The sequence below is a fragment of the Amborella trichopoda genome, chromosome 3, assembly GCF_054954075.1.
Source record: "Amborella trichopoda isolate Santa Cruz 75 chromosome 3, AtrichopodaSantaCruz75HAP2 v2.0, whole genome shotgun sequence".
In the NCBI taxonomy this organism is placed as follows: Eukaryota; Viridiplantae; Streptophyta; class Magnoliopsida; order Amborellales; family Amborellaceae; genus Amborella; species Amborella trichopoda.
In genome coordinates, this window is record NC_142338.1 from 35192161 (window position 1) to 35243878 (window position 51718).

The 51718-nt window shown below is 38.4% G+C and overlaps 1 long non-coding RNA gene across 4 annotated transcripts; it reads left to right on the plus strand.

Moving 5' to 3' along the window:
• The first annotated feature begins 23595 nt into the window (after window positions 1–23595).
• Window positions 23596–28082, plus strand: LOC110007287 (uncharacterized). Of its 4 annotated transcripts, none has more exons than XR_016052440.1 (3): window positions 23619–26204; window positions 26309–26845; window positions 27367–28082. It is a non-coding gene; the product is annotated as an uncharacterized LOC110007287 (long non-coding RNA). The 4 variants fall into 4 exon arrangements; XR_016052439.1 differs by having other exon boundaries at window positions 23667–25310; window positions 26044–26204; window positions 26309–28082; XR_016052438.1 differs by having other exon boundaries at window positions 23671–25306; window positions 26044–26204; window positions 26309–28082.
• The last annotated feature ends 23636 nt before the right edge of the window (window positions 28083–51718 follow it).

Sequence of the window (51718 nt, forward strand, 5' to 3'; positions counted from 1 at the left end):
ACTCTCCCTCTTCCCCCAACTCTCCAGAATACTCTCCCTCTTTTCTCCAATACTCTCCCACTTCCCCCAACTCTCCAGATTACTCTCCCTCTTCTCCCTAATACTTTTTCTCTTTCCCCAACTCTCCTTAATACTCTCCCTCTTCTCCCCATTACTCTCTCTCTTTCCCCAACTCTCCACAATACTCTCCCTCTTCTCCCCAATACTCTCCTCAATACTCTTCCTCTACCCCCAACTCTCCTCAATACACTCCCTCTTCTCCCCAATACTCTCCTCAATACTCTTTCTCTACCCCCAACTCTCCTCAATACACTCCCTCTTCTCCCCAATACTCTCCCTCTTCCCCACAGTACTCTGAGATGGACTCCACAGGGTCCTATTCTCCATCTCCCTCTCTCTCGTATTCTCCCATCTCTCCGTCTCCCTACTCTCCCCATTCATCCTATAGTTATTGATTTTCTGTTTTTCTATTAAATTAATATTCTTTTGTAATTTTTTTTATAGTTAGAAAATTTAATGTTAGTTATTTCTTAACAATATTTTCCTGGTAATCAGTGCCATTATGAATTTTCATAAGAATTATTTCTTTCTTTTCTCTCTGTTGTTCACTTGCAGGGGTATCAATGTCTCATGGACGCATACATTTAGGACGCCCAACACGCTCGCAGATCTCAGGGCAAATGACGGAGCCGACCTCACAAACTGTCTCGGACTACCTCTAAGCTAGCTGATGAGCCTTTCTCGCCTTTTTGTTAACTACTCACATACATGTTGTGAATAGGGTGTTATATAAACCCTTGCGGAGCCAACTCATTGTTGTCACAGTAGTGGACTCTTTTTTGGCTTTTTTGTAAAGGGACTACCTTGCCCTTTAGGGTTCTGGTAGATCCCAATTTTTGTAAGGGACGCTAGACCCAACACTTATATTTACTTCTTTTTTTATTCAATGAAACAATTCACTTTCTAAAAAAAAAAGGAAAAATTAATGTGGTTTGTCTCTACATTTTGCAATCTACTAAAATACAATGTTCTAAAATTGAGTATAATTGGAATTGTAGACAAAGAAAATTGTCTAGAGCTTTGTTGTTTGTTTCTTACATGATTGTGTTCAGCAAAATTGGACCAAGGTTTGCAAATTATACTTTACCCTTGTTCGATAATTGTATGACCTGTTTTATGTTTTAGGCATTCTGTTTGTGCATTTAGTAGTGTGATGTGGTTCATATTATTTGCATCCGGTGGAGCCCATGCCATATATTTGTGGTGGGAAAACTGAAATTAAGCTTTTGTTGTGTACTTCATCCTATATTGAAATCTACAGGCAAGAATTGTATGCTCTTCCGAATTGTAGAATTACATAAAAACTGACTCGAACCAACTCAATCCTTTATTACAACTACTTATGATGCCAATGCCCTATCCAAAATGTCTTCCGTAATAGAAGCTCCATTGCAATTGTGGTCCCCAACACTCCCTCGGTTTTATTCAGATAAAAGTCTTTATAGGCCCTCTGCGGTCAAAGGCCTCATGGTGATTAAATTAGGAATTTTTTGCCTTATTTCTCTACTGGTTATGAAAAATGAATAAACTCAAACGAAAAAACTACTGAAAATTGAAAAAAAAAAAAAAAAAAAAACAACAAAGAAGAAGAAGAAGGAAAGATTAACAAGTTCAAATCCATTTATAGAGTGAGATACATCCCAAATCATACCACTCCAAAAATGGTTTCAAAGGAAACCCAACCGGATTTGTAAATGGAAAATTTTATCAATAGAGAGAGAAAGACGCCAAACCAGTGAATATCACATCTCAAAATATTAAACCTCAGATATCCATTGTCTTCAAAAAACAAAAACAAAAAAAATTTCTGATATGGTTTTCTCTGAGCTCAACTTCATACCGTGCATTATCACAAGCTGTAAACTAAAAAACATGAAGAGCAATGGGGTTTCTCTCTCTAGAGAATACTAAGAAAAACGGGTCTCTGGAACATAAGAGTGATAAATGGGTCTTTCTCTATCTCAAGTAAAACTAAAGAACAGAAAACCATTGCATATAGAAAGAGAAGTACATACATGCTATAAAAAAAGGCATACACATTCTGGAATTCATCTCCATCCATATATGAAAAATAAGTATATACATGCTACAAGAAAAGCTTCAGCATTCAACACATTGGATGTAGAGAGAGAAACAATTAAAATCTTGGCATATGTATTCAACATACCCATGGGAAGGAAGAGGAAAAAAAAAGACTTGAAACCAACAGGTTCAGCCTCAAATTAACAATCATAAACTTCTCCTAAAAAGAAAAAAATTGGCCTCCAATCCAATTTACACAATTTCGGGACTTCAATGTACATAGCCATGAAAAGATACCGAAATTCTTAAATTGAGTTATGTCAATCTACTTAAAGGTGCCAAAAACACAATTTCCTCATGTTTACACTAATGGGTTGTCCTTTAAAGCATCTACAACTTTCACTTTCTGCAGCACAAAATCTGCACAAAGATAGGGTTAAATAATTAGCAAATATAAACTCCAATCGTTTATAGAAGAGTTGGAAATATAAGATGATAAGAACATGCATGGATCATGAAAAAGGTATTGTTTAACATAATACCTTCAAGGAATTCTTATCTTCTCGATTTCTGCTGCCATCTTATGGATCCGAAGTGTACGATGTGTTTTGTCCTTAAGGTTGTAAGAGGAAGACAAATTCATATGTTAGCATTTAAATTGAAGCTAATACAATTGTAAATCAAATACATCAACAATAATGAAAATAATACAATTGCAAATCAAATTAATGTAAAGGTGTGTAATTGTACCTATCACAAACGTACGAAGGGCGGTTCCTTTTGTCATGTCCACTGTCATTGAAGACTGCACATTTCCTTTTTTTCTGCTCCCATCCCGCAGACCGAGCTTTCATTCTTTAAGTGGCTGGTCAATCCTTGTTCGTGCTCGTGCAGGTTCAAGGACATTATGGTAATGATTACTTCTACTTGGTGTGTTATTACAACTAGCAGAATTGACATCTTTATTGACATGGATCATGGCATTATCATGTGGACCTCTCTTGCACACGATCTTTCATCAAACTGACAAATTCCATTTTTTATTATGGTCATTGCAAACTCATGGCCCTCTACACTTTGTGAAGAACGCTCGGGAAAGGATCGACTTTCCTGCATAATCTCATTATATCTAATGGAGCTTGGTAGTTCGGATGTTACTTGAATTTATTCCCCAATGTCATCAACGAAAACTCCCTTCTTTGTATCCTTGGTTCAACGCTTCATTATATATTATGGAGGGATTTCAAACACATCTTTCACCATAAAAATCTTCAGTGCATGCCTACAAAGAAGGTCAATCCTCTCAAAGAAGTGACAAGAGCAAGAAACGAATTGTTTTGGCAATTGAATTTCACTAAGTAGGATTTAGTTCCAGTCCCCAAGGCTATCACTTTAAAGGTTGCAACCTGACCATTGTCTTCAACTGTCTCTCTCGTAAAAATAAAGCAATTAGCCACTGCTTCCCCAAATATCTTTAAAATCTTTTGAGTATAGATTTTGGATGCATGTGTCTCAATGAAAGTGGTTGTTCGCAAAACTGGAGTAGTTTGAATATCTTTCAAGTCATTTTCCATCTCTTTTCGCACCTTCTTATCTTTGACTTTTACAACAACTTCTAATAACATACGCAAGCTTGTTGTGGGTGTCAAGTACGCCTTAAAGTGTGTATTCATCCCTTCAGTCCTTTGAGTAGAAGTCATCCCCGCAGTAAACGTGCCAGCTAAGTATGCATCAACCCATTGCATGCGACAACCATAAAGCCTATTGAGGCATTCATTGTCTTCTAGGTTATATCAATCATTGATTTCGAACCTGATTCAAATTCTTCAATTGTAGGGCTAGTCACACACCTCCTAAAGGTATCTGAATAAGAAAGATGTATGCACAAGACATGACACATTTTTTCTTTGATCTTTGCAAATATGTGCCTCTTACAATAATGATGCTTACTTTGGTGAAGAACGTGGCTCACTGCATATGAAATTGCATGATCTTGATAAGTGAGAATAACGTTTGGTTGTCATCCACACATGGCTTCCAACCAGTTTTCAAATACCCATATAAATGATTCTATCTTCTCGTCAAATATGAGGGCAAATCCAAAGGAAGTTGTACTGAAATGGTGATTTACACCAAGTATAGGTGCAAAGGGCATACCAAACACATTTGTCTTGTATGTAGTATCAAACAATTTGTCTTGTATTTGATACCAAACACTGGTAGGAAACTCTAGATGTAGAATCTACCAATAAGATACTGCAAATGTGATCTTCATCATCTAATCTCAATATATAGAAAAAAGATGGGTTCGTTTGATTTTCTTTATAGAGCCATTGTAAAATTAAATTGCCATCTTCTCCTCTAAGTTTTCTTCTAGCGTTTGTTATTTCATTTTGAATGTGCTTTTGTGCACACGGGACATTGTCGATCCCTCTAGCTTGCTCTATGAATATGTCATGAATATGTCTAGGCTTAACCATTGCCGATTGAATGTATCAATGACTTTGTAGCACTTGACAATGATTGGTGAGTGCAAATTAGACGAGCTTTTCTTGGACTAACTAGATCATGATTATGATCTATAACAACGCTAGTCATTTTCTACTCGTCGTTTTCTTAACTACTTATGCACATCCTAACCTTGCACCTACACCTTAACTTCCGGTAAAATTTTCCACTTTTATTAGTTTTTTCTTGTTTAAACCCTTCCTTGGAGCAAACATAAACCCTATCGATCTGTTTACCTTTCTTGGTACGACTATTAATACCAAAACTTTTGGTGAATGCATAAGACTTAAAGAACTCACATGCATCATCCTCTGATCCAAACATCATTCCTACACATGGTTCTTCTATTTCTTGACTTTTGTTTGGTGAGCCACAACCACCATATGGGATTTTATCAATGCTACCTACATTTCGGTATGCAGTAGATGCTATACAGACTGAATTTGTGGGATCCATCTCAGCTTTTTGACTTACCCAACGTAAAACTGTAAACTACAAAAATATATGTATTTAAACTTTCATCATAAGAATACCAATAATATTTTTCTCAACCCAGCTTGGAAAATAATTTATTACAATTATAATGAAATAAGGATTGTATACAATAAGACCATTTATCTTAGACAAAATCTAATAGCATGGGTGTATCACAAATTCAGTTGACTCCACTAATTTCAAGTTCCAAACATAATATATAAGCATCAGTTATCCTTGGAATTTCACTAGGCCCTAGCACATGATGCAAACTTTGAGAGTTGGACATATCAATGCTAAACCTTAGACACATCAATGTTGAACCTGCTATTGCCCTATCAATTGTTACTTACAGGCAGCCCCCTAAAATCTAGTAACTTGGCAGGCGCCGCAGGTGATATAACTAGAGGATGAATCAAAATTCACCAAGCAAGGAAGAGAGAAAGATCTAATTAAGAACAATCGATATTTGGGACATTTTTTGCCAAGATTTATTTATAGCAATTTTTGCTCAGATAGGGTTTTCCCATTTTAATTTCAATATTAAAGAGAAACCTATCAATTTCCCAAACTTTTTCCCATTTTAATTCCATTGCTAAAGAGAAACTTATCAATTCCTGCAAGTGGTGTTAATAATAAAAATTTACCGGCCCAACATTAAACAAATATTTCCATTTCATTAACAACCAATGCAAGAATCAACAACAAATCGTCCAAGAAAAGAGATCCAAACAAGTTTTAAACCATCTCACATGACAATGGAATGTCCATGACAAATTTTTTTGAGGAATTCTCTTAAATTTTAAAGTACAACCAAAAGGTTCATAGGAAGTTCTTCCAAAAATAGCAGAAATGACTTTTTTGAGAAATGCAAGCAAAGAGTCAAGAACTTCAAAAGTTGCCTTAGCTCAAAGACTATATTAGCTCCTGTGAGTTGTATACAAAATCTGAGCAAAAATTGCTATAAAATTGCTTTGTATTTGAGACATTTTTTGCCCAGATTTATTTATAGCAATTTTTGCTCAGATTGGGTTTTCCTCATTTGGGCCTTTGGGGGAGTGAAAACCAAAGGGAGAGATGGAAATAGAAGCCCCTAGGGTTTTTCTCTGTATTTGGGATATCCAAGAAACGAGCACAAAATCTAAGCAAAAATTGTTGTAAAATTGCTTTGTATTTGGGACATTTTTTGCCCAGCTTTATTTAGAGCAATTTTTGCTCAGATTGGGTTTTCCTCATTTGAGGATTTGCGGGAGTAAAAACCATAGGGAGAGATGGAAATAAAAGCCCCCAATGTTTTTCTCTGTATTTGGGATGTTGAAGAAACAAGCACAAAATCTGAGTAAAAATTGCTGTAAAATTGCTTTGTATTTGGGACATTTTTTGCCCAGATTATTATTATAGCAATTTTTGAGTCAGATTGGGTTTTCCACATTTGGGGATTTGGGGGTTTTGGTGTAACTCGAGAGTGAAAACCAGAGGGAGAGATGTAGAAATAGAAGCACCCGAGAGAGAGAGAGAGAGAGAGAGAGAGAGAGAGAGAGAGAGAGCGAGAGAGAGAGAGACCATACCTTGACAGGGGGAATCCTTTAGTGCGAAATCTGTGGATGCCTTGTGAGGGAGAGAGAAACTTCAGAAGAGACCAGCGAGAGGAGAGATGAGCTTCATTTTGTGTAGTGAGAGGAGAGAGAAGTTTCATAGCAGCTAGAGGAGAGAATATACAGGGAGAGCGAGAGGAGAGAGCCGCTTCAGAGGGAACGTACCTTTGTCAGTGCCCTTTCGTACGACGCCGATTTTGTTGAATTTTGAAAATTTTCACACGTCATTCGGTGGTATCGAATCGTGGTCATCGGATTAGGAAAATTAAATTAGCGCCATTGGGCGCAGCTGAACCATATGAGCGAGGCGGCCAATCCCATAACTTTTCCAATATATATATATATATATATGGAAAAATATGGGATTAGCCCACTAGTTCATATGAACATATGAGTCCAACGTCCCAGATTGAATTTGGGCCTATCTGACGATCACGGAAGTCTGGTAGTGTTTAAATTTTAGTTTTTTTTCTACAAATCCAAATCACTTGAAATTTTAATCATTTGTTCATAAAAATGAGGTAAATCTTTAAAAAATATTAAAACAATATTTTACAAGAAAAATAAAGACCAAAATACCCCCAAAATATTTCGATGGGTATTTTGGTCATTTTTGTTTTCACGGATTATTTTATATATATATTTTTATTAGGTGCGCCTTGATGAGAAGAACACACACATAAAATTTTATGTGATTTAGATTTGTAAAAAAATAAATAAAATTCAAACACTACCAGACATCTGTGATCCTCAGATCGGCCCAGATTCAATCTGGGCCGTTGGGCTCATATATTCATATGAGCTAGTGGCTTAATCCCATATTTTTCCTATATATATATATATATATATATATATATATATATATATATATATACACTAACAACTACCTTGACTAGTTCTTTCTCATCCAAAATCTTTCAAAATTATTGAAACAGATGCCTCTAAGCTCGATTCTGGTGGAATCATAAAACAAATATTTCAGCCAATTGAAAAATAAAAATTAGTGAGATATACCTTGGGAATTTGAAACCCAGCACAACAAAATTATTCAACCATTAAAAAAGAAATTCTTTCAATTGTTAAATGTGTTACAAAATTTGAAAGTGACGTTTTAAACCAAGAATTTCTGATAAGAGTAGGTTGCAAAGTTGCCAAAGAAATTTTAGAAAGAGATATTAAAAACATCGCATCCAAACAAATTTTTGCCAGATGGCAAGCCATTCTTTCTTCATTTGATATTAGTATAGAATATATAAAGGGAGGGTCTAACTCCCTACCAGACTTCTTAACCCGTGAGTTCTTATAGGGACAATCGAAGGAAAATAGTGGCTAATGCATCCAATACCAGAAATCAAAATAGATCTTCTCCTTATAATCAGGAAGCCAGTGAAAAGGCTAAAAGCCCAAATACTAAGCCCACAACACCATATATTGAAAATACGTTGATACCCCTAATGGTCATTGAAAATAAGCACGCTCTAAAAGAGCCTAATTAGGTAGCTGATCTTTATCTTATAGATAATATGCATCTTGAAACAAGATACAAAACCCGATAATATTATGAAATAATATTGACCGAATCAGAGTCAATAAGAATTTTCCACTATAATAGGAGTAGCAAAATTATTGGCTATTCAAAATTTCAAATGGGGCTTTGATCCCCTGAAACATAAATATCTTGCAGAACCCCTAAAAATCAGGGCTTACAATTATTATGACTACATAAAAGCTTGGGATATAGTCTTGCTATTTCAAAATCCTCAAAGGACCCATAGTTGGTTTTTACAATTCCGAGTAAGCACTAAAATAGGTGCATTTCCACAATGGTTTAAAAGATGGATGTTGCATTGGGGACCTAGTATAGACATCTATCCAGAAAATCTAAAGAATCATATGAGCTCTTTCAGACCATTAATAGAAGAATAAATCAAATAGACATATGTATGCGTTTTACAACAATATATGAGATCCCTTGGATTTTAAGATGGGAATATATGATAACTCCTAATAATAATGAATGGGATTAGCTCCCTTATTTAAAGAGGAGAGTTATGATAAAATAGTGATATTTATTCGAAGATACTTATGTTCACCCACAAAATATAAAACTTGAAAAGCTTATACAAGCTAATCTTGTGACTCTATAAATATTTCAAGCTCTTAAAAGAGCATAATCCGAATTTATCAAATAAATAACTTAAAAGACAATTATTATCAGCTCTAAATGAAGAAGAGCCAGATGAAATATCCTTGACCTCCTCAAAAGATAAGGAGGAAGACCATGCTGAAGAAAATGAAGATGACTCCTATGGAGTCCTTACTCCTATCAGACGATAAGGCAAGAACAAAGGGCCGGCCCGACTCCAACCTGTTCCAAGACGCGAGGTGCATCAATTGACAGCAGCACTTACGCCATCAGTTCAATTATTGCTCGACAAAGAACACTTTAAGCCACATGAAGAGAATCTCCACTATAGCAGCTTTTCTTGTAGCCACATACCTCTTGTCGACCACCTGTCTATTACCGACATCTTTAATCACTGTTGCAACTTTTCCTGTAGCCACTTATTGGCCTCCTGTCTATTGCCGACACCTTTATGTTTCATCTCTCATGAAAAACCATGTGAAGACCCAACTTGAAGCTTCTTTCCGGACCTCCAATAAAACATTTGAAGTCCGTCATCCCTCTATATAAAGGGAAGAACACCTCATTCGAAGGCATCGGCTATTGGAGAGTCTTCATTCTTCGGTTTTAGTTTCAGTTTCAGCTTTGAGTCCCTATAATATCTCAGAGTGTGTATAATTCATGTGTGATTGTTTCTAGAGTGAAGTACTGGAATACGTCCTAGAGCAGTTGCGTTTGTTTGCCAGTTATTGCCATTGCTTAATGTAAGTTGTATGCCAAACTATTAATATTACTGCATTAAGTTTTTATTTTTATTATTAATCATCTATTGTTTTGCTATAAGTATTGTATTTTGTTCCTCTTATTGTGTTCATCTTGTGTTTTTTTCTATGCATTATTAAATGCAGTGTCTGAATGTTCATCTTGTGTTGCATTATTAAATCATGTGTTTGAACTTTACGACGAGAGTATGCTGCTCCCCCCAATCTGGTGGACTTTTTAGAAGTCTTTGAAAATGGGGTTTACAGTCAGTCGCCATATTCTTGTAATAATCCACAATATAATTAAGAGATCCTAAAAATCTTTGTAATTGAGTTTTAACTTTGATTTCATCAAGAAATTTGTCAGCAAATTGTAGGACTCTGTCAATAGGACTTATAGTACCTTAGGAAATATTATGTCCCAGAAATCGGATATTAGTTTGAAAGAGTTTAATCTTTTTTGGATAATAATTTTATGGAAAAGATGCAAATGTTTCCAATGTTGCTCTATATATTCAGAGAATATCAGTACGTCATCGATATAAACAATTGTAAAATTCGTGTATGGATTAAATATTTCATTCATAATATTTTGAAATTTAGAAGGAGCGTTATTTAGTCCAAAAGGCATTACGTTCCATTCATATGGTTCAAACGGTGCCGTGAATGCAGTTTTGTACTTATCTTTTTTGGTGATTTGGATTTGCCAATATCCTGATTTCATATCAAATTTGGAGAAAACCGTAGCTTTGAATAGTCTGATCAATAAATCCCCATTTATTAAGGATTGGATACCGAATCCATCTCAATGCTTTGTTTAATGGTTCATAATTGATTACTAACATTAGAACTCCTCTTTCTAGTTCTGCCGCTTTTTTTACATAAAAGGTTGGGCAGCTCCAAGGAGAGTATAACTTTCTTATAAGATTTTTCTCCAATAAATCTTGTATTTCCTTTTTACAGATTTCCAAGAGTCTGCTATTCATTTGAATTGTTCTAGATTTTGTCGGAATATGTCTTTCATCAAAATTTGGTGCATATGGCAATTCTACCATATGTTGTTTTCTATTCCAAAAGGCATTAAGAATATCAACACAAATTTCTTTTTCAAGCTTATCTTGAAATATTTTAATTTCATTTGAATATTAGGAGATTTTAATAATTTCTCTAAGGTTTTATAATTTATCTGTTCTTTGAGGGAGAATAAAAACTTTTCCTTATTTTTTAATTGATTCTGACCCTGATTTATTTCTTTTACTTTTGGTTTGTTAATAAATTCGAATTTCACTTTATGACCATCAATTTCAGATTCTATCCTGGTATGATCAAGTAGCTTTATTGGATATTAGAGGTTCAAAAAAGCTGTCCCCAGTATGACAGCTTTGGATAATCTTTTTACCATTATAAATGGTAATATAAAACAGGCTCCATTGTTACAGACTGTTGCATCTGAAAGTTTATAATTGATCATCATTCTCTTGCCATCAACAATATTCAAAATTTGTATAGTCTTGTCAAAATATTAGAAGGTACAAGGCCTTCATTAATACAATTCAAATCAGCGCCTAAGTCAATTACGACGATAGTCTAGAAGTTGATTTCTTAATTAACAACAATTGTGACATAAGTATGTCATTTTTGAGATGTAACCTTATCAACTATATGTCAAGGTTTTCAGATTTTTATCAGAAATATGATTGTTTTCAGGGATGTTAAGGTCTTCAAATTCATCCACAAGTGGGATAACAGGTTCACTTCCTCATATTTGAGGGGTTTCTAATTGTTCAATTCTTAATTGAAGCTGTTTTATTTCTTGTTTAATATTATTTACTTCATATTTTAATTCTTCCATAGTAATATCTTTGGAAGTTCCTCTTGATTTTTCTTTTTGTTTTATTATACTAATAATATTTTTAAATTCATAATTGGGTTTAGTATAATAGTCCTTTTGTTCAGAGAATTCTTCATTAGGTTTTAACTTAGAAATATAAGTAATTAAAGCTTCTCTTCTATCAATAAGATTCTCAATTTTGTCTATAATATCCAGGATGAGATTTTCTTCTTGGGTTAAAGTATTAATTTCTAATCCATTTATAAGACATATTGATTTATAATAATCGCATTGGCAATCAGAATTATTCCCTAATTCTTTCTCAGTAGAGGAGCAAAATATTTAATAATATTAATAGATTCTTCAGAGTCTCAGTGGTCAGAAGTTAATAGAACCTGACAGAGTTGCCTTTTAAGGCCCTCATCAATGTTTAAGTTATTTATCTTTCTTTTGTTCTACATTTATTATCAAGATGTCCAAATTTACCACATTTTCTACAGATGATCGGTTTTCTTTTAGAAGATTTTTCTATATTATCTTCCTCAGTACCAACCCTTTTCTTATCTAGAAAATTTTTTCTAAATCTTTTAGATTTTTTACTATATGCTTTAACAAATTATTTCTTATTAATTTGAGATTTGTGGGGTTTTGTCTTTATAGATTCAAAACCAGATTGTTCACAAAAATTTCTTAACTCTTTTCTTCTTGTTAAGTTTTGTTTTTTTAATTGTTTTCTTAGTTTTAGGTTTGTGCATATTTCTAGGCCTGTGGCACAAACTTCAGCAGACAATTCTCCTAGAGTATAAAAATCATAATTCAACTCACCATTGTTTTTAGCTTTTAGTTTATTCTTGACCTTTTCCACAAATAATCTAGGATTGTCCTTTCTAATAACTAGCTCTATAGTCTTCAACTGTAAGAAGTCTGGAGGTAAAGGTATCCTTATACCATTTGTAATGGGAAAGAGTAGGACATCTGAGATTTTGTAAGAGATCTGACTGTATTTGAGTCAGTATACTAGTATTCCCTATAAAATGAAGGGCAATTGTATATATTAGAGTATTCACACATTCATCTTCAGTAACCTGTACCTTCTGTATTTGGTCAGGTTGTATTGCTCTGGTTCTCGTATATTGCTTTTTAGCAGTTAGAATATAATTATTTTTTGTCTCAGTGAGACAATTATCCCACAAGCCTCTAAGTTGTCTTGTAAATCCTACTATAATTGCCTTGGCCACATATGGGTCTTGGTTTCCATTATTGATGCTAGTGGTAACATACATTATCATATGTCTAAGCAGGGTAAGGGTCTAGAACTCACTGAGAGTATCTAAGTTCCATTCTATAATTGCTTTACCATCATACATGGCAGACCCCATAAGGATGTCTTCTTCATGTTGGATGTCAACAAGAGAGGTTCTCAGATAATACAGTTTTGTAGGAGCTGTTGGTCTGGTTTTAATCTCATATCCTACTTTATTAGTTTCAGCAGGCTCAATGTTAATTGATTATTTAAATATTTAAAACTAAGGGGGCAATAGTTTTTATGGAAGATAGTATCTCTTTTGAAGATGAAGGTTAATCTTCCAGAGTATCTTTTTTAGATACTAAATCCTCTATTCTGTTTGCTTGCTCTCTTATGAATTTGAGATAGAGATTAGTATAATTATTTTTTCTATAATTGTTTTAAATCCTTCCATATTAGGATTATTAGAAGTTCTTTTATATAGGACAACAGTGGTTCCCTTAACATCTAATATAATATCTTCTGGAGGATGCCTAGATTTTATTTCTCCTTTAGCAGTTTTATAAGAATTATATTGAGAGTCTAATTTGTTGATATCAGGAGTTTTTCTAACATATATTTTTTATATGTTAGAAACATATATATTTTTTAGTTTATGTTGTTTAACAAAGATTTCTCCATACCATCTAAAAAAGTCATAGCCTCCATATATTTTTCTTTGATATATTGTCTCGATCTTTTAGTCCCTTTATTAAGAAACCATTCTCTGACATCTTTATTATGATCGGCATTGAAATCAACTCCAATTTTTTCATAATTAATTTGAAATGTGTTAATCTCTATGACATTTATTTGAGGATTATATTCCAAATCAGAAAAGGTTGGTCCTGGTGAAGTAGGTCTGAAATTTTCAGTCTTTGGAGTTTCAACGTTATAGATGGGTTGTTGTAGTTCACCCACTCTTCTTAATTTTTGTAACATAGCACTAATATGTTGATGCTCATATTCCGTATTTGGAATAGAGGAGGTAGAACTCCTAGCATGAATTCTAAGGCTTTGTGATGCTATATGAATTCTAGCACTCCTATGAGGATTGAATTGAATTTGCACTTCCTCATTAGAGAAGTCAACTATAGAGTTGACACTAGTATTTTGCATAGGTCTAGAAGGAGTTTCATTTTGTAAATTCCATTGTATTAGTAAATTGACTTGGTTCCAAGTTATCGTCTTAGGAACAAATAAATTTGATTTTTTAACATTAGTTTGAAAATATATAGTTTGGCCTCTTTTATCCATTTTTTTTACATCAAGGCAAATAGTATTCATAATCTTATAACAAATGCGGTAGATTATCGTAATGTTTTGCGAACCGAATTCTATATCAAACCCTTGCGTTTTAAGGTTTAATGTTAGAACCTTTAAAAGGTTGAGATCAGTTATAAAGAATACTGATGAAATTGTTATTTCCAATATAGAAAAAAGTATACAAAACTGGAACATTCCTAAAGTCCCAATTTTTGAAGTATATAGAAAAGGATCATTTTATTTCAAAAGTGATTATGCCATAAAAACAGTAAAAAAAACAATTTTTATCATTGAATCACGTGACACATTATCCCTTCTATATAAAGACAGATTCGATGAGTATAAAAAGAAAGGTTACAACTATTTGCATATAGGATTAGTACAAATAGCTGTTAAGCCCTTAACCCGAACTGAACTAAATAATTCAGTTCTGCTTAAGAGATATTAGACACAGGAAATTTTCTGATTCTTTATTAGGAATTATAGAATTTAGCCTTTGTGAATGACCAACGTACTTCAATTGCTATCCCAATTTCTTAGTATATATCTGTATGTATATATATAGAGAGAGAGAAAAAAAAAAAAGGATGGGAATAGCACAATAGCTCATATGAACATATGAGCCCAACAGCCCAGATTGAATCTGAGCCGATCTGACGATCACGGATGTCCAGTAGTGCTTGAATTTTATTTACTTTTATACAAGTCAAAATTACTTAAAATTTTAGATGTGTGTTCTTCTCATCAATATGCACCTAATTAAAATATAAAAAAAAATTATTACTGAAAAAAAATGATCAAAATAGCCCCAAAATATTTTCAGGGGTATTTTGGTCAATTTATTTCATATAAAATATTTTTTTGATATTTTTCAAAGATTCAAATATTTTTTATGAACACATGCCTAAAATTTCAAGTAATTTGGATTTATAAAAATAAAAAAAAAAGTTCAAGCACTATTAAACAGTCATGATCATCAGATCGGCCCAGATTCAATGTTGGACGTTGGGCTCATATGTTCATATGAGCTAGTGGGCTAATCCCATCTTTTCCCATAGATATGTATATATATATATATATATATATATATATATATATATATATATATAGGGTGTGGTTTCTATAAGGTTGCAACCTTAAACAATCCAATTAAGGCGCACCTCCGAATTGTATAATAACACGTAATTTTGGTGCAAAAAAATTATTAGGATTATCTTAAAATCTATTTTCATATCTAATTATAAAATTTTAAACTTCAAAGTGCTTAAAATCAAGTAGATCTATAAACTTATGAAATCTTCAAAATTGACGGTCTAGATAATGTATTGCAAGATGCACTATTTTTTCGACTTAAAATCTTATTTTTTTTCATATTCATACATCTCGATGTCGAGACAACCAATTAGAAGTTTTTTCAACATTTAAACTACCTTTTTCGATGGATTTTTTAGGTGCATATGTAATTCTACATTTTAAGATTGCAACCATATATAAACTTTTTCCATATATACATATGGGATATTCTAAACTTCACAACACCTCAAATTACAAAGGTTCAAGATAAAGAGAGTTTTAAAGGGTAGATTTATTAATTTTATTGTCTATTTCTTAAAAAAAGTTACTTTCGTGGGGCAAATTTATAAATATTACTACAAGACAAAGGGTATTTTTGTCATCTCTATAAAGGGTAAAATTGAAATTTTAACTAAAGGACAAGGGCACTCTACAAATAAAGTTATAAGACACTAATTTTCAAAATACCATTGTACTTTGGTAAAAATTTCAAAATTGCTATTACTTATTGGTAAAGTTACATATTTAAATAATTTTTTAATAAAGAAATAACGATTGTTTTGATATATACATCCATCACCCCCTTCTAACTTAAACCTTTATATTTTGAGGGGTTGTTAACTCTAGAAAATATATATATACCCCAAGCCATTTAATTAAATATCTAATTGTTAGAAGTGATTGGCTGATTGTGACTTCCTTGAAACAAAGAAAAATAATCTCATAATATACTTTTCTAAATAGAAAAACCATAACCAAGCCAATGTGCAACATGAAGACCATGTTGGGCCCGCCTTGCCTAGTTACACCCCTAGGGGCTATGTTGTCAAGATGCCTATGTTTAAGTGAGAGAGATAGAGAGAACGTGTATTTGTGGTCAACATGCTTTTGCTTCCACCATGTGTGTGTGTGTGTGTGTGTGTGTGAGAGAGAGAGAGAGAGAGAGGAGAGAGAGAGAGAAGTGAGAGGGATGCATGATTTATGAGAAGTGAAGTGAGAGAAAGAATGATTTGTATGGGACAGGCTTGTCTTGTTCAATAAGATGACAGTAAATGGGAGCGAGATTTGAATGTGTAGTGATTGGGTGACATGTGCATATATTTGTAGTGAGAGAGTTGAGTATGTGGAAAAGATAATGAGATCTGAATTTTAGTAAAAGAGAGAATTTAGAAAAAGGAGAAGGTTGTCTTTGTGGTTGAAACCTTTAGAAAGTGGAACCCTACATGAGAAAAAATGAAGCCACGACAAAGCCAAAAATGGAGGAGAGGGAATGGGACGTATCTATTTGAATGCGTTTTGGTCTCCCCCATTGAGAGAGAAGAGGGAGGCAGTTGATGGATTTTTATGGAAAAATAAACTAGAAGACCACACTTGTATTTAGTATATGGATGTCACAAACAAACTTGATCGTTGGATGTGAAAGTGGATCGTTGAGTTTGTTCTATTGACTAGGCGAAAACAAAGTTTAACCAAACTTTGTGACATACCAAACATGTTATATTTCACGTTTGATGGTAATAGGTAAGTCTCATAGTCATAGGTGATTGTAAAATCCTTGCACCACCAAAAAAAAAAAAAACTCCTTGCATTAAAGATAAATTATCTTACATCAACAAATTTTGAAGTCTTAAAAATAATCTAAGATTGAGCCTTAACTGAGGGAGTCAATGAACAATATATGCTCTCGGGGGGGAATGAAATATTTTTTTGCTTTTTAAAATAATGGTGGAACATCTTTAATTCATTTATGTTAAACTTCTAAGTAACAATTCCATAAATAATAATATAACATTCCATTGCAGGTTCCTTATTTCCCATTTGATATATGGGTGCAAATTGTTATATGTTGGATCAGCCCCACCGCACCCTAATATAGCTTTATATGGAATTCTATACTTTAAGATTAGTTATATTATTTCAAAGAGAGCACGATTACTATTAGCCATTACATATCAAATTGGATGGCTTGGGGTGTGCAAGAAATTTCGAGGATTTTTTTTTTTTTTGAAGCTTGAGCCTAGTGAATAACACACTCACAACCACCCGATTCGAAATCTGATGGACGAGAGTGATTGCGACCTCATTTTATTAAAAGAAAATAGTCTCTTTTGTATACTTTCCAAATCAAATTTCTTTGCCAATCATTTTTCATTTGTTTTTTTTCCTTTTTCGTTCTGTTTGTGCTTTTAGCCTGAGATTCCATGTTCTATTATTTTTTATATTCATAGAACATACCCAAGTTGGTAGAAGCTTGCTTTTGTGTGTGTGTGAGAGAGAGAGAGAGAGGGAGAGAGTGGCACTATTACAGTGTTACAGTGATTCGCTAGAATAATAAAGCAGTATCTAAGAATGCTCCATCCTCCTTTCAAAACGACATTCATAGTGTCCTTGAATTCAACATATTTAAACAATTTAATTAGAATACTTGCTCAAGAGTTCAAATATTCAGGGATTCCAATATTCATGACTATTTTGAATGGTTCTGTGATAAAGTATGTGTACATGATTTATTTGTTAATCAACAAATAATTTCTCATCATATTTTTTAGATGTGGCCATAAATATTGTTGTAATGATTCTATGTAATCACATGTATAATCTCCATTCTATGTGAAAAATAAAATTAATTTGATCAAGGGCCTTCAAATGAGACTAGTTCCACTACATTTTTGTCTACATATCTTCTTGTAGGTTTGCATGTGAATTTGCATGTTCTCATGTCCTAGTTTCAGGTCCCAAAATTCCAAATCTCTTAACTCTAAAGCCATGAATGCAAAAAATAGGATTTGTATTCTCCAAGTAAAAATACATATCTAAAACCAATTATTATGCTTTAAGGAAGAAGTAATGTAATATATATGTTGCAGAGTAAGCCATAGTTGCCATTAGAAAAGGTGTTATACATATCTTAAATTCATCCCTCATTCATGCTTTCCTACCCATCTCATGCCCTCCATTTTGTATTTTTGAAAGGTATGTCATGCTCTCCAATTTTGAAAGGAGTCTATGATAGCCTTAGTAGGTTTTCCATTGTTAGACACTTCCACATAAATAAGCTCTCGCGCAATTTCTTACGGGTGGGGATTCTGGTAATGGGAAATTGCTTGATAGGCGGCCTGCAAGGACAGCAGCATCACCGGTACCTTTAGAGGAAGAAATGAACCAAACAATTTTTTTATTATTTTGGAACTTAAAAAAGAACCAGACCTGAAACCGTGGAAGACTGGAAGCAGAATAAATATATATTTCTCTGCCTATTAGGAATATATATTTCTTTGCCTGGAAGCAGGATAAATATATCAGGACAATATCCACATGAAAGTACAATGTGATCCAACTTAAGACAAGGGCAGAACAAGAAACCCTTGTACTTGTTTTTGAGAGTATCCTAACCTGGTCTTGAGTTAAAAAGAAATGATGTTCCTCTGAACAATCATAAAGGATGTTACTGTTATGCTACTATGATTATTACTCCCAGATAATCTTGATTGTAAGGTTATAAACCCATACCTTGATTGTAGCCAGCAACATATTTCTCATGAGAAGTTTCTCCCGGTCAGTTTCTACACAAAAATCTGGTTGTGTGGTTATTGCTGCCATTGCATTATATCAAATTACTACTAATTAAGTTGCTGTTATGAAATAGAGCATCAAGCAAGGATAGTTAAAGCTTCTTACCGCAAGAAGTTAACTAGTAACCACAAAATTTGTTTGAGGGGAAAATGCACAATGCTAAGTGATTATCGAATATGGTTCAACATTGGCTCACTAGAATTAATTTACAAGGTCAGCAAACTCACAAAGAGTTTAGAGATTCCTATAAATACAGTCATTAAACATTCCTTATTTTTTAATATTAACTTGGGACCTGGTGAGAATCAAACTCTAAATACCATGTTGTGGCACTCACCACTCTGACCACTTCTGCTTAGAGCATGTTCTCAGCTAGTAGACATTTCTTTTTAACTATATAGTCATTCCACATTTTAAACAGGAAGTGCAAGATTCCATGAGACGAGACCAATAAATTATTCAAAATTTCAAATGTTCTCCTGAGCAGAAATGAAATCTATTTTGATTTAAGTATAAAGAAGCATATTGTGACCACTCTGCTTTTTAGAGCCTGTTCTCAGCTATTTTGATCACTCTGCATTAGAGCCTGTTCTACTTAAATCCATATTGATTTAAGTATAAAGAAGCAGATTGTGACCACTCTGTTTTAGAGCTTGTTCTCAGCTATTAGACATTTCATTTGAACTATATAGTCATTCCATGTTTTAAACAGAAAGTGCAAGATTCCCATCAGACCAATAAATTATTCAAAATTTCACATGTTCTACTGAACAGAAAGGAAACTCATTTGCTTTAGATATAAAGAAGAAGATTTAAGGAATTCTATACTATAAGATTAGTTATATTATTTCAAAGAGAGCACGATTGCTAATTTTATATCAAATTGGATGGCTTCGGGTGTGCGAGAAATTTTGAGGATTTTTTTTTTTAAGCTTGAGTCTAGTGAATAATACACCCACAACTACCTGATTTGAAATCTGATGGACGAGAGTGATTGCGACCTCGTTTTATTAAAAGAAAATAGTCTCTTTTGTATACTTTCCAAATCAAATTCCCTTGTCAGTCATTTTTCATTTGTTTTTCTTTCTATTTTTCCTAATTTTTCCTTCTGTCGTTATTGTTTTTGACTATCCATTGGTTGGTAGCTGCAATTCCACAAGATGAGGTATAAACAAATTAGAACCATAACTATAAAAAACAAAATGCCATTATTAGTACTATGATGAAAGACAAAATTACTCTTATTTTCGATTCTTATGTAATGTTTTAATTTTAATTTTAGGGTATATTTTTAGGGCTTTTAAGTGTTTTGGGGATTCTCAGGTTTTTTTTTTTTTTTGTATTTTTAGGATTATAGGAGTTGTTTAGCAAAGTAGTTAGACTGCTTATGAAATAATTGTTTTATTAGGTGAAAAATATAATTATGAACTTTGATTTAAGATATGACTTTTTGTCAATCTTGTTTTGGTGAAGGGAGCCGAAGGAATACAATGACAGGGATCGTTGCACGTGAAAAGAACAACACGTAAGGCACGCCAGACGGGGTAAGGAAGCAGAGTAGTTTTCGCGAGAGATCAAGCTATTCATAGTTTTCGCTAAAGATCCTAGAGATGTAAAAGATGCAGGTGGAGGTCTAGATCACGTGACTTTGTAAAGAGGAAAAAAAGAAAAAAAAAAGAAAGCTTTTGTTCCCTAGTTAGGTTAATGGGGAGGAAACCTTAGTTCCCTTCAATTAGTGCTTGTGCTTTGCTTGGAAACTTTTAATTTGTTTTTTTTCATAAATATCCATATAAATTGGCATTAGAACACATGATTCTTGAGTAGCATGGGTGGAAATCTTCTGTCAAGCCTAGAGTTTGTTAATTTCATTCAGCCCATGTTTAGTAATTTCAGCCTAGAACTTGCCAAATTTAGCTTAGAGTTTGCTGATTTTTGTCCCTAGGATTTGTGATTTCGATGAACCTATGACAGAAAGACGGGATCGTGGAAGTAGAGCTCCCGTAGACCTACCCTAAGATGCCAAAGATGAAGAGATTAAGGATCTCAGGAGGCAAGTTCAGCAGCTTGCACAACAACTCATGGTTATCAATCATGGGTAAGATGATGAACTTTCTGCAAAGAAGATGTAAAGTACAAGCCCATGCTCTGCATGAGGAGTCGAGTGAAGAGGAAAGTAATAGAAGACTTAGACGTGGGGGACATTACTTTAGGGTCTTCAAATTGAAGGTGGACATTCATGATTTTAACGCACATTGTCTCCAAAATCAATGGGCAGTATATTGGGATTCTCAATCAATCTTTGAGCTTGCTCAGTTGAAGGACAATACCTTGTAGAAAATTTAATATACAACAATGAATAATATTTCGGGGTTGAACCGATCTTTGGGAAATAAAACTATGAAGTCCAAGGAGAATCAATAGATGAAGTTGTTGGTTGGACAATCGAATCCAGTCGTCATCTCAAAGATGACCACATGGTATGTTCTATGGCTGAACTTAGGCCATTTCAACAAGTTTATGTAGCTGGATAGACTCCATCAACATACAATGACACTCTCCTTGAGCTGTTCTCAAAATGTGCTAGTCTATTGATTTCGATGCCCCCAATCTCAATGCATAATCTCAAAGCATAATATTGAGTTCGAAGAAGGTTTTGGAACTAATGCGAAGCCTACTTCAAAACTTGAGGTTGAGTTTTCTCCAATTAGGGGAGTCTAAAGTAGGACCAAATTATTCTAATTTTCATTTTTTGTTTAATTTTCAAGGATGTATATTTTAATTTTTTTCTAGGGTTATTTTCCGCGTTCTTAAGTTTTTTAGGGATTATAGGGTTTTCTATAATTTTTGGATTTTAGGAGTTCTTTAAAAAAGTAGTTAGAGAGTGCTTATGGAACATTTTGTCTTATCAAGTATAGAGTTTGTAGACATGTTATTATGAATTTTTATTTTAAGTTAGGACTATTAAGTCAATATTATTTTGGTGAATAACACTATGGGCTTTTCATATTCCATTTAAGATATAAAAAGAGAAGCATGGAGGGTTAGGAACCTATTCACATGGCTTTGAAAAGGGGGCAAAAAGGAAACGGAAGTTTTTTCCTCCCTAGTTAGGGTTTTGGTGAGGAAACCTTGGTTCCCTTCAAAATTGTTGCTTGTGCTTTACTTGGAACATGCTTAATTTTCTAGTTCTACATCACAATGTATTAAAAAAATAATTCTCACTGGATCAGCAACTTATAAATCACGAATCTACTTACCTAAATAAGAGGAAAATTTAGATAAATTTGGAAGCAATTTACCTTTTTCAGTAGCACCTAACATATATAGGACAAAAAGAGACACAAGTTTATACTGCCAGCAACTTGTGTAATTCATTCATTTCATGTGGCTTCAATTGAAAGGAAAGAGACATTACCCAATAAGCCAGTGACAGATTGATCCATCGTAACTCCCACTCACGAAATACTCTTCATGAAAAGGATGCCATGCCAAAGCTAGCAAATATTTATTTTAAGAATACATTATCAGATATGGTCTCCCTATATTGATACCTAACGCAGATAAAAATGATCAGAGCTTACATGAAATTGTTAATGTTTCTCATTCATTCATTGATTACATTGAAAATAAGACAAGTTTGTGGTGAACTCGCATCGAAGCATCTAAGAAGAACCCTAGATAGTCTAGAACCATGGGCTGGAATTTAGCCCCTCAGATGAAACCAATACCGTGTTTGTGGTGAAAAAAGAATTGAGATAAACGTAAATTTTATCAATGATAACATCAACAATGGAGTTGTAGATATCATATCAAATACTAATAAATTCTTGTACAAATCACAAACTTGAAACCCATCCCTGATTGGGTTAAATACAGGCACCATCAAACAAAATAAATAGATATACATAAATATTTAGGCAGAAGAAGCCATAAACAGGAGTTCAAAGCATGGGCAGATATAATAAAAAAAAGAAAGCAACTACCACGCATACCAATTGAGTCTACAATTAGCACACAACCAAATCAATTTGAGCAAACCCTATCTTTTCGGTTTTGTTTAATATAATAGTTTTAACTTTTGATATTGAAATTCATAAGGTCTTAGACGATGAATCCTAAATAAAATCCAAACAATGAAATAAGGAGAAAATTGAAATTGCAATTTCTGTTTTAGTTTATGTTTTGTAAAGGACATTAATACACCAACAAAAAAAATGGCAATGCAAAAAAACAAAGTGAAATACATATGGGGCATTTTTTTTGTTTTTCTACTTCTCTGTTTTCAATTTTTGGAATGGGAAATCGAAAATGCAGAAGAGAGAAATTAGAAAATCTAAAAAAACAGAAAAAATAAAATAAAGTTTAAAAAGAAAAAACCGAAATAAAAAAAGGAAAAAATAGAGAAAAACTTTCTGTTTTTCTTTTTATTCTTCGGTTTTCTTTTATATAATTATATTGTTTTAGCTTTTAATGTTGTAATTTTCAATGGCTTAAAAGTGAATCCTAAATAAAATCAGAAAAAATAAGAAAATAAAGAAAAGTTGAAATTGAGTTATTATATTATTAATGAGTATTTATGTGTTCTTTACAAATATTGTTTATGAGTATTTATTTATTGTTTCAAGAGTTATATTTGTTTCTAGTATTTCCTACTTTTTCTAGATTTTCCCAATTTTTTCTTATTTTACTTTTTTATTAATTATTTAATTTCTTAGACCTCAATCTGTTTAATTTCACTTTGATTTACTCTTTTCATTATATTGTGCAGATTGTGAGAAAAGATTCACTTTGATTAACTCTTTTCATTATATTGTGCAGATTGTGAGAAAAGATTCACTTTGATTAACTCTTTTCATTATATTGTGCAGATTGTGAGAAAAGAAAAAGGACATGGGAGACTTTCTAGAGAGACCAAACTCGAAAAAAAGAAGGAAATGAGATCTACTGGGCAGAGACAAATAAGAAGGCAGAAACAAAGAAAAAGGAAGTCCTCTGAAATCCCATCTTCCCAAAACTCTCCACACTACTCTCCCTCTTCCCCAAACTCTACACATTACTCTCCCTCTTCCCCTCCTCCTTCCCCTAACTCTCCACATTACTCTCCCTCTTCCCCTCCTTCCCCCAAGTACTCTCTTTCTCCTAACTCTTTAGAATACTCTCCCTCTTCTCCCCAATACTCTCCCTCTTCTCCCAACTCTCTATAATACTTTCCCTCTTCTCCCCAATACTCTCCCTCTTCCCTAAACTCTCCACACTACTCTCCCTCTTCCCCTCCTCGTTCTCACTGTCCCTCTTCCCCTCCTTCTCCCCAGTACTCTCTTTCTCCTAACTCTCCAGAATACTCTCCCTATTCTCCCCAATACTCTACCTCTTCCCCCAACTCTCCAGAATACTCTCCCTCTTCTCCCCAATACTCTACCTCTTCCCTCAACTCTTCAGATTACTCTCCCTCTTCTCCCCAATACTTTCCCTCTTCTCCCCATTACTCTCCCTCTTCCCCCAAATACTCTCCCTCTTCTCCCCAATACTTTCCCTCTTCTCCCAACTCTCCAAAATACTCTCTCTCGTCTCCCCAATACTTTCCCTCTTCTCCCCAATACTCTCCCTCTTCCCCCAACTCTCCAGAATACTCTCCCTCTTCTCCCCAATACTGTCCCTCTTCCCCCAACTCTCCATAATACTCTCAATACTCTCCCTCTTCTCCCCAATACTTTCCCTCTTCCCCCAACTCTCCAGAATACTCTTCCTCTTCTCCCCAATACTTTCACTCTTCTCCCCAACACTCTCCCTCTTCCCCCAACTTTGTAGAATACTCTCCCTCTTCTCCCCAATACTTTCTCTCTTCTCCCAAATACTCTCCTTCTTCCCCCAGTACTCTCCCTCTTCCCTCAAAACTCTCCCTCTTCCCCCAATACTCTCCAGAATGCTCTCCCTCTTCTCCCCAATACCTTCACTCTTATCCCCAATGCTTTCCCTCTTCCCCCAACTCTCCAGAGTACTCTTCCTCTTCTCCCCAATACTTTCCCTCTTCTCCCCAATACTCTCTCTTCCCCCAACTTTCCAAAATACTCTCCCTCTTATCCCCAATACTTTCCCTCTTTTCCCCAATACTCTCTCTCTCCCTCTAACTCTCCAGAATAGTCTCACTCTAAAACAAAGATACCCTTGCACTGATTACAAGGGTATTTTATTAATAGCAAAATTTGTGGGACAATCTTTGTTTTAGAGTGATGCTTTATTTATATGTTTCAAGCTATGCAAGAGCTCCATTGAAAAATTCAGCAAGGTGGTGCAAGAGTTAGAGTTTTAGAGAGAGAGAGAGAGAGAGAGAGAGAGAGAGAGAGAGAGAGAGAGAGAGAGAGCTCCATTGAAGAAAATCGGTTGGGTGGTGCAAGAGCTAGTGTTCATGGGTTGAGTCGTGGTAATGGCACTCTCTCAAGCTGTCCCAGCCCTAGCTTTCTTCCGAGGCAGTTCAACTCAGACAGTAGAGTGAAGCGCTCCCCTCTCTTGGTTGTAGGTGCAATTTTCTATGCTGATCTCTCTCTCTCTCTTTCTTGCTCTAGAATAACGCATACATGACGCTGTTTCTTAGGTGATTTTTGACATTGTTGTGGCTTCCTGTGTTTACTTGCATTATTTAAAGTTCATGCTTTCGATGGGTTCAGTTTCTGTGTGTGATATAGGCATCCTTTATAGGCTTCTTGAATGTGGAAAACAGCATCGGAGTGTCACTAAATATGGATGCTTAACTGAATTTAACCTCCACTGTGGTGTTTCCCACTTGGGATCATGCTGGGATGTGAATTTGAATGGTCCTAGCTGATGTTTATTAAGCCCTTGGTGAAAACCATGTCCTAGATTGCCACCATTCTGGAAATGGTCATTTATGATTTGAATTTGACCTTAAAACTTTGAGTGGGTTATCATATTGACATGCTAACTTCTCTTACTGTTTATCTATAATGTCCCTTTGAAATGTTAGTGGCAAAGCTACACTTGATTCAAAGTTTTGCACATTTATATGGCAATATGTTCGAGGAACGGTAACGTGGCACATGGTCTGTTTGTGTCGGAGACCCATTAAATTTGCTTTCGATTTTTACCCTGGCCTTCAACTCTCCTTGTACTAAATTTCTCTCTCCATCATTCTTCTGTTTTTATATGAAATTATGAATTCTATACTACCACGTTGGTGCTGGTCTCATCAACACAAGAACCACCTGCTCTTACTGCCAAAATCTTGATTTCAGAGTACTTCTCTTCCCACCCACCAAAGAAAAACACACGCGCACACACACAGATGTTTCCAATTGGATGTCTATAGGAAACGAGTCGTAAAGGAAACTGCAGCTACAAATCGAGGAGCATGCAAGGTACCTCCAAAAGATGGTCGATGAGCGACAGATATGCGGTGAGAATCTAGTCAGAAGCCAGAATTTCTATATTCCTTTTTAGAGAAACATCTCATAAATCTTGAAACATTGAATCAAGTTTAAATTTTGAACTTTTGGACAGGACTCAATCAAGATTCAGTTTAGGATATGGTCAAGAGTCATGAATGAGTTGGTGGCAGTCTTAGACTGCATTTGGGTTGTGGCTCTTACTTATAGCATAAGACAGTGATGCCATCATAGTTGGGTCATGTCAATTCATCAATATATATTGTCTGGGGGTCATCTTAAACGGGTAAACTGTCACAATTTATCCCCAATTTTTCAAGCTTATGCAGTATTTACTTCATGGTGTATATATTTTTGGTAATCATGTTCAATACCTATTGCTTTTATCCCTTATGACAATGGCTGAAATGTTGAGATCTTGAGATTTTAATTACTTTTGTTAAGCATTTAAGTATTTTTGCTTTTGTTCCTTATGACAATGGTTTAAAATATCAGTTGGTTTACCTTCTCTTAATTTAATGGTAACATGGTTTGTAACTGTTGGCATGATGTGGATGTGGAGGCGCGACTGGTGCAATTGCTCCTACCTGAGTCCCGAACTCTTGACCATCATCCATGAGGCTCCTAGTCGATACACTTGGCATGGATTGCAGTTCAGTTTTTACCCCAGCTCCTAGCTCTTATGGCTACTCTCTCTCTCTCTCTCTTCGTTTTTTGTTTTGTTTCGATGGGTCCCCTGTTTTTAGTCTCGTTCTATGTGTATTATTAATGCATACTGGTTGTTTATGGGTGATCTCTCTCTCTCTTTATATATATATATCTCTGTTTGTTATTTTTTTTTGTTTTGATGGGTTCCCTATTTCCACTTTGTTTCTGTGTATTAATGCATACCGGTTGTTGATGGGTGATCCCTCTCTCTCTCTCCTTTGTTCCTTGTTTTTTGAAGAGATGCTCTGTCTCTGTATAGTTCTTACTAGCAAGTTATCTTACATGAATAATGTGAAGGCTAATAAATCTGCACACAAAGAGTCCGTTCGTGACTTGAGGTACGTATTTGTGACTCTCAAAAAAAAAAAAATGTTAAAACTTTTGATCGTTTAACTTTTAGTTGCAAGTAGACATGTATTTATTAATCATCCATGGGCAATATATTGACTTATTCTTTTTTCACAGTTTCTCAAGGATGGACCTGAAGTTTTGCTCTTGCTCTAAGGATGGTACTATTAAAGTATGGGACTTTGCTCGATGCCAAGAAGAGCGGAGCTGGAAATTGTGCCTTGCTTATCAAGATGGCTTTGGAGAACCCATAATTTTCTGTGTTTAACGTACTAAATTTTGGGAATGGGGTTGAGGTTGTGGTAGTAACACCAGTTGAGCTTCCTCAGTTACTGGTTTAGGTTTTTATTCCCACTAAACCGCTTAGGAAAGTAAAATTCCTTGTATAGGTGTGTGTTTTTGTAGAAGAAATTGAGAAGAAGAAGCAAGAAAGAAGAAGACAGCTTTACGTAGTTCGGTCTCTTAGACCTACATCCACGGTTGAAGGGCATTCAGTTGTGCCCACTATTCCATTCACACAATATTAAATAGAAGATACAAGATAAGAAAAAAATAGAAACTGATTCCCAAAATATCTCTTAAATATATCACCAAGATATTCGTCACCTTTAGCTACCCAAAATATGGGGGATTTTGGTTACCATCCGTGTATCATGTTTGAGTAGCTACATGTTTTCATTTTAACACTCCCCCTCAAGCTAGAGTGTTGATATCTGTCAAGCCCAACTTTCTTAACGTTTCTTGAAACTGTCCTTTGCTTGTGGCCTTTGTAAGGATATTAGCAAGTTGATTTTTGCTTCTGACAAATGGAGTAGTAATTTCCTTGGCTTGAACTTTCTCTCTCACAAAATGACAATTTGTTTCTATTTGCTTAGTCCGCTCATGAAATACGGGATTTTATGCGATATGTATAGCAGCTTGGTTGTCATAGTTCATAAACATTGGACACAAAATATTAAAACCCATATCTCTGAGAAGAAATTTTTGCCAAATTAATTCGTAGGTTGTAGTTGTCATGGCTCTATATTCGGCCTCTGCACTAGATTGAGCAACCACTAACTGTTTTTTACTTTTCCAAGTTACAAGGTTACCCCTTACAAATGTACAAGACCCTGTGGTGGATGTTTTATCTATAGGATTACCTGCCCAATCAGCATAAAAAAATACAATAATATCAGTATGACCATTCTTTTTCATTAAAATTTTCTTCCAAGAGATGACTTAAGGTACCTTAAAATTTGATTGCAACTTCAAGATGAGCAGTTTTTTGAGAATGCATGAATTGCCTTACCATACTGGCCGCATAAGCAATATCAGATCTAGTGATAGTGAGATATACAAGTCGACCAACCAAATGTTGAAACATCCCAATATCTTAAAAGGCTTTGCCTGAGTCTATGTTGGCTTTATAATTTGTTTCAATTGGAGTATCAATAGGTTTACACCCTATCTTGCCAGTTTTGCACAAAAGGTATAAAACATATTTCCTTTAAGATATAAAAATTCTTCTGTAAGAGTAAGCAACCTCAATTCCAAAAAAATATTTGAGTTTTCTCAAGTCTTTAATATCAAATTTTGTATGAAAGTAACCTTCCAATTTGTTATAGCATTTGAACCACTTCCTGTTATAACAATGTCATCAACATAGATAAGAACAATAGCATTCCCAGATTGCCTTCTTTTTACAAACATGGATGTATCGACATTAATTTGAGAAAACCCTATATCAAAAAGGGCTTGACTTAACCTTACAAACCATACCCTGGGAGACTGTTTAAGCCCATAGATTGCCTTTCTGAGTCTGCAAGCAAGAGTTTCATTGCCTTCTTGAGGATGACCAAGAGGAAATTTCATGTAAACTTCTTCTTCCAAATCTCTGTGCAAGAAGGCACTTTTTACATCTAGTTGGTATAAAGGCCAGTCATTGTTGGCAGCAATAGAAATCAAAACTCTCATAATATTCATTTTGACCACAGGAGCAAAGGTTTCCTTATAGGAAATACCATAGGTTTGGGTGAATCCCTTTGCAACAAGTCTCACCTTGTATCTCTCAATAGTTCCATCACTTTTGTATTTCATTTTATAGACCCACTTGCATCCAACTAGTTTTTTTTCCTTTAGAAAGAGTAACAACATCCGAAGTATGATTTTTCTTTAATGCAACACGTTCCTCTTTCATAGCAGTCCTCCATACAACATTTGAATTAGCTTCCTCGAAGTTAGTGGGTTCTTTAGTTAAGAGATAATTTCTTAAGATCCATCTGTTTTTCAATGGGGTAACGAATTTTGGGATTGCTTTCTTTAACATGATATGTATAATGATCATTTAAACCATGAGGAGGTTGGCTAATATGACCAGATCGTCTTTGGCTGAAAGTCTTAAGGAATTATTTCTCGTTGATTTTCATTTGAGTGAACTTCCTCATTGGAGTCTTGTGGTATTTCAAGAATAAATTATTGAGGTACTTCCTGATTAAACATATAACTCTTAATGTCATCGACTCTAGAATTAAGACCATCCATTCTTTAGAGTTCTTGGGTAGAGGTTGTCTTGCTAATCTCCCCTCGAGGCTTATTAGTTTCAAAATAATGGAGGTGTTCATTGAATTCAACATTTCGGTAAACATACATTTTCTTGGTTTTTGGGTCATAGCATTTGTAACACTTTTTGGTTGGTAAATATCCTATGAATATACATTTAATTGATCGTTTATCAAGTTTATCTCTATGCTTTTCTGATAAATGTACAAAGCATTCACAACCAAATATCTTTTAAATGCTGAACACTAAGAGGGCAACCATGCAACATTTCATATGAGCTTTTATTATCCAAGATTCTAGTCGGCGATCGATTTCTAAGATGACAAGAAATAAGAATACCTTCAGACCAGTATGATTTAAGAACATTCATTTGAAAAGTAAAGCACGTGTCACTTCAAGAAGATGTTATTTTTCCTCTCAACAATTCTATTTTGCTGAGGAGTTACTACATATGACATCTGATGGATGTTCCCATGATCTATCAAATATGAAGAAAAAGGTTTATTTGTATTTTTTGTGCCACTATTAGTTCTAAAAATTTTCACCTTAGCATCAGTTTGATTTTTTATCGTGGCATGGAATTCCTTAAAGGCAATGAAGACATCACTCTTAAACTTCAATAGATAAATCCAAACATAACAAGTTCTATCATCGATAAAGGAAAGCACATATCTAAAACAAGAAAAAGAATCCACTACTTACTGATTCTATTAGAATTTTTAAATGGAAATTTGGTATACCCTACCTTGAAAAGCAACTTGCTCAGCAGAAAAAATAGCCAAGCAATTATATTCTTTTGTGATTTGATTAATTGACAAAAGTTTTAAATGGAATGAAGGAATATATAAAACTTCAGATGGTTTGTCCTTAGGAGAAATGCTAATATTCCTTATTTCACAAACTGGTACTATAGTCCTATTGGCCAATGACATAGGACTCCTTGAAGACATGTATTCAAACCCTTCGTGTCCTTCACAATGTCCAATTATATGGTCAGTAGCTCAAGTATTAACAATCCAAGTAAGACAATTTGTAGAAGATAGATGAGCAATAAAATTACCTCGAGCAATAGGCGACATCTCAGAAGAGGAAACAATGTTTGACTTCCCAATTTGTTGAAGTAACTGTTTTAGCTTGTTAACATAGATGAGCATCTCACTTTGAGCAACTTGAGCAACATGTTTTCCCCTGCCATAGGGTGTTTTATGAAGAACCCAACACTTTTTTTTAGTGTCCCAACTTTTTACAATGAGTTCATTTAGGTCGTCAGCGACAACGACCACGGCCACGACTAGTATTCTCGAATTTGTCATCAGTGGTGATAATGTTTTCAGCTTTTTGAGACTCAGAAACAAAAGTTGATTTCGCAATGTTGTCTTTGAGAGCCTCCTTTTTAATGATAGGGTTCATAACCTTGCGCCTATTTTCTGCTTTCTGAATAGTGGCACATACAGAAGTACAAGAATGAATTCAAAAGCCATTAAGATTTGACTTCTAATGGCCTCATACTCAGGAGCAAGACCTTCCAACATAGCAAAGGTTTTATCTTATTCGACCTCCAAGCATTCCAATGTACTCACCAAGTGACTTTCCTCGTTGTTTAAATTGACATATATCTTGTTTGAGTTGAAAAATAATGGCTGCATTGTTTTTTTCTCCATAAATATATTTAAGAGACTTCCATAAATCTTCAGCATTAGCATAAAATAACATCCCTTCACCAGACTCTCACTCTTCATAATAGGATCATTGGGTTTTGGAGTTTTTTTTTTCATTCACAAAACCTAACTTACATTTGCTGCTGAAATAAATGATTGCAGCTCTAGACCAAGTTTCATAATTGGTTCCATTAAGGAGCATGGGAGTAATTTTCAAGTTTGGGTTGTTGCCCTCATGCACTACAATGTTTGAACTAAAATTTTGATCTCCCATTCAGAAGAAAAGACTTAGAGATTACCTTATTTCAGACAAAGAAAATAGGCAGCGGTGATGGTCAGATGCTAATGAACCACTTTGTAGAAGAGAGAGCACGATCAATTCAGATGTTTTGAGATGGGGGCCTTTTAATGCAAATTTCAACTGATGCAACGCTTATGGAGAAGCTTTGAGGTTTAATTATGCACACAATCATATACAGCAAGTCAATCGACGAGCAACCATCCAATTTTTGGACGAGATCGTGGAAGGCAGAGAGTCAACCGCAGCACACAATAGAGGGCAATGAAATTTGCATACTATGGAATTGCTGATACCATTGCTGAGAGGCACAACAACTTTGCACGGAGATATTTTGAGCAATAAAAGCTACGAGATTTGCTAGGAGCTTCGGCCACAGTAAAGGGCTTTGTTTGCATAGCTTTGCAATAAAAAGAAATTAAAGGGTAAGTCAAAAGTGCAACTAAATGACCGCTCAAATATAAAACTCACAACACCAGAAATTGGCCAAAGACGGTGCAAGACAAAGCTTGATGGACCTTTGCAAGAAAAAAGTCAAAAGCTTGATGGACCTTTGCAAGAAAAACGTCAAAAGCTTGACGCAGCTTGTAAGACAAAGCTTGATGCAGTTTGCAGATGAGATCCCTTTTAGAGAGGAAAAAAACCGTAGATGATCATTGCTCTGATACCATGTAGAAGAAATTGAGAAGAAGAAGCAAAAAAAGAGAAGACAGTTTTGCATGGTTCAGTCTCTTAGACCTATCCACAGTTGAAGGGCATTCATTCGTGCCCACTATTCCATTCACCCAATATTAAATAGAAGATACATGACAACAACAAAATAGAAACTGATTCCCAAAATATCTCTTAAATATATCACCAATATATTCTTCACCTTTAGTAACCCAAAATATTGGGGATATGGGTTATTATCAATATATCATGTTTATCAGGTTTGAGTAGCTAAATGTTTTTATTTGAACAGTTTTAAATAATATAAAACACAATGAGCTGCTTCATGGTGAGGTGTCCATGGTTGGTGCATGAACTGGCTCAAGATATGCATGATATAAGTGGTGTTGGGTCATGTGATAGTAAGATATATATGTCGTCCCACCAGAAGATGATATTGTCTTGGATCTGATAAGAGATGACTTGTATCATTATTAAGTATGTGATGTTTCTCCATGGGAAAGGGCTGACTTGTACCAAGGAAGCATGTTTTAGAAAAAATGCCCAAAGTGTATTTCATCTAAGTGAGAGTGATCCTTCTAGTGGATCATGCTACCCTGATGCCAAGAAAGTGTTTTAGTAATCCAAGAACTTTGAGATGAAACGAAGGCTGTAAAAATGCATTCAATGAGGAAATAACATCGTCATCATTTCCAGTGACAATCACACATCAACATAAACCAAAAGAGTTGTAACTATGTGATTGATAGTGAATGTGAACAGAGAGTAGTTCACAATGGATTGTTTGAATCCTGCATCACGAAGTGCTTGGAAAGAATTTTCAAAAACAATTTTAAGTGGCATATTTGAGGCCATATAGAGACTTATGTGGTCAGGAAACTACATGTTCCATCTTATGAGGATGGCCCAATGGAAGTTTCATGTATACTTCCTCATGCAATCCCCATGCAAAAAAGCGTTTTCGATGTCTAATTGATCCAATTTCCAACCCTCTGCAGCAACAATGGTTAAAAGACTTCTCATAGTAATTAACTTCGCTACGGGAGCAAATGTCTCATGAAAGTCCATCCCTTCTATTTGGCTATAGCCCTTCGCTCCAAGGCATGCTTTGTAGTGATCAATGATGTCATCTGCTTTGTATTTTATCTTGTACACCCGTTTACAGCCAATGAGATTTTTGGTGGTGCAAGGAGATTACAATCACCTATAACCACCTGTTACCATCAAACATGAAATATAACATGTTAGGTATGTCACAAAGTTTAGATAAACTTTGTTTTGGCCTAGTCAATAGAACAAACTCAACCATCCACTTTCACATCCAACGATCAAGTTTGATTATGACATCCGTATACTAAATACAAGTCTTCCCAATACCTATAGGTGAAAATCAACAGTGATTTCACCTACCCTCATCACTATCCAAAGCTCATCGCAAGGTCATGATTGTCCGGTAGTGTTTTATTTTTTTTTTTTTCTACAAATTGGAACGACCTGAAATTAGGAGAGTATGTACATCTTAGTGAAATGCACTAATTAAAATATAAAAAAATAATTCGTAAAATAAATTGACCAAAACAACTATGAAAACTTTTCAGGGGTATTTTGATCAATTTATTTTATGTAAAATATTTTTTTGATATTTTTCTGTATTTTTCGCCTATATTTGGGGAACACGCGCTCCAAATTTTAGATCATTCCAATTTATTAAAAAAAATGAAAAATACAATACTACTGGACAATCTTGACCGTGCAATGAACTTTGGACCGTGATGAGGGTAGGTGAAATTACCGTTCATTTTCGCCAATACGCATTTTGTAGTATCTTCCATATATATATATATATATATATATATATATATATATATATATATATATATATATATATATATATATATATATATATATATATATATATATATATATATGAAGATACTACAAAACGCCTATAGGCGGAAATGAACAGTGATTTCGCCTACCCTCTTCACTACCCAAACTTCATCGTACGGTTATAATTGTCCGGTAGTGTTTTAATTTTCATTTTTTTTACTAATCAGAATGATCTGAAATTTGAAGCATGTTTACATCTTAATGAAGTGCACGTAATAAAAATATAAAAAATAATAATTTTTAAATATAAATTGACCAAGACTCCCCCATAAATTTTTGGGGGTATGTTGGTGAATTTATATTTTTCAAATTATTGTTTTCATATTTTTATTAGGTACGCCTCACTAAGATATACACATGCTCCAAATTTCAAGTAATTTGGATTTGTAAAAAAAAATAAAAATTGAAATACTATCGGACAACTGTGACCATGCGATGAAGTTTGGATGGTGATGAGGGTAAGAAATATCACTGTTCAATTTCACCTATAAGCGTTGGGAAGAGTTTTTCATATATATATATATATGAGTAATGATCCTATGAGACCCTCCCACACCCATGTGTGTGGGACCCCAAATGATCACCATTAAATTTGGCATAGATCTTTAGAAAAGTTATCACATGGGTGTGGGACTTGATATATTTAGAGAACTGTGCCAAATTTAATGGTGATCATTTGGGGTCCTACAGACATGGGTGTGGGAGGGTCTAATAGGATCATTAGTCTATATATATATATATATATACACCCCATTTTAAATATAACTAAGTCTGTGGTTTTGCTAAACCTTTAGAACTACATTATCCTAGTAAACTACCCAAACTATAGTCAACATTGCCTACCCAATGATCCAAAACCATTCTGCCTACCGGTGATCATTTGGGGTCCTACACACATGGGTGTGGGAGGGACTTATAGGATCATTACTATATATATATATATATATATATATATATATATATATATATATATATATATATATATATACACCCCATTTTAAACCTTGCAAATTCTGTGGTTTTCCTGTACCTTTAGAACCACATTATCTTAGTAAACCACCCAAACTATAGTCAACATTGCCTACCCAATGATCCAGAACCATTCTGCCGACCCTATAACTCAGAATCCTGCTGATACTCTATTTTCACCTAAAATCTTGCAAACGCTCTGTTTTACCAAAAAACTCACCAAAAATAGTAAAATAACTCTTTTTTACTCAAACTTTCTATGGAAGCTTAACAACAGCCTGAGCTACAAACATGACCAAAGAAATTTTAGTTTCGTACGCTTTGGTCTTGGCGACACTGGCAGCGTCGTCCAGCTCAGATTGGGTGACCCCAGTGGTGTCGCTCATCAGTGTGGGTGATGCCACCAATGTCGCTCGAGCGACACCAGCAGTGTCACTCAACCTATTGTGACCCGAAATCATCATGTTTTGGTAGGTCTACCAAGGGATCAGTGCTGAACTGAAATCTTCCATTTTGGGCAGTCCTAAGTGGGCGACACTTCCAAATTGGACGATTTTTGGTAGGCAACACCTTGACAACCCCAGAGTTTGCCCTGAACTAGAAACTTCCATTTTTGAGCAGTCCTGAACTGGGCAACACTATCAGTGTCGCCCAAACCAGACTGCCCGGAAACAATAGTTTCCGCTTTCCAAAGGTTCCCCAGCTATGTGAGCCAAGTTTCCCAAAATTTGGCCCAGTTTGATTGGGCGACATTTGTAGTGTCGCCCAGACCCAGGACTCTCGGAATAGAAGTTTGGGGGTGACTTTTCACTGGTGATGATAAGTTGCTCTTTCCATTTGATTCCCTATTTATATAATCCAATTTTCGTGACTTTTGTGGGAGGGGGCTGCTCAAAGAAAGCTTAAGTCAGAAAGAAAATCCTAACTTTGAACCCTAAGTCTAAAAACCCTAAACCATTAAATCTTAGACCTAGAAAACCTAGCCTTCTAAGTCATCCTTTCAGAAACCCCTTTCAACCAGACTAAGGTCTGGTCAACACACCCATTCAACCAGGCTAAGGCATGGTCAACATCTGGAGAAAGAGAGGCAAAGAGGATACCGGTTCTGATACGAGCGAGCCCTCGAAGGCTTGGGAGCCCGGGCCATCTGGCCCGGTTTGGTATACTTCTTTACTCTTCCTTGCTTCCTTTTTTGCTTTATTTCATTTTAATTAAATTAGACTAACTTTATTGCTTCTTTATAGTGTTTCAAAGTTCGAATCATGCTGATGTTGCCACTGATCTGAGAGCAAGTCTTCTTGTCTCTAAGCAGATCTGGCCTCAGTTCAGAATTCAATTTTCTCATATTCTCTATCACTTCTTTTAAAATCAGTTTGTGGTATCCAGATCCGAGGGATATTCCTCTGAAGATCTATCTGATTTTTTATCGTAAACAGTTTGGTGCCCACTGTGGGGCCATTTCAAGCTTGATCCGACCTCCGAAACATGAGTTTTTTGTTCACTGTTTTTATTGCCTTCGATCACAAAAAAGGTCCCAAATTCGACTCTGACCAGGACCTAGGGTTTTTGCACTGTGAAACTCTGTCTGTCCTGGGCGACACTAGCAGTGCCGCCTAGGCGACACCACTAGTGCTGCCCAAGTTCAAGGCGACCCACCCTCGTGTCTGCCAGAGACAGAAGTCCCATAAAAATTCTAACACCCCACATTCTTGTTTCAGCGGAACCTTTGTTGTTACTTCTCACAAAGTTTCAGGTCCAAATAAATATTTTTTTTTAAAAAAATATCTTTCTTAATTCAGGTCTCTTCTATTCACGCTTTTCTAATTTTATTTTAGTTTAATATTTTGTTAGAATTCATGATTTTCCTAATTTTTCATGTTTAGTTTAACCTTCATTCGTCAAAAGTAATTATTATTATTATTATTTTATTTGGGCGACACCACCCATGTCATCCAACTGTGTGGGCGACACCACCCATGTCGCGTAGTTTCAGAGGTCCCATAAAATTTATGGGACCCCGCAGCCTTATTACAGGAACTCTGGTCTGGTTGCTCTCCAATTTCCAGGTCAAAATAAATTTTTGAAAACATAGAAAAAAATATTTTTCTTGAAACTTTTATCTGTGTGGTCTGCCTTGGGCAACACCACCAGTGCTGCCCTTGCGACACCACTGGTTCCACCTAAATCCAGGTGACACCATCTGTGCCGCTCAGGCGACACTACTTGTGTCACCCATATTCAGAGGTCTCGAGAAAATTCTGGGACCCCATAGCCCTGTTCCAAGAAAATGGGACATGTTGCTCACCAGTTTCTGGGTCAAAATAAATTGTTTAAAAAATACAAAAAAATATTTTTCTTAAGATAGGTCTATTTGTTCTTTCTGATGTTATTTTAATATTATTAATTTTGATAGAAAACATGATTTCCCTACTTTTTCATGTTTAGTTTAACCCTTCTTCATCAAAATTTAAAAAAACAAATAATAAAAAAAATATTTGAGGTTTGCTTCCACCATCTTTGAACTGTGTCCCGTTTGAACCACCCTCGACACGGGCCATGCTCAACTAAGCACGGACTGTGCCTGGTTTCACTATTTGACTAAGTACCTTCTTATGGGTTGCTTACCCCTCCATCTTTATTGCTCTGCCTCGAAGCACGCATTGCTTGATACGATTGGTGTCATGCACTCACTTCTTTTCTTTCTTGCATTGTGTGCCTGCTTGCTTGCCACTTTATTTTTGCTTGCGTGCTTCTTTACACACTCTTGCACATACCGGACCGTGAATGCGCGGGTAACCAACAAATATTTTTGAAAACCCCCAGAATCTGCAATAACTGCGTGAGGGGGAACCTAACATTGAGAGCCGAGACGGTTGGGATTCGTGTAACTTTAACTATGAGCACCCCTCCGTAATCTTTTTCCTCAAACAACTCCACACATAGTAGGACTTGGTGAAAATCCTATAACAGAAAGCTAGGAACTATGTGGAGACCTACTCAGCCTAACTGCATTTCGATAGTTAGGAACCTCCTCAAACCGAGCTTACCCATAATTTTGGGCAAAAGTTTTCGAGTGTTTTGTTTGCTTATCTCAGTTGTTTAATCTTAGCTCTCAGTTCGGGTCCGCCTCTAGTCTGAGCTGAAACCCTCTGGGGCCAAGCTCAGTCATGTACCTAGCCTAGCCCAGGTCCGAACCAGGTTCACACCTAGGTCCAAACCTAGGCCCCCTTTTGGTCCGAGCCAGGGGCTCGTGCCGAACTCAACCTTGATCCAGTCTGGGTCTACACCCAATCTGATATGCAAAACCCTCTTAGTCCAAGCCCAGGCTTGCACCCAGCTCAGTCCAGGTCTAGACCAGGCTCATACTCAGGTCCGAACCCAGACCTACTCTTATTCCGAGTCGAGACTCATTCCCATCTAGTTTAGATGTCAGTCTAAGTCTCAGCATAGGTCTTAACTTATAATTGCTTCTAGAGCTAGACTATGCTTACCCTAGTTCCGGGCCCAAATTGAAATCCATCAAGTCTAGCAGATTTCATCCAGTCTAGGTTCTAGCCTAAGTCTTAGTTAGGGTTTTTCCCTTAGAGTCGGACTAGGTCTACCCTGAGGCATCGAGTTTAGATCTCACCCAGTCTAGGAATCATGACACAAGATCATAGCAAAGTAAGGTCCAACCCTTTGGCCTCAGCTCAGTCTAGATCCAGAGAACCTAGTCAGTCCAAGAGGCACCGTCACAGTGCTCCCTCACAAATCATCCATAGCAATCGTGTCAGTGAGCTGACTCTCGACCTGCATGGATCCAAAACTAGCCGTCAAAGCCACCTTCAAGGCCACCCTATAGAAGTCACGAGCCAACAGGTTGACAAGGTTTGTAACACCTTGAATAGTCAAGTGGTTAGGTCAGAGGCAATCTTCCAAGACATAGGGGTTAACCTCAAATCCAGTCAGCACAACAAGAATAAGGCCTCGACCTAAATCTCTGAGTCAGTCGATCTCAGCCGTGTGAACCCCGATGGTCAATTAGCAGCCCAACATTCCAGTCTTGGCAATCAGCCAGTTAGTGGGCGAGTGGGTTCACATACAATTAGGGAAAGTCTACCCAAGCAACCCATAACTAGTAAAGATCAGGGTTTTGACCTAACTCGATATAAAGACAACCCTAAGGTGCATGCTTACTTTCAAGACCTGCTCAATAGAGGATATACCATCTAGCACACTCAATCCAAGAAAGTCAGGTCAGAAGCTCAAGCCATAGGCAAAGTCCAACATTTTGGATCAAACCAGAATAATCCTAGGGCTGTTAGCCTGCCAATCCAACCCACTATGGACCAGAAGTCTAATTCTAATCATCACCCGAGTCCAAGTCTACCTCGAGGGCAGACTCGATCTGGTAGTAGCTATGGCATTCCTTCACTCTTTCAGCCCAGTGCTGGGGCAAGAGAATTCCCTAGCCATAAGGATAGATCACCCAATCAAGGTTAGGGGCAGGTAGATTTAGCCACCCGAGGTCAGTGGTCTAGTCGTCATAGCAACTTCAGTCGTCCATCCTAGTTAAGTGGTGATCCTATCCTGTAGGGCTCCTTACGTGGTTAAGTTGTGCAACCTCCGAGTGATGGGTATTTTCTGGTCCAATTCAGCTCGGGTGAGTCTACAAGCCGACAACCGGCACATCAAGTTCAACACATTCCTTAGGCTCAGTCATTGGGGCAACCCGCTACATGGGCCCAACAGTCAGTTTATACGAGCCACATACCACAAAGTTAGGTTCAACAGACCATATAACGGAGCCAGCTCATAGCTATAACGACGACTCAATTCGCTCTTATGAAACGCCTCCAAGAATCTTTAGAGAAAGTGGGAATATGGGATTTCTCAACACTAAAGATTATGTACAAGAAATTCTAGGACACCTAGAAGATCTACCAGTGGGGTTTGTGATGTCATAGTTCAGAAACAAATTTTTAGGGAAAAAGGATCTTGAGGCACACATCAATGCCTACCTATTGATGGTCCACACAGATCGACCCAACCAACTTAAGGTCATGTTCTCACATAGCTTATCAAAAGAACCCTTGATGTGGCACCGAATATTCATGAAGGATGACCCTCAAGAAACTCCTAACAAAAATGTTCAGGCAATTTTCCTCTCGCTATCATGGAGGAAGGCCAAAACCCGTCACCCTTGGTGAGTTAACTTCCACCAAGCAAAAGTCGGTCGATTCTCCTTCTAAATTTATAATCAGATTCAGAGAGGCCGCTATGCGGGTTATTGAAACCCCACTCCTTGAAGCCATGAAGGTAAGCATGGCATTAGAGAACATGACTGTTGGAAGACATTTTTCATCATCATGGGTTCCCATTCAATAAAGCTTAAAAAACAGTGGAAATTTTGATAGTCTTATAATAGCCCCAGAACTGGCCAAGATCTTCATAAGGACTCTCAAAATTCTCTTGCCAAGTTTCATCACATTGTGACCTATCTAAGGCAATGCAGATTGAGAAACAGTTTCGGTAGAATCAACCTCTTACACCCTGAAACAGACCCTATAACTAGAGCCGTATTTTTGATATTTTAATTTGCTGTGGGATCACTGCCATTGGATCTGATACGGTTAAAAACCCCCAGGGGTCAAATTTCATCTTGAACAAACATTTCAGAAAGAAGTTATAGGCGAAAGAGCGAAACAAGAGGACACACGCTATTCCTGTGCGGCCACGCTGCAACTCAACTCCATTAAAGGGACAATCGTAAACAGTGAATTGCGATGCTTATATCTCCCCCGTCCAAGATCGGATCACGCTCAAACTTGATGGAGTGTGTTCATCTCGTCAAGACGAGGGTTTCGATATGTGGCACGCCTCGCGACGATGCCTGAGCGCGAAGAAAAGCTAGAGAGAAGTTGCTGATCCATGAAGAAAGTATAGGCAAATCAGCAGCGTTGTGCCTCACTCGAGCGGTCAAATCACGCCGCTCATGAACCCGATCGACGCGAAACTAGTTCTAACCTGTACGTAAGGTCCAGGGCTATCTCTAGTCCGAACCCTATACATGATGGACACTCAGATTCCTCACATGAAGCCGACAAAGTGACTGCAAATTCCATCGCCGAAATTTCAGATTTCGGCAAAAACTCCAAATTTGCAAAATCTTCATCTAGGCACGGAATCGAGCTGCGTTTGTTGCCTCGTGATCGTGACAACTTGCTCAGTGTGATCCAACGAAGAAATCACATAAAAACATCAAGGAACAAATACACAATAGATCCAAAGTTTTAAGATTCATTCAAATTTCAAGTCACATGATCGTGCCCTAAAAACACAATCCATGGCTTGAAGTTGGTATCAAATCGATCGTCATGCTGAGCCCTATAAGAAAACAATCATTTTTCAATCAAACGGGTATCAGAACAACCTTGGATCATCCATGAAAAATCATGCACATTCTAGGGCAACACACGGACTGTCTTGAAATTCCACAACTTGTTAAGAAAGGCAAAATCTATCATTTTCCACCCTATTTTCTAATTTCTTTTAATTCAATCAAATCTTAATTTCCAACAATTAGGTTTAATTTTAATCAATCCACCCAGTTTTGGGCACAATTCTATATATACCACATACCATCATTGTATGCAAAAAAGGGTTAGACCCTTCATCAAAGAGAATTTTTACTCAATAGAATTCCCTTTCCATCTCATTGTTGGATTATGTTTAGAGAGAGAGAGTAAGGAGAGAGAAACTTTTGGATCGATAACCCTGTTCTCAAGGTAAACCTTCTCTCTCTTATTTTATTTCTTCTTCTTCTTCGTCTGAGCCTCCCTTAGAGGTCATGCACGGTAGTGGCAATGTCGTGCATGCCTCTTCCTTCTGTTAGTTCATCTCTACCACTCAGCGATGCTTGTAGACGGCTGCTCATTGCTGTCCGAAGATGTATCCTCGATGCCTCAGTGAAGAACACAGATGATGAAACTTATTGCCGCTTGCAATGGTATGTCCCTGTTGCGGACCAATCGCAGATCGCAATGCCCATCGCTCCCCACGAGAGGTCGTGGCAACACCTATCACCGTCTACGAGCTTCCTTCGCGTGCTTGGTACCTATCGTCATTCGTGAGCTTCCTTTGTGCATTCGGTACCTATCGTCGTAAGCGAGCTTCTCGGTGCTTATCGCCGTCTACGAGCTTCCTTTACGTGCTCGATACCTATCGCTATCCATGAGCTTCCTTCGTGCGTTCGGTGCCTATCGCCCTCTGCAAGCTTCCTTCGTGCGTTCAGTGCCTATCGCCATCCACGAGCTTCCTTCGCGCGCTCGGTGCCTTTTGTCGTCCGCAAGCTTTCTCCATGTGCTCGGTGTCTATTGCCGTGAGCTGGCTCTTCTTGCGTCCCACCCCTATCGCCGTGAGCCTTGGCAAGGACTGTCGTCGTACGCCTCGCAAATGGTTATCGTGATTCCCTTCACAAGAGGCTATTGGCGCCCTCGCAGGGGTGCACTGCCTTCTTGTGTGGCCCCAACGATGATGCCTAGCGACACCAGTAGTTCGAAGCTCTCCCTCTAGCCATTAGCAGTAGTGTTTAGAGCCATTCAAGGGTCGTGACACTACTACTTCACGGCTGTGGATGGTGACGTTTAGCGCCATTGGGACCCCATCTCTTTGCTGTCTCATGCATTTTCTTCATTCTCTTCTCACTTGACTGAGGTTGGACTCACTCTAGTGTTGCCATAGTGGTCTGGCTGTCGAACAGTATTACCATCGTGCTGGTCCTGAGTAGCATGCCTGTCTTACTGCCACACCAGATTAGGACAGTCATACTGACCTCGATTTAGAGTAGTATTACTGTCGTGCCAGTCCAAAGTACTGTGCCCGTCTTTCAACCACTCCAAGTTGGTCATTACACTGGTCCAGCTATCATGCTAGTCTTATCCCCTTGTCGAGTACCCTCTTATTTTCTCCTTTTATTCAAACCTTCCACTTCATCACCCTAACTTCTCACATTCTTAGCCATACGAATGTGTGTTGCCCTAAGACAAGGGTGGGCCTTTCGACTCACTTGTCTTGCAAATTAACCATAGTAGTGTTGTGCAGAAACAAGGACATTGCAGGTCAAGGAAGGGGATTTTGAACCAGCTGAAGCAGCTGGGGGTGCTTTCTGTCTTGATCTAAGAGGACACCCACACAAGTCAGCTCGAGTAAGTCACGGATCCGAGTGAGGTTGGTCCCCACCTCACACCCAAATTTCTCTCTCACTAGTTGGACACCTGCCCTTGTTCTGTGAACAAGGTTCCCAAGAGAGCGATCTCAGGTCCTGGGTCTTTCGAACCCGAGACACGTTTCACCCGATCACCTTGATCTGGGGAGGCAAGATCGAGGCACTTAACTAGCTTGGCGACTCCAGTGGGGACTTATTACCCCTTCGTCGGTTCGCTCTTGTTTGATCAGTATCTTCTTTTACTTTCTGCACTACTTTTATGGCATCTGGGTTATTCAACCCGTTCATCCAATTCGGGGATTTTCTCATCCTTGCACTCGTGACCGTCCTAGGGAAGCGAGCTGCTCAAGCCTCCTTCCCTACACTTCTTCTGAGTCAAGACTCATAGTCCGGCTCCCAGGTGCTTTCTTAGGTTGGTGCGAGAGGGGATTTAAAGGTCCTTGACTCCCCACTTCCTAGCCCTGATAGGCTCTCGTTACAATGGTAGCACACCCGCTGTCGCACACAACCCCGCTATTGGCAAGTCATTTGCCGGTCATATTGCTGGGGTATACCGGAAGGCTTCCCTGTCCGCTCTCGTGAAAGACAATCAAGTTGTCATCGCTTCTGAGGGTCGCCACAACGCTACCCCTCAAACTCCTTCACTACCCTGAGCCTCTATACCTGGAGGCTCGGCACATGGAGGCGAAAATCATGGGGTCTCCACCCCATGCACACACCTAAGAGCTCGTGGTCCAACCGCTCGAGCCACACCTCGGGGCAACTTTCATACTACCACGAACTCGTGTTCAAGGCTAGGCCTTCTCGGGCCAAACCCTGTGCGTACCATGCATCCTACAGCTCGGGGCAGCGCCAGTTCGGCGTCAGCTCGAGCACATGAGGGTCGACCACTGTGTCTTCCCTCTCATGACACATAGCTTCACCTTATCAGAGATGGGCTTCTTCCCAGTCCCTCACAGACAAAAGCTCGTGGGTCTCGACCTCCTAAGGTCGAGCCAGTTGAGTAAACCCGGGCTGACCCCCAAGTCACCCGGATGGTTAACCCTCCTCCTCGATCTCGGCTAAGGTGGAGTCATGAACCAGCTACTTCTTCTATCACTCCTCTCTCACCAGGCAAACACCTTGAGACCTGGTACTCAAAGGTTTTCCCTAAAAGTACCATCTTGAGCCAGCCTCAAGTTAGCCGTGCACTCGGGCCCCACAAAGAAATTCAGGGCAACGACTTGATGTCAAACAGAGCCCTCCAAGGCAGAAACCCATGTTGCTTTATGTCCTTAGATCCCACTCTCTCCTCCAGCTCATGGTCACGACCCCCGCATGCTCAAGAAAAGCAGGGCAGTCCAAGCGCCAGGCTCGGTTCTGGAGTGAGGTCCATAGCCGCCTCAAGATCAAGCAGAAGAAAGGCTTACAGATCTGGACCAAAGAAGCCCCTAAGGCAGTTGAGGTTACCACCTTCGGTGACCTCCTACCTCATAATCTCTTCTTCCCTCTTCAGACTTCAGAACCTGACCAGGTCCAAGAATACTGCTCGGTGATCACTGTCAAGAAGCCATAGTCACAATACCATCAAGAACTGGTCCTCACACCCCTACAGACCAACTTGCCATGCACGACTCATCAACCTCGGCCGTTCAATACTCCACCTGGCTCTGACCTTCCAGAAGAAATGGTTAGTGTCATGGTGATTAATGAGCAGGACGATGCCTAAGAAGAGCGGATGAACAAGTTTTAGGTAATGATGCAGTGCATCTTCGAAAAGATGGAACGTCTAGAAGCCTCTAAGACCCCTTCTTCTCACCATGAGACTAATTCTCCGGCTAGCGAGGACACTGTTCCCAAGAAAACTCCCCCACCGGTCTCTTAGGACAGCTCTGCTTCCTGCAGGGTGTCCCAAACTAACACAGATGCCATGGTGGCCCACAGTCTCAAGAACAAGGTCCCAAGCATGCAAGAGGCACTGCTCTACTAGAAGTCGTACCCTTCGTACATCAACCATGTGTCGTTTCCCCCAAACTATTAAAAAGGGAAGCTCCCCATGTTCAACTGTACTACGTCCCTGCACCAATATACTGCTCACTTCCAAGTGACCTATTGAGAGACGGCGACTGACGGGCAAAGGGCCAGCCTTCCAGTGGTATGCTTGGCTGCCTCCAAACTCGGTGCATACCTTAGAGGAAAAGGAGCAGTTGTTCTACCAAGGCTTCTACGAAGTCCAAAGGAATGTGGAAACCATCGAGCTCCTCACTCTGAAGTTCATCGCCCGATGGAGAGAGCTGACAACCTTCATGCCACTCCCATGACTGAGAAAGAAGCAGTCTAGTCTTGCATACAAAACATGCTTCCTGAGATCGCTCTGCATGTCGAGGCCTCCAATCCACCTTCCATGTTAGAGCTCATCTCTAAAGCAATTCATATCGAGGGTCTGTCCAAACACCATGGCAGATCTCGTCAGCAACCCTCTGGCTCGAACTCCCACTCCAACAATCGGGGCAACCAATAGAAAGCAGTGATCAGTGCAGCCGTCACCATGACTGACAAAGCCACTCCTCAAACCCTGGACCTCTCCAAGGCACAAATGTCTCAGACCGGGGGCAAGTAATAGCCCTACAATAAGGTTTCGCCCCCTAAAAACATAAAGCGAAGTGACTTTTGGACCCAACACCAAAACAAGGTGTATCCTTTTGACAAGGAGTCCTGCATTGCTTCGACTACTACTGGAGCAAAACATGATCCAACTGCCGGAGATTAGCACTCCAGAACAAGCTAGACAAGAGACACATGAGAGGAACTGTGCTTATCACAGGAAAGTAGGCCACTCCACTCAGGACTGCTATAAGCTCAACGACACTATCAAAGCCCTTATTAACAAGGGTCAGATAAAGCTCGAAGAGTTAAAGAAAGCGTTCGGGGCAACTGAGGCTTCTCACATAGTGAAAATACAAGAAGATGATGGGGTACCCACCATCCTCCGTGCACTATTTTCTATAATGCTCATACATCACTCCAAAGCCGACAAGGTAGCCCAAGTTCCTGCCTTCAGGAACTAAGAACCTCTTGTGCTTGTATCACCTGATACGAGGCCATGACATGAGCGAATGCACTGGCTTTCACGAACTCTTGGCAAAGAAAATGCAGCAATGCCAGGAAGTGCATGGTAAACTAGAAGGACTCCCTCAAGTCCCTCTTCCACCAGTGCAAGGAGAACTCTCGACGCAAGCCCCAGGAAGAGCTGAGCTAGACCCTCTGCAGGCCCTCCTCGAGACAATGCTCCAACAAGGTCTCATCACTCCCAAGCCCGTCAGGCAGCCTAAGCACCTTGCCTAGGGTACATAAAACCTCTGGTGCCCATATCACCAAGTATGAGGCCACGAGCTGAAAGAATGCTCTGGGTTCGAAGCTACACTCACTCAGAAGGTGTAGGAAGGCCACATCATTTATGTCATTCTCCCAAAGCACGTTCAAGCCGTCACTCCCATCCAAAAGGAATCCCCACTACAGGACCCTTATGAGTATACACCGAACCCTTCAGAGCCCTCGACCTCTCAGCCGTGGGAAGTCTACCATGGGTGAAGTAGGCTCAAATCCCTGAAGCGTGAGGCAGTCCATCAAGCTAGGACTACTCATCAGCCCGATAAGGTGAACCGAACCCCTCCTCAAGGATCCAAAAGGAGACGAGCACCTAGGTCAGCTCACCAAAGGAACCACAACAGCCACCAATCGAGGAAGAGTTTCTTAGGCCCCTTCCTCCACTGCCAACCTTACAGGACTTCATCCCAGGCGCAACTCGCCTTTTCCTGTTGTCCAATCAAACGGATGTCCCCAAGTCATCAACATCTAGGGAGTTTTCCAATATGGGTGACGATGCAAAAAGCACCCCACAACAGTCAAAGCAGAGGCAAGACTTAAAATACCCCCTGCACACGTCCAATTCCGGCGATGACGTAAAAAGCTACCCGAAACATTCTAAGTCTTCTTCTTCTCCCTCCTCTTCTATTTCTTCCATAGGTGTAGCTCGACAGTGCCCAGACTTCGACACTCTGAATAGGGAGCTCAGAGGCACCAGCCTTAGCAGGTCGCAGTGAAAGCGCCTAAGAAAGATGCTGGCCCAGGGGGTTGGATTCTTTACAATCGTCGATGCCCTGTCAACCCAAGCCAGGACCGAGCCACCCTCAAGCTCCCCTTCCAAAGAGGCCTCCCACATGGTGCAGATCTTGGAAGTACCATCCAGTACGAGGCAAATGAACATGAGATAGGGGAAGAAGCTACAGCCCACACCTCAAAAGCTCAAGGTTCTCAAGTTTCTTGATCCTTCAGTTTTCCCTAAGCCCCAACTTCAAACCTCTACATCCCTAATAAAAATACCTATTGCCTCCCCATCAACCCAATCTGCACCGACTGAACAACAAAGTCAGCCAGTGTCACAAACTTAAACTCAACCAAAACCTGTTCCTAAGCCTACCCTACCACTTATACTAGTGACTGTATCAGGAACACAGAAGACTAATGAGGATAAAGTGAAATACGATGTAATTGGGCACTTGAGAAAGCTTCCAGCCCTTCTAAGTATCTATGATGCCCTTCTGCTATCTAGAGACTATCGTATGGCTCTGGTGCAAGCTCTTTCTAAGCCAGAGGTATACGAGACTGAAGTGGAGCCTATTGAGGCTGACCCAGCCATCCTAAGTGGGTGCTTGACAATCTCCTTTTCCAAAGACAACCTTCAGTTGAGAGGCAAATTCCACAATCGCCACCTATTTGTGAATGGTGAACTACACGCCTGCCCTATCAACCAGATCATGCTGGATGGAGGGTCAGCAGTCAACCTGATCCCAAGAAGGATCTTCACCCGATTAGGATTAGGATCTGACGACCTCACTCCTACCCACATCACTGTGAAAGGGTTCAACCAATCAAGAGAAAAGCCAGCTGGCGCAGTGCGTCTTCGCCTCAAGATCGGTGACCTCAATGATTACGCTCAGATTCATGTGATCGACATCGATATCACAACGTCCTGCTCTACCGCCCTTAGCTTCAAGATCGAGGGTGGTTCCTTCCACGCTCCACCAATGCTTCAAGTCCAGCCAAGATGGGAGACATCACACTGTCTATGCTGACAAATGACCGTTCCCTATAGCTAAAACTCAGAGGCTCCCGAAGAGGTACAGGCTGATAAGATGTAGCCCTCCGGTTCTCAGGAACAAGACCTCAAAGTAGAGCTAAGAAGTGAGGTTCGTAGCCTCCAGAATCAGTTGGACGTTATGCGTGCCACTTCAAAGCACTTGACGGAGTTTGTCCCTGAGACTAAGACTTATGACGAGCTCAAAAGCAATGCACCTCGAATCGAAGCCAAAGCGCCCCTAGATTGGAGTATTTACAGAAAACAGGCTCACCAAATCATGAGAACCATGAATTATGAACCCCTGTCGAATCAAACACTAAGGGGTGATGAAGCAGCTACTCCCCCATTCAAGGTCATTGAAGCCATGAAAACGGTCAAAATATGAAGCAAGGAGTGAGATATCCTTTTTCGTCTCACACTGTGAAAGGGTAAAAGCAATAAAACAGAAAGAAAAGGAGGAATAAAAGAGCCACGCACCACATTGAAATAAAAGAAGGAATTTTATTCATAAATCAAGAGAATATCACAAGAAGTGGCATACAAAGAAAGTAAAAGGAAAAGAGGGGCATTTTATTTGTATTGCCAAACGTTTGTGTACAACGAATGAAGAAGATTGCTCAGTTCTCAAAACTAAGCCGATGGTAGTTCTGTTGTGCCCATTTGATTCCATCCTTCATAATCACCACCTTGACCAGGGCAAACTTTCTAACCAAAGGAGGATATTCCCCACGTACCTCACGGGCCATAGTAAGCAAGCCTTCCAAATCATTGATGTTACATTTACGAATCGTCATGTCATCTTCATTTTCAAAACATGTGATTTCTTTAAATATCGAAGGAATCTCTGAGGGCAAAATCTCAAAATCTGGGTGAACGAACTGACGCATGAGGAAGTTGGTTTTAAGGTTACACAAGTGTGCCGTTGCAAAATCTGTGACATTCAAAGGCCTAGGGAAGAACTTAAGTAAGGGTCTGACAGAGGGATATTTCTCAATAGAAGTTGATTCTTCCAAATCCAAAACTGCCCTAGCCTGTTGAGCTATTTCAGTCACTTTCATTTTGAACAAGTCTGGACAAGGAACATTGAAGTCTAGGAGGTTGTCCATTATCCTCTTCTCCAAAAAGGGGAACATAATCAGCTCGAAGAAAGAAGCCCGACTGAAAAGTTGATAAGCACCTCTAAGAAGGTCATGTCCATTGTCCGCAAAAACATTACGTTGAGTGAGCCTGGTAACTTGCACAGGGAAAGCCATCACGGCCTGTGATACGACAAAGCCTCCACGAATGCGCCAAACGAGGGGATGAATAACTTGTTTCGAGAAGGAGGTGACTATAAAAGCTAAACCGATGATAGGTTCCCTTCGAGCAGAAATTGCGAGGCCCTCTCTCAAAGTTGCAAGAGTAAAAGCCCGGTTGCCCATTATTATTAAGTCGATGGGATCATAATCACCCCGAGAAGGCAGTGGTGTGCCACCACTCCTAGGAACAAGAGGTTGAGATGAGGGATGCGTTTCGTTAGGTTCAATTATCATCAACTCTCCCCTACTTTCGTCCACAGAGACCTTTTTCAAAGGGACTCGCATTTTGGAACCTTTCGAGGCCCTGGCTGGCTGTCGAGAAGACATCCGTTAAAAAGGATGTATCCAATCACCGTCTGTCCAATGAGATGGTATCGCCACGCGCAGAAGGCAGAACAATCATTGTCTTGCAACCAAGGGACCATCGTCGTCAGCAGAAGTAAAGCACTTGATGCTGCCTGCGCTCCAGCTATTCGCACGGGTCGAACGTGCGGCGTACCACATCCTTGGAAATCTGGGCACCCCGCCTGACAATCGCGACGTGGCCTATCCCCATGAGTGCGGAAGGTGACCGTTCACCATCTCACAGCCCTTTGTCTCCCAACCGTTGCAGGCATGTGACACGTCAGGTTCTCGTCGGCGCTTCCTCTCCTCGCCGGGAACTCACTCTTGACCACCGAGAATTCCCTCTGACCCTCTTATTTCCCCATTTCAATAGCCGGGAAAATCAAAAAAACCACCAAAATTCCCGTGGCCTGTGACCCTGCGGATCTCCCTTCTCCTTGTTTTTGCACTTTAGCAGTCTGCCACAAACTCATCGAAATTCCACTGAGTTTTCCAGTGAGCCCACTGCAACACCTCTTTCTTCCGATAACCAGAGGACCATCAGCTCCCCTGACTTCTCTACAACCTCCCTTTCAACCTCAGAACTATCGAAAAAGCACTTGAACTCTAGCAAAACACCACTGCGACTTTTGTAGCTTCACCGGAAAGGTCTCGGTGAGGCTCTGAGAAGGCTCGTTCCTTGCTTAGGAAGCCTTGGCACTCTCCGAAAACACTCGCGAGCACGTTGCAAAGGCCCACAATCTTCTGAAGCTCGCCAGAAAACCCTTGAAGGCCTATCTGCTGCAAATTTGGGCTGGGAAGTTCTAGCCGGGAAACTCTTGAAGGAAGCTCCGGCTCTCTCTCTCTAAAACTCCCTTCAAATGTTTTACCCTTTGGTATAACAGTGAAATGTGGTTTTCCCCCCTTTTTTATACTCAGCAGTGCCACAAACTGCCCCTCACAAGTTCGAAAACATGTTGCAGTCCTCATCTTCAGACGACAATAAGATCAGGCAGGGGTGGGTCAAGCTCGAGACCGGAAAGGGCCATCGTCGTGCGCTTCGTTCAAGGCCATCGCTGTACGCTTCATCGACGGTGTCTTTGTCAAGGGCTATCGTTGCACCCTTCATTGAGGTCTATCGTCGCTAGCCTTTCCTTAAGGGCTATCGTCGCACGCCTTCGTTAAGGGCTATCACCGCACGCCTTGGTCAAGGGCTATCGCCGCGCACCTTCATCAAGGGTTATCGTTGCACACTTCGTTAAGGATGTAGCACCATGTGCCTCACCTAGTGGCTAACATCGCTCGACCTTCGTCAAGGGCTTAACACCGCGAGCCCCATCCAGAACTTAACGTGGTACGCATGCCATGACACTCCCATCTGGACCTTTGTCCTGCATCTCCAGGAAGTTCATTCCCTGCACCCCAGTCTCGCTCTCCATGAGTCAAGTCTTTAGTTATGGCTTGGTTCCCAGGAGAGTCACTTTCCCTTATCAC